Source organism: Ochotona princeps, unplaced genomic scaffold (genome assembly GCF_030435755.1).
Source record: "Ochotona princeps isolate mOchPri1 unplaced genomic scaffold, mOchPri1.hap1 HAP1_SCAFFOLD_574, whole genome shotgun sequence".
Lineage (NCBI taxonomy): Eukaryota > Metazoa > Chordata > Mammalia > Lagomorpha > Ochotonidae > Ochotona > Ochotona princeps.
Window position 1 is genome coordinate 485 of NW_026697655.1, and position 70,567 is coordinate 71,051.

The 70,567-nt window shown below is 49.4% G+C and overlaps 4 protein-coding genes across 5 annotated transcripts; 2 read left to right on the forward strand and 2 right to left on the reverse strand.

Moving 5' to 3' along the window:
* Positions 1–3,194: 3,194 nt before the first annotated feature.
* LOC131479018 (E3 SUMO-protein ligase ZBED1-like) lies at positions 3,195–10,911 on the forward strand. 2 transcript variants are annotated; one of them, XM_058659662.1, is made up of 2 exons: positions 3,195–3,326; positions 8,641–10,911. In XM_058659662.1, exon 2 carries the CDS (start codon positions 8,651–8,653, stop codon positions 10,799–10,801), a length of 2,151 nt encoding a protein of 716 aa, XP_058515645.1. In that variant the 5' UTR covers positions 3,195–3,326; positions 8,641–8,650; the 3' UTR covers positions 10,802–10,911. The 2 variants fall into 2 exon arrangements, with proteins under 2 accessions (XP_058515645.1, XP_058515646.1); XM_058659663.1 differs by having other exon boundaries at positions 3,200–3,326; positions 8,638–10,911.
* LOC131479019 (dehydrogenase/reductase SDR family member on chromosome X-like) lies at positions 3,195–28,362 on the forward strand. The gene is made up of 7 exons (XM_058659664.1): positions 3,195–3,326; positions 13,334–13,441; positions 15,245–15,313; positions 21,652–21,753; positions 24,434–24,641; positions 26,132–26,339; positions 27,985–28,362. The coding sequence occupies exons 1-7, from the start codon at positions 3,218–3,220 to the stop codon at positions 28,180–28,182; spliced, it is 1,002 nt and encodes a 333-aa protein (XP_058515647.1). The 5' UTR covers positions 3,195–3,217; the 3' UTR covers positions 28,183–28,362.
* Positions 28,363–40,228: 11,866 nt separating this feature from the next.
* Positions 40,229–43,210, reverse strand: LOC131479022 (E3 ubiquitin-protein ligase TRIM41-like). The gene is made up of 2 exons (XM_058659668.1): positions 42,249–43,210; positions 40,229–41,897 (listed from the first exon to the last, which is right to left on the reverse strand). The coding sequence occupies exon 2, from the start codon at positions 41,879–41,881 to the stop codon at positions 40,544–40,546; it is 1,338 nt and encodes a 445-aa protein (XP_058515651.1). The 5' UTR covers positions 41,882–41,897; positions 42,249–43,210; the 3' UTR covers positions 40,229–40,543.
* A 5,887-nt stretch (positions 43,211–49,097) lies between these two features.
* LOC131479023 (E3 ubiquitin-protein ligase TRIM41-like) lies at positions 49,098–50,765 on the reverse strand. The gene has a single exon (XM_058659670.1). The coding sequence runs from the start codon at positions 50,751–50,753 to the stop codon at positions 49,098–49,100; it is 1,656 nt and encodes a 551-aa protein (XP_058515653.1). The 5' UTR covers positions 50,754–50,765.
* Between the last annotated feature and the right edge of the window lie 19,802 nt (positions 50,766–70,567).

Genomic DNA, 70,567 nt, shown 5'->3' on the forward strand with positions numbered 1-70,567 from the left:
GGGTTAGCATCTTAGCTGGAGCACAGCAACTGGGAAAACCAGGATGAGGCTGTTCTGTGTGTATTCCTCAGGCCTGGGGTTCTGTGCTCCTAGTCTTGGGGTCTTTTCCTGAGTTCCAAGGCCAGTCAGCCAAACACATTTCCTCTGATAAGCTCCCATTCAGGCCTGGTGTGAATGGGTAAAGGGGCATCTAGCAGCTCCCGTTAGTGCAAAGAGATCCAACATTGTGCCCAGGCCAGCTTGTCTTCCTGAACTGACAGGACAGCCAAACCTTTGCACACTCGGTCTTCCTGAGCAGATGCCTGAGTACAGGATGTGCATGAGGCCCTTCACTTCAGCTGCCTCCCCAAGGAGCAAGGCTCAGTCACTTGGAACCACAGGCTCATTCAGCCACAAGCTTTGTCCTGTTTCTTCCCACCCACGCCACCCATCACAACACCTGACTGACATGCAGTCCTCTTTACTGTACCCCTAGTTCCTGGGCGGAAGCAGGTTCAAGGTCATCATTTCTTCAGGGGAAGGCACTGGATGAGGCCTCAAGGATAAAGGAAGGAGGTCTGCTTGTCTCACCTCTGGGAAAGAGCTCTTCACTTGGGCTCTCTTGCCAGGGCCCCACCTCCTTCTCCCAGATAATGTACAATAGTTTCACACTGTAGCCTGAAAGAAGCACTGGATGCATAGTGAGAATTCTAGACAAGGCTCCTTTGTGGACAATTCCTTTTGCTTTTGCATGCTGCTGCTGCCTTGGGTCTGTGAGAGAGAGTGGCTGACTGGTGACCACTGCCTAGAAGCCCCAGGAAGCTGAGCTGCTGCCTGGGGGCACACAACCCTGTTTACCTGACCCTTGCGGCATTCTGCCAGGGTGACAGAGAACAAGAGGACCCCACCTGCCTGTTCCCAGAAAGAGCTTACCTGTGTGCGTGTCCTACCTGATCTGCTTGAGCAAGCATCTCTGCGTGACAAAACCAAGCTAACAGATACCAGCAGTGGGACAGGCACCTCAGGTCAGACACATCCTGGTTGGGGGAGGGAATAGCCATGAGGGAGATGAGCTGGGCTCTCCAGGAAGGGATGGCAGGGAGGCAGAGGGAGTGGTGGGAAACACGGGGTGAATGTCTGTGCATTCAGTCCTGAAGAACTCGAGCGAGGACGCTGCCCTGAGGATTTCTTACCCCAGCAAATGGTGCAGGTCAGCGGGGGAAGACACTGGGCACTTCCAGTACAGAGTAGCAGAGACCAGGAGGACGGGCCTCAGGCCCATGTGTGGGGCAGTCTGACAAGCAAGGGCCTGGCAAAACACGGCTCAATCCCCCAAGGACACATATCATGTGCTCCCTCTGGTTTAGGGCGATACTGACTCAAAACACAAAACAAATAGACGCACAGGTGACCCAGAATGCACATATACTCTCGCAGGTGAACTCTACAATGGAGACCAGCACAGCGGGACGTGGAGATACGTTGCAGTAGGCATGTCTACTCCTGAATAGAAGGAGGACTCCCAGTGAAACAGTTAAATAAACCTTGACAATAGGATACTAGACTTTCCACCATTGCCTATACCTTCAGTGCTATGCTGCACTTCAAAAGCAGAATGTTCAATTGTAACTGTTACTAACAGACTATACTACTTTAGTAACATGGGGGGAATGATGGTGGTGGGGAAATGGCGGGAGGGTCAAATGGGGAGGGAGGAAGGGGAGGGTAAGAGGGGGTGCCTATATGCACAGGACAGTATCATGGAAAATAAAATACATGATTTTTAAAACTGTGTGGCTCAAGGAGATGCCTGAGGCCAGTGTGGCTGAGAAGCAGCACGCAGACCCAGTATAGGGAGTGAAGAACCACAGGATGGCTTGAGCCGGGAGCAGATTCTTTGCTGCACCCTGGGTGGCCGGCAGCCAGCCATGACAGGACAGTGACCAGGGCTATGTGTGTGTTGAGAGCAGCTGAGGTTGGCAGGGGCTGAGGGAGGCACAGGACGAAGGTGAGCAGGTAGAAGGACGAGAGCACTGTGGCAGGCCTGGCAGATCCCAGTCTCCTGTGAAGCCTTGTCCCCATGTTACAGTTCAGCACCTGCGCTCAGAGAACACAGTTACTCTGAGAACCCTTCCAGCTGAGTTCTCTTCATCTTAAGGGCCTGGAGCTCTACCACGTGGCTGCTGCTGCTTCCTCCTCACCCGCAGTGTTTCAGGTGCCACACGGATGGTTCAATGACGGTCATTGTACCGCCAGGTGCTTCTGAATTGCACCTGCGGGCTCAGGCGGTGGGGGGGCAGGCTCACCTGAACCTGAGTGTGCGCACCTGAACTCAAGCAGGACCAACCCATAGCATAGTCTCCACTGCAATAGGCCCCCCAGCAGTAGCAGTGGAGGCCATGGTTTCAGAGAGGCTAGGGTTCCACAGGGTGTCAACGCCCCCGCGTGGGTGGGTCTGCACTGGGACAGCGTTATGGATCCTGGCAGGGTCAGGGTGTAAGTCCTGAGGGTGCTGGTTGCGGGAGGGGCTGATATCAGCAGGTGGGTGTCTGTGGAGATCAGCAGCAGGGGGTATAAGTGGGTGCCGAGAGCTGCAGAAGAGGGGTCTCACAGTGGAGTGGGTTTGGGTGGGGGTCCATGGTCCTGACAAAGAGCTTAAGTTCAGGGAAGCCGTTGTGGGGGAGTCGGTGTACAGCTTCCCCTGCGAGACGAGATGGCTGGGGTCTTGGTCCTGGGGAAAGGTGTGGGGGACCTGGGTCTTGCCTGGCAATGTGGACAAGGCATCTCGGGTGCTGGCAGGGGTCTGGGTGTGTGTCCAGGCACCAGAGATGGCGCCATATGGTCAGATTTCAGGTGTGCGTAAGGTCTGCAATTCGGAACGGTCCCAGCGGGGGTGCGGTCCACGGCCGAGGCCGGATACCCCACACCTGGACAGCAAAGCGGCAGGGCTGTGGGGAAGGACCGGCGGACAGGCCGCGGCCAGCAGTCCGCGAGGGGGTGGGTCCCAGCGGGGTTTGAAGAGGGGTCGCCGGGCCAGGCCGGGTCCGCACTCAGGGCGGAAGGCCGGGCGGGGCAGTGGGCAGGGGCACCGCGGAACGCGGGCTTCTGCAGGCCGTGGCTGGGGTCGCGCGGGCGCGGGGGCGGGCCGGGGGCGGCGCGTCGGGCCTTCCGGTGGCGCAGCGCCAAGTCCTGCTAGCAGGCGGGCGGGTGGCGCGGAAGCGGCGGGGTCGGGGCCGCCATGTCGCTGTTGTCCGTGGCGCTGGCCGCCCTGCGGGTCTACGCGGCGGGAGCAGCGGTGATCTTGGCGCAGCTGCTGCGTCGCTGCTGCGGGGGCTTCCCGGAGCCAGGTCAGCCGGCGGCGGGAGTGCGGCGCGGGGAGCAGAGTGGGGTTTTAAAACGGGGCAGCTGGGCGCACGAGCGGCAGCGACCACGGCGCCGGGCCCGGGCGCGCTGGGTTCTCCCAGAAACTCGCGGGGCGGGGTGGGCGGGCCGGCGCCTGGAGGCGGGGCCGGGTGGGCGCGGGCTGCGCCCCAAGGGGCGGGGGTCGCTGGAGCAGCCGGGCTGGCAGAGCTTCGGGCGTGCGCTGCTCCCCCTATGGGTCCCGGCCAAGCCCCGCGCCCTGACCCGGGGACATACCACCTGCCGTGGGCCGGGGTCTTACTCCAAGACTCCCGCGTGTCCCACAGGGCGATGGCCTTAGTGCCCTGGGCCCGCGTGCCCCGCACCCCTAGACTCACTGCGCCTCCGGGAAGATGGCCCTTCCCCGGGAGGCAGGGTGTGTGCCCAGCAGTGGGGAGAGAGGGCGTTCTCCATGGCAGGTCACTTCCGGCCGGGGGTGTGTTTTCAGGAAACTGGTGGGAAAACTCGATCAGCTTGTGAGACGTGGACATGAAATTGGTGGTGTGGGCAGCGGGTTTCCGCTCTGACCAAGTCCTTGCGGGGGTGGGTGTGGGGGGTGGAGAGGTCGACTTTCCACACGTGACGCATTTGCGAGCTCCATATACACAGTTGATTCCCCTAAGCGAAGGTATCAGGGGAGGAGGGAAATAAGATTTTTTTTTTTTTAACTTTGTGCTAAAACTCTCAAGTCTGGAAGCTGCGTTTTGCAAACTCCATGGAAGTTGTCTCTGAAAGTTCAGTTTCTCCGGTGTTAGATTCGCTGCTCGCCAAAATGTTAAGATTCGCCGACCACTAGGGAAAGAATAACTCAGCCAAATATATTGAAAGAATTTAGATGGCCTTTATTTCAGAACCACGGTCACGGGCTTCCCTTCCCCGTGCAGCAGAAAGGACAGGCGGGAAGGAGTGAGCTGCAGAGGAAGAAGAGTGCGGAAAAGATGGGGAAGGGGCTTTTAAAACTCTCCTTGACACTGAAGCCAAAACAGGGGGTCGCCTCGGCCCTTATTTGGTGGGGGGATATGGGTCTGTGCCCCTCATTGGTGCAACCCTGGTGGTTTCACAGCCTGAGGGGCGCTCCGGAATTCTGCTGCCACCCTTTCTGGGTCTGGTTGGAGGCCAACTCTGCCCTTCTCCGGTTACCATAGTAGCCACCATCTGGGTGCAAAAGAAGTTGGAAATCTGGTCCAGGGAAGACTCTTTCACAGGGTTCGTGAATGGATCTGCGTGCCCCCTAATTCTTTTGCACCCAAACTAAACCTACCTTGTAACCGTTTCCCACCAGCTCTTTAAATTACTCTGTTCGCAGTGGCGGCCTCAGGGAAACAATTCCACGCACACCTCTGGAAAGCTTTGTGGTGCCGAAGGCAGTGATCACTCGAGGGAGGTTATGTTTGTTTTCGAGGCAAATCCATTGGATGGGTGCCTGAGCTCTGTGAACCGCTGCTTGGTGGTTCCTTCCACTTATGACTTAAAAAAATAAAAGCTAGAAAAACCAGCACCTGCTGACGCCATAGGTCGTAGGAGGCCCATGTCTACGATTCCTGGGATTGGAAAATTGCGATGTTTGATGTCAGAAGCTAATGACAAATGAATGGCGTGGCCATAATTTCTGGCGGTTGACCAGCAAACGAAGAGGTTGTGTGAGGGACAGTGTTTGACATGGTTCTTTTTCTTAAGGCTATAACCCCATGAGCAGATGGTGAGGTGCGTCTCCTGGTCAGATTTCACGAGAACACAAGCATACTTTTGGAAGTTTGTGGGAGGAAACAATGGAAGGAAAAGGCAAGTTAATTTTGATGTGAAAAATTATGAAGAGATAAGGTAATTTGAGCGTAAACTCATATACACGGGAGGCCTGGAAATGGATATGATGAAAAAAATAGCCTGGCCAGGAGCCAGGGCCAGGAGCTTCTTCCGGGTCTCCCACATGGCTGCAGGGTCCCAAAGACTTGGTCCATATCCTCTGCTGCTTTTCCAGGCCACCAGCAGGGAGCTGGATGGGAAGTGGAGCAGCCGGGACAGGAACCAGCACCCATGCGGAATTGCTGCGCCTGGAGGTGGAGGATTAGTCAGTTGAGCCAATGTGCTGGCCATGACAATGAGTTTTTGAAAAGCCCAGCCTTCTGCTTCATTCAATTTTTTACCACAAGCCTGTCATTTTGTTAAAGTTACTGCTTTTTATTGATTTTCATTTTTATGTGATAGACTTAGAATGTTCCATCTTGTGATTCACTCCTGCAATACCTGCTACATCCAGGGCTGTTCCAGGCCAAAGCAGGAGCCTGGAACTGTCTCCACATCTCCTGCATGTGTGTGGGTGGCAGGGGCCCAAGTCTTTGAGCCCTACTCTGCTACCTCCCAGGTGCACATTAGCAGGGAGCAGAGTCAGAAGCGACGTTGAGACTCAAACCCAGACCCTTGGGATCTAGGAAGTGGGAATCACAAGCCGGGTCTTAATCACTGTGCCAAACACCTACCCTGTCTATGATGTTTCTGTGGAAAAGTGCTGTTATCCAAAACTTCATAATGTTTGGGATAAGCCATGGTTTAGGGTTTGAGCTCAGCCCCTCTTGGTGAGCGCTGGGTCGAAAGCAGCTGGGCTGTCCATCACTGCATCTTTTCTCTTCTGTGTTGTAATCCATTGTTTTGCTCAAAATCCTGGGATCCTGTGGCTCACTGCACAGATGCAGAATTGGAGCACACAGGACCTTGTGTGACACCTGGGAGGACACTGGGGCTACCCCTTAGGAATGTCCGGAGAAGAACTGCTTTGCAGTGACACCTGGGGCTCTGTGCTGTGCAGATGGAAATGCTTCAGGAAACAGGGCCGCCTCCAGTCAGCGATGGTTAATGATGGGTTAGGAAACTTTGTTCTAGGGGATGACAACTCTTTCTGCCCAAATAATCACAGCGGTGATAATACTGTTTGAATGTAAATCCATCTTCCAGGAACTGAGGGCTAACACGGTACTGATAATTGATTATTCCACCTCTGCTGACATAATCACGACGAACACAATTAATGGCAGTAATCATACTAGACTAAAGAGAACATTGTTCCAGATACCAGAACCTCTTTCAGGGAACGTATATAATGGTGGTGGTGGTGGTGGTGATGATGATGATGATGATGATGACGACGATGCAGGGAGTGGTGACAACGGTAATGGTGATGATGTCATATGAGGTGGTAGTAATATTGGTTGTGGTGGTGTCTGATGGGGTGATGCCAATAGTGATGCTAACGGTGATGGGATCCCCATGAAGGGGTGATGGTGACCATGGTGATGCTGATGGTGGTGGTGGTGGTGACAGTAAGACAGGAAGGTCTCAGGGTGTTATGCCATGTAATTTGGGTAGCACTTAAAAGGCCGTATCCTTGGTCCTGAAGTCCTGGTTGGTGTATGGGTTTCTGTGTTCTGAGCTTAGTGAAATCATGGCACCAGAGAGAACGCTAGAGTGTATCAAAGGGATTAGAGCCTTTGTCCCACCTCTGGGAAGCCAGTTGACCGGGATCCAGGAGCGCTCGAGAATCTGGCCCGACCTCTGGGGGGCCTTGGCTGGCAGAAAGCCCACATGCCGCCGTGATGCAGTGATCTGTGAGGAAGTCTTCGTCTATGGCAATGTGGACATCACCTAACACCTTTTATCCTCTCACCTTCACTGTGGGAGTTTCCTTGGAGGTTGGTTCACCCTCTAAATGTCCACTTCAGCCAGAGCTGGGCCCTTCCAAAGCTGGGAGCTAGGAGCCTCTTCCAGGTTTCCCATGTGAGTGCAAGGTGTTATGGATTTGAGCCATGTTCCCCTGCTTCCTCAGTTACATCAGCAGGAAACTGGATTGGATATGGAGCAGCTGGGACTTGAACTGGCACCCTTGTGGGATGCTAGCACCACCAGCAGAGGTTTAGCCTATCATACCACAGCGCTAGTAGTCCCCAAGATGCCAGAGTTGGGAATGAAGATGTTATTAGCTTGCGTTTCCTGCGGAGACCCCAGGATAGGTTCCTGTATCCTAGGTTCCTTCTGCTGATGACATCTGGTGCACACCATTCCTCCTAAAGGTCTCATGCTCCTTGGCTTCAGATCCCATCCTTCATTGCATTTCCAAAGAACTTGTTCCTGAATAAGGTTCAGCTCTCAGATATCTGGTAGGAATAGCAATGGCCATCGGTGAAATAAGTTGCGGTAGGCCGTGAAGAAAAACCCCAATAATCAGAAAGCGGGAATGTTTGTTACTGAATGTTGGGAATTGAAAGCCTGTCAATGTCACTGCATTTTTTTTTAAGATTTTTTTTTTTTTTTTTATTGCAAGGTCAGATACACAGAGAGGAGGAGAGACAGAGAGGGATATGTTCCATCTGATGAATCACTCCCCAAGTGACCGCAACGGCCAGAGCTGAGCCAATCTGAAACCAGGAGCCTCTTCCTGGTCTCCACACAGGTGCAGGGTCCCAAAGCCTTGTGCCATCCTCGACTGCTTTCCCAGGCCACCAGCAGGGAGCTGGATGGGAAGCAGGGCCACCGGGATTAGAACTGGTGCTCATAGGGGATCCCGGTGCATGCAAGGTGAGGACGTTAGCTGCTGAGCTACCACGCCAGGCCCATGTCACTGCAATTTGTAGAATGCCCAGCTTGCTTTGCAGCTTCTCGGTCCCAGTCCAACGTGGTAGCTTAGAGTTCTGGAACGTTTGAGCCATCAGCTGCAGCAGGAACCGCAGGCAGACCGCCCTCTGGGCCATTCATATCTCTGTAACCAGAATGCTGATAATGTTACACAAGGCCATGTGACGATGCCAAATGCTGATGGACATGGCAGAGGTGCCACTGTGCCCTCGGTTAGGACCACATTTAGGGAGAGTAGGTGCACTGGCAAAGCCGCAGTTATTCCCCCGTGTTCACAGCTCACACGTGCACATGTGCGAAACGTGCAACGTGCAGTGCTTGAGGCAGGTGTGCCTTTACAGGTGCTTTTTGCATTGCCACATTGGTGCCTCTTAGCCAAATGTGCAGCCTCTGTAGCCACGCCCAGGGCTGCTTTTGCTCCGTGGATGTGCTGAATTTGTCAAAGGCAGCAGTGGCACTGGGTGCAGCTTCTTGCTCTCGCCAGCTCTGAAACTGCCACAGTGATGGTGAGGGGTCCCCCGGGATGCTGTGAGGTGCAAGCAGTCTCCCCTGAAACGGGACCGGCCCGGCTCTCCCACATTTTCCCACATGTGCCTTGGTGCCTTCTCACACTGTGTTTATCTCGCTGCTTCCTAGCAGGTGGTCACCAATGAAGGGACTGTGGTCCAGGCGGCAGGCCCTGGCCAAAGGCGCCATGGAGAGCAAAGCTCCGGAAGGTTCCCAGGCGGACCTGAAGCTGGTGGCCCATCCCCGCGCCAAGAGCAAGGTGTGGAAATACTTTGGCTTTGACGCCGACGCCGATGGATGCATCTTGCAGTGGAAGAAGATCTCCTGTCGGATCTGCATGGCCCAGATCGCCTACTCAGGCAACACCTCCAATCTCTCCTACCACCTGGAGAAGAACCACCCCGAGGAGTTCTGTGAGTTGGTCAAGAGTAACACGGAACAGATGCGGGGGGCCTTTGCCACTGCCTTCTCCAAGCTCAAGCCGGACTCGTCCTCCCAGCAGCCACTCCCTCAGGATGGGCCCACGGCCAGCGTGGCCAGATACAGCCACGACAGCCCCAAGCAGCAGGAGCTGACGGCGGCCGTGGCCCGGCTCATCTCTGAGGGGCTCTACCCGGCCTCCATTGTGGACGAACCCAGCTTCCAGCTCCTCCTGCACACGGCTGACCCCAGGTACCAGCTGCCGAGCCGGAAGTACTTCACCACCCAGGCCCTGCCTGAGAGGTACAGTGCCATCCGGGAGGTCATCCTGGAGGAGGTGGCACGGGTGTCATGGTGTGGCATCTGTGCAGATATGTGGCACAGCCCTAGCCAGAATCGCACCTACGTCACCCTGGCGGTGCACTTCCTCACCGTCAGCACCCCTCCAAGCTCCCTGTCGGTGAGGTCCTGGTGCTTAAAGACGTTCGAGATACCCCCAGAGGATGCAGCAGAAGCCATGACGAGGTCATTGTATGAAACCTTTATTGAGTGGGGTCTTAGCAACAAGCTCTCGGGGGCCGCCACGGATCGTGGCCAGGATATCACGCAGGCCTGTGCGTTGCTGGACATCCCCGTGCATGTGCCGTGCCTGGGCCACGCCTTCCACGTGGCCATCCAGGCGGCCCTGCAGCTGCCCCGGCTGTCGGCACTGCTGGAGAGGTGCCGCAAGCTGTTGGACTACTTTCAGAAGGTGCCCGCCGCCGTGGGCATGCTCGTGGCCAAGCAGAAGCAGCTGGGCATGGCGGCTCAGCACCTGCTGGTCAGCGACCGTGTGGGCGGCTGGGGCCGCACGCTGGCCATGCTGCAGCGCCTGCTGGAGCAGCAGTTGGCCATCGCAGGCGTGCTCGGGGAAGACAGTGGCTACCACCACCTGATGCTGGAGCCTGCCGAGTGGGCCACCCTGGAGGGGCTGGCTGAGTTGCTGCGGCCCTTTCAGCAAGTGGGTGCCACGCTGGCCGCCTCCAAGCTCCCCGCCATCAGCATGCTCAAGCCGCTGCTGCATATGCTGCAGAGCTCCACGCTGCGTGTCCGGGAGACGGACCTGAAGGAGTTGGGCATGGCCAAGGAGGTCATCGCCCAGGAGCTGGCCTGCGCGTACCAGGAGGTGCCTGAGGTGGACCAGTTCCTCAACGTGGCCAGCTTCCTGGACCCGCGCTACAAGCACCTGCCATTCCTGTCCGGCCCCGAGAGGCAAGGCGTGGAGCTGCGCGTGGCACAGGAGCTCAGGGCGCTGCTGGACTCGGCCCACAATGTGGACTTGAGGCCACCACCACAGGGGGGGGAGGAGGAGGAGCCCCCGGGGAAGAAGAAGCCGCCCACACCGCCGCCACCGCCACCCCCCAGCCTCGTGGTCCACAGCATGCTTGCTGAGATCTTCCACCCTGCAGGCGGCGAGGATGAGGAGCAGGAGTGGGAGGCCCACGTGCTGGAGGAGCTGAGCAACTTCAAGGCGCAGAAGCCCCTGGCGCTCAGTGGAGACCCCCTGCGCTGGTGGTCCGAGCGCCTCCTGCTCTTCCCTGTTCTGCACCGCGTGGTGCAGAAGTACTGGTGCGTGCCCGCCACGCGCATGCCCCCCGCGCGCCTCTTTGGCCCTGTGGCGCAGCACACGGTGAGCACCAAGAGGAACTGGCTGACCCCCACGCACGTGGACCGCCAGGTGTTCCTCTATGAGAACGCATGCAGTGCCCAGGCTGGAGTTGAGGAGGACCAGGAAGACGAGGAAGCAGAGTGGAGAGTGGGCCATGAGCATGTGTGGCGGCCGGCGGACGTGGTGGACAGCGACTTCGGGGGTGTCACTGCTGGACAATGGTGACTCACTGGGCCCTGGGGGTGACCCCCGAGGCCACCCACGGGGTTGGCAGGCCAGACAGGCAGAAGGAGGAACACCCCCTCCTCACGTCTCGGGCCTCCCCTTTTGGGGGGGGGGGAATAAAAGTTGTAGGTGCGATGTCTTTGGCTGTGTGGCTGGCAACCAATCGTCGTCTCTCCTGAGCTGAATTCCCCACCCCTGGGTCCCTCTGACTGGATGAGAGAGGTGCCAGTGTTCAGCTGGAACCCCGCCTTTTCCTGACCCCCTGCTCTTTCCACTGCCTCTCCTTGGAGGAGGGAAGGGCCAGTCTGGGATGAGAACTTCACCTTCTTTCCTGCCCCTCGCCACCTGACTGGACGAGAGGGATGCCAGTCTCCCTGGCAACCCCAGCTCCTTCCCTGCGTGTCCTGGGCTCTTCATGGATGAGTGAGGCGCCATTCTGTGCTCTTAGCCCCGCCTTCTCCCCCACCCCTCACCACCTCTGACCGGATTAGGGGGTGCCACTGTGTGAGAAGTATCCCACCTCCTTGCACCTCGCTCAGTCACTCAGAAGCACCCAGGGCTGGGCGGGAAATAGGTTCTCAGCCTTCAGAGGGGCAGCGTCCATCCTAAGCTCCTGGTTTTTGGATCCCTTTGGTGCCCACCAGGTCTACTTTCCTCAAAATCACACGTTTTTGGGGTAGGGCAGTGTTTGAGAATGAGCCTTTCATTCTGCCTTTGTGCAGCTTCTCACTATGGAGAGGGTGTTTTGGGGTCTGATGAGGGGCCTGGTTCCCAACTCGGTCACAAGGGAGGCAGCTTATTGACATCAAAATGGTTGAACTTGTGTTTTTTTGTTTTGTTTTGTTTTTTCCCTTTTGTAGTCGGGGTGGGGAGAGGAAGCATTGTCATCGTGACAGTTTTAGGAGAAGAAAGAATTTTGCAACGTGAAGAATTATTTCTGATTTCTCTGAAGAGGGCCTTTGATGTAGCTGCTGCGTCCCATACTGCAGTGTTGTGCTTTGGGTCCTAATCCCAGCTTCCTGCTTAAGGCACCCTTGGGAAGCCACAGGGGCTTAAGCCCTTGGGTCCCTGTCTCCCGCAGGGGAGGCCAGGGTGGGATTCAGCCCCTAGCTTCAGCCTGGCCCAGTACCAACTGTTGTGGGAGTTTGGGGAGTGAACTAGCAGATGGGATATTCTGTATTTTTGTCTCCTAAATGATTAAATGATTCAAAAAAGGAAGAAGAAGAAATTGAATTTGGGTCTGGTTTGAGAAGCCAGAGAAAACAATGAACTATATCTGCCCCCTCTGAGACTCAGTGGGCCGGATTTCAGACCTGCCCACCAGGCGAATGTTTGACAATGTGGGGAGGTGTTTTTTACCTTTTGATCACGTTTTCCAGTCCTCGGTCACAGCTGGTTTTCTCTCTCTTGGGCACAGCTGTCTCACTCTGAGTAATTTCCAGCCCAGCAGGAAAAGGGGCCAAAGAAACCCCTCTGGTGCTATGTGTGTATTGGGGAGGAGGGAGAGGATTGAGACGTATGTGGTCGAGGGGCTCATGGCAACCAGGAGATGGAGTATGTTTGGGATATTCTGAACTCACATTTGTGCTCAAGAATGATGTGTGCAACACAGCGCATTCCCATCCATTTTCTTGAAACCGAGACTGGGAAACAGGGCTTGGGCTGTCACCGGCTGCTTTCCAAGTGCATTACCAGGGCCCTGGATCAGAAGTGTGGCAGCTGGGACTCCAACCAGTGCCCGCATGGGATGTTGGCCTCACAGGCCATGGCTTCACCTGCTGTGCTGCAGTGTCAGCCCTGATGTTAATCTTTCTGTCCCTGTCCTGTCAGTTCGTTTGCATGGCCAGGGCGTACGGCACCCCGATGATTGTATGACTGAATCATCATCCCTGTGCTGGTGGTGACAAGGTGCTTCACACTAGGGTTTTGCACTGACCCCATGTCAAGACACCCCTTCCAGTCTCCTACTGTGACCAAGGTTGGAGTCCCAGCAGGGTCCTTGGGCATCTGCCAGAAGCCTTGGGCTCAGTCCTTGTTACCTCAGGAGAAAGTCCTCATCAGATTACATTCACATGCTGAGGCTGGAAAAGACTCACCTACCAAGGCAGACGTACCTGCCCAGCGCATACACATGTGGACCTGCCCAGGTAAACACACCTGCCCAGGTAGGCTTGTCTACCTAGGTGGGCGCACATGTGCACCTGCCCAGGTAAACACAACTATATAGATAAATGCACCTGGATAAAATTTTAAAGGGCTTTAAAAAAGACCAATCAGTAAGCAGGTGCTTAATACCAACCTTTGCAAATCACCTTGGGGGTGAGTGAAATAATATTGGTCAAAGTAGTGAATGACTTCCAACGATACTTTGCAGACAGCACGTGCATTCTTGTCTCTGTTTCCCGGTAGATTCTATTAGGCAAAAAGTTGAGTGTTCCTCGTGTCTGTGAGTGTAGTACTTGTATAGCATCTACATAGATCCACCGCCTGTGCCTGTGTTGTGTTCAACCTGTGTTTTCCCTCATTTTTCAGTTTTCCCTCAGCAGCCCGACCGTGTAGCTATCGTGACTGGAGGCACTGAAGGCATCGGCTATGCCACGGCAAAGCAGCTGGCACGTCTGGGGATGCGTGTCATCATAGGTGAGGAGTCAGATGCTTGGCTGCATTGTAGATGTCAGATCGCATGCTTGCTTGTCCATTCACATAGGAAAGAAGACAGAAAGCCTCTTTATGTATGCCTTTTACTTCTCAAATGTCTGCAATAGCAAGAGCTGCGGCAAACGTGAGAACCAAGCGTGCAAGCTGGTTCTCCTCTCGGGGACATCGACCCAAGTGGTTGACCCGTCATCTCATCTGCGTGACATTCCTTTTCTGGTGAGCAGGGAGAATATCCACAGATATAGCGCTCCCTGTCCCCTGGGAGACAAAGAGGAAACCCCCCCCATCCTCACACTCCCTGAGTTTTCCTTCCTGCAGAGACTGTGATTGCCATGTTCATCTTTTGCTATGGGTTGATGCTTTATTTTAAAGATTTATTTTCTTTGTTTATTGCAAAGTCAGATATACAGAGAGGAGGAGAGACAGAGAGGAAGATCTTCCGTCCGATGATTCACTCCCCAAGTGACCTCAACGGCCGGTACTGCTCCAATCCAAAGCCAGGAGCCAGGAGCTCTTCTGGGTCTCCCACACAGGTGCAGGGTGCCAAGGCTTTGGGCCGTCCTCGACTGCTTTCCCAGGCCACAAGCAGGGAGCTGGATGGGAAGTGAGGCTGCCGGGATTAGAACTGGAGCCCATATGGGATCCTGGCGCGTTCAAGGTGAGGACTTTAGCTGCTCGGCCACGGCACCAGGCCTGGGTTGGTATTTTTAACCCTGCAAGTCAAATGCAATCACTCCTGGATACCAGTCTCCTGTGTTTGACTTTGAGGATATTTGTACACATCCCAGAGAGTGGCAACATCATTTTGTTTTTATTTAGTCTGACAGTTGGCTCCATGTCATGGAATGAAAAGTAATTGTTGGACAGTTAGTGCGGTTTTGCATTAAACGTAGAATCAGAACCTAGTGTCTCCAACTTGAAATTTCTTTTCCTCAATGTTATCCATATTGAAAGGATCATCAATAACTTGCCGATGCATTTTGTTTGTAACTTGGATCTGACTCAACAACTTCTCTGTTGCTAGGAATCCACCAGTGATTCATTGTTAGCTTATGTTCACGTTATCTTCTGATTGCTTCCCATTTTTCTTTTGTTGGCAGCTCATTCTTCTTCCATCTTGCTGTTATTTAAGGTGGAGACCAGGGATCAGTAAACTTTGTAGGTCATGAGCTAGATCAGTATTTCCACAGTTTCTCTGCTAATGATGCAATCTTTTCTTCCTATGGGAAAATCGGTTAGAGACAGTACTTAAAGGGATGTGTGTGGCTAAGTTCCGATAGAGTTTCTTGGACAATAACAGCTTATACGCCCTATTGGACTTCACTCTCTTAGTGCTTTTTAGGAAGTGAAATGACATTACTTCTTTCATGTTTCAAGTCTTGCCGGGATGGTTCTGTCCATGGGACCAGAACCAGTGAATTCCTAGCTATCTCCATTGCCATTTGCCACCCCTGTGCTGAGGTGAATTAACTTCCGGTTCTAGCTTTGTGCCCATTCTGGGAGGCACCAGGGGATGGCCCAAGTAATTGGGCTCCTGCCACCCACGTGGGAGACCTGGATGGAGTTCCTGGCTCCTGGCTTTAGCGTTGCACATCCTACCATGTTGGCGTTATTTGGGGGAGCAAAGCAGAGCGTGGGGGCTTTCTCTGCCTTTCCAATAACCAGAGAAATCTCTGAACACCTAGTGGCACCTGCCTGAATTGGCCTCTATTCCATCCATCTGTTGGATCAGCCTGAGTGGCGCTGACCTTGCTGGTAATCATATGTTTTTCTTTCTCCTCTTAGCTGGAAACAATGATAGCAAAGCCCGGGACGTTGTCCGAAGAATTCAAGAAGCAACCTTGAATGACAAAGGTAGTGGTGATGGGGCTATGGCTGACATTGTGGTTATCACGGAGGGTCTCGTTCTTCCCAAGGACCCTGGCTGGGGATGAGGTGCAGGGACGAAAATGCCGTGGGCTGATTGGCATTGGGAGGAGCTGCCTGTGTGCTTCTTGTAGTTTTGGAGAATGTCAGACCCCTTGGCAGAACAAGAAGTGAGAGCCTAACAGGAAATGACATCACAAGTGCTAGGCTAGGGTCACGCAACTTTGTCATTTTGTGGGGTAGGCACTGGGAGAGGAGAGGAGAGGAGAGGAGAGGAGAGGAGAGGACGAGAGGAGAAGACGAGAGGAGAAGACGAGAGGAGAAGACGAGAGGAAGGTGAGAGGAAGGAGAGAGGAAAGAGAGAAGCTTCTTTTGCCCAGTGGTTCACTCCCTGAAATGCCTGCTGTAACAGACAGGGCCAGCCAGGCTGAAGCTGGAATGAGCCCTAAAATCCAATGCAGACTTCCCATGTGGGTGGCAGGGACCCAAGTCCTGGATCCAACTCTGGATGTGTCCCAGGATGCATTAGCAGGAAGTTGGATCAGAAATAGTGCAGCCAGGACTCGAGAAAAATAGCTAAGTCCCATGTGTGGCTCTTTATGCCTGTTGATGTTGTTTACAGAGAGTGAAAGCAAGAGAGAGGGAGAGAGCCTTCCAGTCTGCTGATTCACTCCGCCATTGTCCACCACAGCTGAGAACTGAATTGATGTCTTCTATGTGGGTTTCATCCACAGGGACTCCACTGTCTGAACCATCTCTTGATGAGGCTCATTTCCTAATGCACATGTTTCCCAGGGAGAGTTGTATGGCTGCTTTATCATCACGGAACTACGGCACCACCATTCCCACTGCTCTTGGCTGATTCTCTGCTGATGAATGCTGTCATCTTTAGAGCAAAGAGTCTAACCCTAACTCTAACGTATGGCCTTCAAATTCTAAAATATATAGTGTAGGGTCATTTATGCACAACCTCTGCTGCCCCGTGACATTATCACATTCAATGTGACTGAACCGTTAACCTCATTGTAGGAGTGAAATACAGGTTGAATCCCAAATCCAAAGACACATCATAGCCACACCTTGTGTAAGTCCAAGTTTCGTAAAGGAGGTCAGCCTTCCCCTGTTAGCCTGCAGCTCCCACTGGTGAGCGTGAGAGCCCGGGTTGTGGGTAGACCACGTGGGCAAGGCTGCAATACCTCAGCATGTGCGTTAGCTGGGTCTGGGAGTGGGCCAGACTGGGCTAGGCTCCAGCATCTGCTGGTGCTCACGAGAGTCACGATGGCTATAGGAAAGGCTGGGCTAGGCTGTGGCACCGGCCCGGTCATATGAGAGCAGGGTCTAGGGGTGGGCCAGGCTGGACTAGTCTATAGCACCTCCCAATAAGAGCTGGAATGGATGGGTGTGGGCCAATCGGGCTAGGCCACAGGACTCACTGGTGAGTGCCAGGACTGGGGCTGGCCATGTCAGTTTGGGCACTTGCTGGCACACTCAAGTTGTGGGTTTGGGAGCAGGCCTGGTAAGGGAACTGGGGAAACTCCCCTGTTAGGCTACAGTTCCTACTGGTGATCACGAGATCCAGGGCTGAAGGCAAACCAGGCCAGACTGGGCTGCAGCACCTAGCGGCATACGTGGGACTCTGAGTCTGAGCTGGGCTGCACCAGCCTACAGAACACACTGGTACACGTGACAGCCATGGACAGGGTGCAGGCCAGTCTTGGTTGAACCACACCATCCGGCCAGTTCACATGAGAGAGGGGCTGGGAGTGAGTCATGCTACATTAGATTGCTGCATTTGCCAGCAACAGCTGGGACTGGTGGCAGGCTGGGCTGAACCATGCTGTGCAAATGCTGAGTGTGGGGGTGGGCCATCTCAGACTGGGCTCCCGCACCCACCGGCATGTTCAGGACCCAGAACTGGGAGCAGGATGGGTAGAGGAAACTCGGGGGCTCTTCTGCCGGGCCACTGCTTCCATCAGTGAGCATGAGAGCTGGCACTGGGTGAGGCCAGTGCAGGCAGATCTGCAGCAGCCATCAGATGGCATTTGGGCTGAATCTGGGAGTGAAGCAGGCAGGTTAGGTAGCTATACCCATGGGTGTGAGAGAGAGCCAGAATGGGTGCAGGCCAGCTGGGCTAAGCCACAGTATGAGCCAACAAGCACCAAGAGAGTATGAATCATGTCAGGCTGCCCTGCAGTACCCACTGGCAGACCCAAGATCTGGGGGGTGGGAGCAGGTGTGGTAGGGGGATGTAGGGCAAACCTCTGCTGGGCTGCAGCTGTGGCTGGTGAGCATGAGAGCCAGGATAGGGGATGGGCCAGGCTGGTCAAGGTAATAGTACTCACCAGCATATGTGTTGGCAGGATCTGTGTGCGTGTTGGGCTGTGGTAAGTTACAGCACCCATGGGTGTGCATGAGAGCCAGATGAGATGCAGGACAGGACTAGGCCCTAGCATGTGTTGATACAGTAAAAAACCAGGCTGTTGGTGGTCTGGTGGGGATTATTGGGGTGACAGATGTCCCTCTGTTGTGTGTGAAGACCCATCCTTTTGCGTGAGAGAATGGGCTAGAGGCAGAACTGCCCAGGCAGCTGGATCCACCAATATGTGCATTGACTGGTACAGGTGATGGACCAAACCCAACCCTGCGCTGGCTGGTGCACACAAGAGTCGGGTCTGAGATCACCCCACGCAAGGTCTCTTGGGAGACTCCCCAACTAGATCACTGGACTCAAACTACAGATGCAAATAAAATTATAATATATGTGGTTCGACTTTGGAGTGCTTGTATTGGGACTGGGCCCACTGTTGTCCCTGCAGTCTGAAAGTTTTTTGCACACTGTACAAATTGGCACCTGATGTGCCACTGCTAGAGTTCTTGATCGGCTAGCCATCAGGTCTGAGAGTGGGCTACTCAGACCTATCTTGGGTGGAACCTGTAGGAAGTCACGTAGTTGCAGTTTACTGAGTCAGAAATGAGTTCACTCCCAGGTCAGTGCATGCACAGTCCTGTCCCATAACCTTTGCCTTCCTACACACACAAAGAATGGTGTCCTATTTGGCTCTAGGGGGCAGACTGGGCTGTGAAATCCACCCTGTTCCCGCACTGCCCATCTCAGGCCTGCTGCTCTGTCTCTGCTCCTGCTCAAATCAAACAGACCAGCAGGACAGGCAGTTCTTTGTCTGGGTTCACCTCCTGAGCTCCCAGTGAATGTCCCTTCCCACCTTGTTGCTGGTGGATTTCCGGCTGCTGGTGGAGTTCAGATCGTGGCTTGCTGAATGCCACTGCAACACCACAGCGTTGTGTCCACTGCTTTCCTGTGTCTGTCAGTCTCCAGGTACCCCTCTGCTGTCGTTCAGTCCTCTGCTATGTCCTGGAGTGTGCCCTCTCTGCTTCACACTGGCTGATGTTTCTCCATCTTTTCATACGTGTCTTTACCCTGTTCTGCCATCGTCATTCCTCTGGTGGCTCATTGTTTCTTACAAATGTTGGGCTGAGTAGTTAGAAGCATCAGTTGGAGATGGGACCTTGTAAGGGCTGGCAGCCACCTCAGACCTTCCGCAACAGCCGTATGTACATTTGCTGGGCGAGTTGGATGTTCTTGTTTAAGCTGCATGCCACAGGGCTTAAGAGTCAGCATCTTTGCCAGATGCAACACCAGTCATATGTGAGTGTGTCTGGAGGTTTGGTTGCAGGGTTTGGCTTGTGTGCTTGAGGAAGTTGGCAAGTTCCAAGCTTTCCAGGATAAGCCCAAAGCAGAATCCCCGGAAGGAGCTGAGGTTGCAGTTGAATCTTCAAGGTCTTACAGTGTTAGAAGTTTTTGTTCCTCGCGGGGAATCCAGCCCCTGCTCTAGTACAGCCTTCAGCTGATAGGCAATGCTGATTTGCCCCAGCAAGAAAAGCTGCTTCATTCTGACTGTCATGACACCCTCATAATAGGGGCTGGTGCTGTGGCAAAGCAGAATAAGCCTTCTTGTTTGTGGTCATTGTTGACACCCATTCCGAGAGACGAATCTAGCCCCTCCTCCCCGCAACCTTTAAAACTTGGGATCTAGAATGGATCTCTGTGTCGGTTTGACTTTTTGCTTTTGGCAGGTAAGAGGGCTCCTTGTATACTGGCCAGCAGCATTGTGATGGTTGTGCACCTCTGTATGAGCGCATACTAGCATTTTATTTCTCTAATTTAACTATCCATCTATCTTGCTATGTATTTACCCATCTGTGCATCTACCTATAAATCTATGCATCTAGATATCTCTATGTATATAACACATAGTATACTATATATTTTACATATATGCACACACACACACATAGCTGTCCTACAGGCATGTATACATACGTATATCCATCTAAATCCATGCATCTATCCCTCTATCTATACATCTATGTATCTGTCTATTCATGTATGTATCCATGTGTGCATGTGCCATGGCTTGCTGAGTCCGTTGCATAGGCAGCCCCTGTGTGAGTGGTCTTGACCCTTTTGCCAACCACATTCAAGGCCTGACACCCATGGAGAGCTAGGGCGTTCTGCGTGTTGAGACTTCATCCTCCCCAGCTTTCAGAGCTCCATGTCTGGGCTCACATTTCCCAACACATGCTACCCTAAGCCATGTGTCCATTCCCCTTCCTTGAAGTCATGCCTTGGTGCAGGTTAGGACTGCAGTTTCTGAAACCATAGAAAATAGAAGCCCATTCCAGGAGTGGGCAGAAAGGTAGCCAAGAGTCTTGTCTGCAACTTAACTCAGAGGATTTAACATGTAACCTTGATGTTTGCACTTCTGATTCAGTTGCATCTTTGCCACCCTTCCAACAAGAAGCAAGTGGAAGCATCTCTTAAGTGTCTTAAGAAATCCATGGGTGTTGCATCTTCTGCAAGACACTGGCGGTTCTTCCATCCTCTCTTCTGGTTCCTGGCTGTAGCGTGGGATTTCCCTCTCTGCTGTACCGCCATAAGCACTGTTAAGGAGAAAGAGCAACCATAGGCTGGGCATTCCTACCCAAGTGGTTCCACATCCCCCAACAACGGTTGCAAACTCTTTTGCGACATGCCCTGCCCCCCAGGCTGTGGCTGTTTGTAATACAGTAGAAATGAACTAGGACTAAAATTCAAAGTGCAAGTTTTGAATATTCCTTTTTGTTTAAAGACCTAGATTGGATTGCTATACCACACATAAAGCCTCTGTCTTGCAGTGTCTAAACATTGTTAGCTCCTGAACATGCCTCATCCTAGATAACGGTGTTAACAAGCCTTTCACGCTTTCATGAATGGCCTCCATTTCTACAGCCAGGTTTCCCACTTGTTCCTTTCTCTCTCTTTAGGGTGTGAACTGGAGGTGGAGCCAACTGACAGGTGCAGTGGCTGGGCTCCCATGCACAGAGAATTCTCTTCCCTCTGCAGGTCTTGGTTAGGTTTATGCAGCTCCAGGTCCTCCATCTGACCGTCATCCATGTCTGCTGGAAAGATGCATGTTGTCTGATACTGGGGAGGTGTATTTTAGAAAGGCATTGTGATGCCGTCTGGTAGCTACAGTAGTGGGTAGGTCCGAGAGGATCCTGGACCTCAAATGTGAGGATGCCTGATGGAGCTGGGGTTCAAAGCATTCATTGTAGCAAATGTGACACACAGGAAAGTCAACTTCAGCTGTGCTCAGATCTGTCTTTGGTGTGTTGGACATTTACTTTACAAGAAAGGCGACCAGAGCCACACACACTATGTGATTATCCTCTGTAGCTTATAGGACTCATAAAAACTGGAAGCACTGGGACTGGGGTTGTGGCACAGTGGATTCAGCTTCTCCCATCAATGCTGGCTGCACATATTGGCACCAGTTTGAGTCCCGGCTGTTCCACTTCTGACGCAGCTCCCTGCTAATGCACCCGTTAAAGCAGTGGAGGATGGACTGCATGCTTGGGCCCCTGTGCTGAGGTGGGAGATGTGGAAGAAGTTCTTGCTTCCTGGCTTCAGACTGGTCCAGCTCTGCCCATTGTGTTCATTTGAGGAGTGAACCAGTTGATGCGATGCAAGAGCTCGCTCGCTCTCTGCTAGCAAGAACGAGTCTTGTGTAATGGAAAAACTACAGACACAGAGCCCACCCTCTTGATTTATAGTCTGTTGACTAACCCTGAGTTATGGCCTCTGTGTGCACCTAAGCGTAGGGGCCCAAGCTAGGGTGGGGCTCAGCGGCAGTCACTTTAAGGTGCATCCACATAATTGTGCCTGTCTTGTCTTTTGCAATGGCACATCCGTAGTGGATTCAACATTGGCCTGTTGGGAAATCATGTCCGTTGCCTCAGCAACCTGACGTTTTTCCTTCCTTCCCCAGTGGAGTTTTTGTACTGTGACCTGGCGTCCATGAACTCCATCCGGCAATTTGTGCACAAGTTCAAAGCAAAGGAGATCCCTCTGCATGTCCTGGTCAACAACGGTAAGTTCTTGTGAATTCACCACGAGCCAGGGGGTGAACTTTGATGCAGACGTAACCTCTCAGTTTCATGAGTCAAGTGTGTCAGCAATATAGCATCCTCTTAAATGTCTGCACGAGGATCTCTGTTCTTGCGTAACCAGTGCCTCAGGTCATGGATGCATTTGGTTTCTCTCACAAGCAGTCTCTGTACTTGGATTCACTTTGAAATCATGTTGATGTGGTAATACATTTTGTGTAGTCAGTAGTTGGCTTAGAGTTTCCTCAGCTCAGCGGATAGCGTGGACGTCTGACTCACCCTGAGCCTACAGACCAACTCCTCCAACCAAAGTTCCCTCTCTTGGGGAATGTGTTCGATGCCACTTGAGTCACCTACACCCCTTACCTCAGTGCCTGTGTTGGAGTCTTGGCTTGTTTACTCCTGATCCCAGCTTCTGGGGAACAGGCACCCTGGGAGGCAGTAGTGGTGGCTTCACTGCCTGGGTCCCTGCCAGCCACCTGGGGTCTAGGAGAGCATCCTTGGCTCCTGCTTTGGGCCTTGCCCAGCACCAGCTATTTTGGGAGTTTGGGGAGTGAACCAGCCTCCTGGGCATCTGGGGGAGTGAACCAGCGGATGGACATCTCTGTCTTGCATATATAATACAACAGGTATCTTCCAGGAAGGAGGCATTCGACTGAGGCTGTCACTCAGGCCCAAATAGCATTTCAGCTCCCGTGAAAATGCTGTCCTTCCCTCGCCTTTCTTGTCATCCCAGTGTGGTTTCTCTATCTCTGTAACATTAATGGAATTGGGAGGTAGACATGATTGACATACATACTTCTACAAAGTCCAGTTTTTTTTCATTGTAAATTCTCATGGCATGCTTGACAAACCGAGATGGGGACTCTAAAAACCCTACTTTGTGTATTCTTGAAATCATGCATGTATGCTTATGTGTGTACTAACATGGCTATTATGTGTGTCTGTTTGCATGTCCTCAGTGTGGGACATGGCATCACAGGTCACTAATGCTGGTGCCTCTGGATGACAAGAAAGACTTAAAATGTGGTGAAAGTCCACGCTGAATTTACAAATGTACATCTTTCCAGTTTCTCATCATGATAATACATGCCATACGTATCTATGCCGAAGTATGAGGGCACTTCTGAAAGCTCACGGAGGGATGCCATTCAGTTTATGTTGCTACAAAACATTGGTGAAATCCATGCACAGATTTTTTTCCTCCCAATCCTGTCCATCTTCCATGAGCCTTCTGGAGAACACCGGTTGGTAATTTCCTACTAGGATAATCTCACTGGTCCCTCTGGATCAATGCTCAGCGTGAGGTGGCCAGTGCAGTGTGGAACAGCTAGCCCTTCTTTGAAATGCTAGAAAATGCATCCAGCAATGTGAGCCCATGGCTGGATGGGATGCAGAGAAGTGAACATTGTAGATTGGACTTCTCTGGGAATTTCCCACCACTTGACCCCTTCGCAGCCCCATTTCCAAAAGATGCAAAGGGAAGTCTGTATGCTACAAATACCCCCTTGGGCTTGGCGTGCCTCATGCTTTCATTCTCCATCTTTCAAAACCTCGGATCTGTGGAGGTCAGAATGTCTGATGTTATTTTCTCAGGCCCCTTCCCTTCCACTTCTGGGAGCCCACTGAATTGCATCAACCCATTCATGTAGTTCCTGCCCTCACCCCACAACCTGGGTCCACCCAAGGAGAATTCCAGAGCCCAAGGCCAAATACGCTTTGTGCTTCTCTCTCTCAATCTCTCTCTCTCTTTCTCTCTCTCTCTCTCTAACTTAAGATTGCTATCTGTGGTGTTTTTTTTTTTCGCGAAAGCTCGCATTTCAGACATTTGATATATTTGTGAGTAGAACCAGGTTCCATCTTCCTATCTTGCTGGGCAAGGTCACGGGAGAGCCCTGTGATTTACCTTGGCAGAGAATCATTAATAGTAGACTCTCCACACAGCCAGTTCGGTATTACTTATGGTTCATTCTTGTGAGAACATAATTCGTGTTTCTGAAAATGGATAGAGTTTCTGTAACTGCACAGGATTGATGTTTTGTCCCCATGATGTATCCTACGATAATTGCAGTGTGCAAATATATGTGATTTCTTTGTCCTCTGTTGTTTTCTCTGTAAAGCAAGACTGTTCATCTGGCCTACCTCTGAAGACTATTGAAATCCATGAGTCCCTCTCAGGCATGTGTCAGTGCATGGTGGTAACTGCTGCATATGTAGACGTTACAAAGTGAGACAGGGAGAGATGGAGAGAGAACTTGGTCTGCTGGTCCACACCCCCTGAAGGCCTACAGCAGGCCAAAGCTGGCAGCTGGGAAATCTTAGTTGAGGTCATCCATGTGGTTAGCAGGGACCTAGGGACTTGAGCTCTCATTGGCCACTTTGCAGAGTCTTCATTACTGGGAAGTGGAGTCAAGAGATGAGTTGGCAGGACTCAAACCCAGGCCCTGCAGTGTAGAATGTGGGCATCCCAAGCACTGTCTTAACCACTGCACCCAGCACCCACTGCCAAGGTGTCTGGAGCAGAAAGCGAATTAGGTGTAGCTGTCGACTCAGGTAACAGTGGTATCGTTGGACAAGTGAAGCTTTGATTCCACTGCCACGAGTTCACCATTCTCCACCCCTCCCTCTCTTTCCTTTTCCTGGCAAACATGGTGTTTTTCCCAGCTGGCGTGATGATGGTCCCTCAGAGGACAACAGAAGATGGATTTGAAGAGCATTTCGGCCTCAACTACCTGGGGCACTTCCTCCTGACCAACCTCCTCCTGGACAGCCTCAGAGCATCTGGTTCCCCCAGCCACAGTGCCAGGGTGGTCACCGTGTCGTCGGCCACCCACTACGTCGGCCAGTTGCACATGGATGACCTTCAGTTCAGGTAGGCTCGAGTGACCAGGCAGGCCCAGCCATGTCCTAGCCGCGTTCTGGCTGTGTCTCAGGAGGCACCGAGGTGTCCCCTGTCCTAGTGTCTGTTCACTGCCCCTACGGGATGACCAAGGTAGCCAGGGCTCAAACCATGGCCACTGTTTTCCCAGACATGTGTGCCCTGTCCTTGGGCACCTGGGCTCTGTGGGGTGGCATTCATATATCTTTGGGGGTGAGATGAGAAAGGCCAGTGAGACAAGGAATTGGCATTTCAGTACATTTCAGCAATCTCTCTTCCACGCTGTTGCAGACATAACCCAGTAAGTTCAGTTGTGTCATGCGTGATGTTCTACTCTGTGGATCTTGATCCAGTTAGTAAGTCTACCTAATCAATCAGTGTCTAGCAACAGAGGTCTATCTAATCAATAATTACACTCTAATCAGTAGATTTGCATCTCATCAGTACATGGCTGCCTAATTAGCAAATTTTCTCTATTCAACAAATCTCTACTCCATGAATAGATGCCTGACTAACCCGTGGATCACTGCCTAACCAGGGATGTGCATCAGATCAGTACATTTCTGTAGTTGCCTATGTAATCAACAGCACCTTAGCTAACACATCGTTCCCTAATCAATGAATGTCCGTCAAATCAGTAGATTTTATCTGATCAAGAGTTCCCTGCCTAATCAATACATCTCTATGCAATCAGTAATTCCTCTGTACCTCTGGAGTGTGGTTGGAAGTGTCCCCCCAAAGTCGCAGTGTTGGACGCTGGATCTCCCAATCTGAGGCGTTTGAGGATGGATCTGAGGGAGGCCATTGGGATTGAATGAGGTGGTGTTGCCGCCTCAATAACCAGGCCCTCCCCACGGACACCATGGCTGAACCCCTGGACGGTAGCAGTTGATGACATGACATGCCAAGTTGGGAATTCTTACAAATGCCCAAGGAAGGTCTCCAGCCCCGTAAGATGTGAGGAATGTGGGTGACTGAACTGTGAAATCAGCCCCTTGTGAGTGGATCAGACTCAAACGGGAATCAGAGAATCGGGTCCCAGAAAGGGAACTTTTAGTGGGGCGGAGAATAGCATTGAGATCCCCGACCTGCATGCCCAGACTCTGACTGCCCCACACATCCCACAGGTAAAACTATTATGAAGTTCTCTGCACAGCTGCTTAGAAGAAAAACAAACAAGCAAACAGTTAAAGTCCTGTCAAGGAGCGAGAGGGTCTTGCAAAGGTGCATGGAAAACTATGCATGAATTTCCATGTGGGTTGCATTCCACCCAAGCATCTCAACCCATGTTCCATGAGTTTTCCATTGCCCTGCTATGAAACTAGACATTGCATGCATTTCTGCATTATGTAGTATATTTCCATGTTGAGAATTGACCGTGGAGTGGGCCTGGCATGCTGGGCAAGAGAGAAGGTGGGGACAAAGATGGGTGAGCTGAGCCCAGCATGCTCTTCTCACAACATTCTCACCCTTGTCCCCTGCAGCCGCTGCTACTCGCCTCATGGTGCCTACGCCCAGAGCAAGCTGGCCCTGGTCCTATTCTCCTACTACCTACAGCACCAATTGTCTGCCGAAGGCAGTGCTGTGACGGCCAATGTGGTGGACCCTGGGGTGGTCGACACAGACCTCTACAGACATGTGTTCTGGGGCACGCGTGTAGTGAAGAAGCTGCTTGGCTGGCTCTTGTTCAAGGTAAACCACCTCGGGGTGGTGTGGACCCTTGATCAGTGTGTCAGGATGGAAGTGGACTATTGATCAGTGTGGGCAGGGGTGGAAGTGGGCGTGGTCAGGTGCAACGACCGTGTCCTAGAATCACTTGTATGAAGATCCAGTTATTCCTGTTCTCCACATGGTACCCTGGGTGGCTGCATAGTAAGGCTCAGGTGTATCTTGCTGGGAGTATGGGGGGCCTTGGGAGAACTTGTGTATGAGCGGCCACAGTTACCTGGTAAGATGCTAAGCCACACCAAACCTCTGCATTCCTAGGCACTGTTGTAAGATTTTGTGGTGAAAATCAGGTTTCAGCCCAGGAGAGGACAGGGTTTCTGTGGCTACCAGATTCCCCTTGGTGTAGATGTGGCTGGCCATTGTGATTGGTGGACTCAACTAGCCATGGATGGGAACTATGTGCTCCCATACTGAGTCTGTACAGAACACGCACAAGTTGCTGTCCTTGTCGGCTTCCCTCAGCTGGGCCGTGTAGAACGCCTCCCGTTGAGTGTTTGCATAGCATTAGGTATTGCATGCTGTATATGCATGGGTTAGCAGCAGGATGTATGTAAGTCCTGAGCAAACACTATCCTGTGTATGCAAGTATGTGCATACATATGTTGGCACATGTCACTGAGGGTGTAAGTGACTATGTACATGCTAGGGTAAGGGTGCGACAGCACACATGTGAGCCTCTCACCCCTGATCATGCCCACCCTGCCTCTCCACTGCGATACCATGTCCCTTCTTTGATGGGCGATAATTAGCATGATGACAGTACATGTGAAAAGAATGAGTGAATCTTGGGTGTATATTAATTAGCAAGTCTGTTCCTCTGAATGAGTACCTGAGTGTGTGTATATATATACTGCATATTTATGTGAGCACACGTATTTGAGTGTGCATGTGAGTACATGTGTGTGCATGTGTGTAGCAGGGATATGAATTGTTATATGTGTATGCACTCAGAAATCAGCATATGTGTGCCCATCGAGTGTGTGTGAGCATGTGTGTAAGAGTGTGCATGCATTGTATCCATGGGGTGATGCATGTGAATTAGCTTTCTGCATGTGAACATTGGAAAAACATGTATCTGCATTGGCAGTGCATGTATGTGCAGGGGAGTTAGACCCCGTGTATGTGTGTTGGCAACTGTATGAGTGCCTTGTGTCCATGAGAATTACCGTGTGTGTGTGTGTGTGTGTGTGTGTGTGTGTGTGTGTGTGTGTGTGTAAACATTGGGTAACGTGCATCAGCCTATTAGTGCATGCGTGTGTGCGTATGTCAGTTAGCATGCTCTTGGAGCAGGTAACCTCACCCTGAGCTTTCCTGAGTGCCCGCTGTGCCTCTGCTTCCTCCCCTGGGTGTGTGGGAACTCGGGTTTCTCTGCTTGGATGGAAGCGTGTCTGCCAGCTGCGTCACGGGGGTCAGGAGGCAGGGAGGGGGCAGGTGCTCGCTGTCAGATTCCTCCCTGGCTCAGCCTGCTCTGCAGCCATGGCCAACGCACCTGTGCCGTGCTTGTTCTGTGTGGCCCAGGACCACACGTGTATGAACCCCACAGGTCTTGTCTTCTGCTCTTCTCACTTCAGCCTGCCTCTTTGTCCCCCACCCTCCCTCTCACACACAGACCCCTGAGGAAGGAGCCTGGAGTTCTGTGCATGCTGCTGTGGCACCTGAGCTGGAAGGCATTGGTGGCCATTACTTGTACAACGAGAAGGACGCGAGGTCCTTGGCAGTCACATATGACCGAGAGCTGCAGCGCCAGCTGTGGGCCAGAAGCTGTGACATGACCGGTCTCCGGGACACGAGTGATGACATTATGTAGGCACAGCTCTGTTCCCTGGGAGGACTGCATCGCAGGTGCACATCCTGAATCTGCTACCTTCACGTTGGTTGGAATTGAGCCAGAAATACAAGTCGGGGATGCCTCCTCTGTTGTGCCTGAGCTTTCACCCGTGACCTTGCAGTTGTCACATTGTCACGGGATTAAACACTGACACTCAAGCCCGACAGTTCTTGCTGTACATGGGTAGGCATGGTGAAGGGTGAGATGAGCCCTGGACCAGCAGGCCATGCCCAACCCTGGGTGGATTCACAGGGCCACTCTGTGCTTGTGCCTGGTGAGGGCATGAATTTGGGGTGCCTGAGGAAAAAAGTTGTCACTATGGGAATCTGTGGCACAGGGAATAAATGCACAACCAGGAGTGTGGGAACCGTGTGATGCTGTGAAAAGGGGGCATAAACAGGATGTAAGTACACCTGGACAGCAGTCAGTAGGGCCACCTGTGGATGAGGGTGTCGACACAGCCAGGACAGCAGCCATCAGCTGGTCCTATGTGTCAGGGGACAGCCACAACATGGACAGAGGACACCCAGGGATCATGTAGGTGAATGGACATAGCTATGATCTGGACAGTGGTCAGCAGGAAACCTGTGGGTCAGGGGGCAAGGGTGAGACCCGCACTTGCAGGAACACAGCCGTCTTTGGGCACGGCATCTTTGCCCATGGCAGTCGACATGTTGAGTTGAGATCTCCCTCTAGAGAATCCAGGTGTATCCAGTACATTCACGGAGTTATTGAGCCCCATTGTGTCAAGCGCACAAGTCCCACACTGGGTGGCCCTATTGCATTGGTCTGGGATGGGGGCCCCGTGGCTGAGTCACTGGGCAGATGGCATCATGGCCGGCCAAGCGTGTCAGAACGAGAGCCCATTCGGGAGAGCCAGGAATCCAGAGTGGACAAGAATTTGCTGTTGATGACACTGTGTGACAACCATTCTCACAGAAATTAACTGGGGGACTTCACGGACTATCCTAATGCCTTCGTGTGCATGAGGTAGGCACCCTGTTCCTACCCCACTTATGAAGTCCCCCCCAGTTCCCATGGTGTCCACAGCGTCAAGCGGAGTTCCTGTAACCGGACCCTTGGTAGGGTAAACCTCAGTCTGTCCAGGGGTGTTGGCTGTCGGAGGCTCTGCTCTTTCTCCAGATCTCAGAGAAATTGCATGGATTCTTGGGTGAGTAGAACCATAGTGGTCAGGTGGCTAGGCTCTGAGGCTGCGTGATCGGAGCCTGGAATGGATATTGCGCCAGCCAGCAGGCCTCTGTGCATGCCTGGACAGATGAGTTGGCTTCCCTTACAAGCCTCAGCTCGACAGCGGGATCCAGGACGACGGTGCCTCCCAGCCAAGCTGTGCTTCTATGCCCTTCCAAGAGCATCAGGGTCTTTGTTTCTCAGGTCTCACAATGGCTGCATTACTCAGTCCTCCACCCACCCACTCAGCATAGGCTGTCTACATCTATGCAACGTCCATCTGTCTGTTGGTGTGTCTCTCCATCCATCTTCTCTCCCCGTCCATTTATGCATCTCTCATCTGCCCTATCTAGTGACCCGCCTAGTTTTGTCTCTCTCCCATGCATGTGTGCACCCATGTTTCTGCCCATCAGTGAGAGAGACTTGGCCTTGCCCACTGTCAGCACTCAATATTGACGAGGCTGTGTGCAGAGACTGGGCTGTGTGTAGTGGTGGGACAGTGTGGAGATTCAGGACTGTGTTTACAGATAGGGGCTGTGTGTAGACTGGGGTTGTGAGCTCAGGTGGGGGCTGTGATCCCAGATGGGGGCTGTGTGCAGACTGGGGTTGTGATCCCAGGTGGGGGCTGTGATCCCAGGTGGGGGCTGTGTGCAGACTGGGGCTCTGTGGAGTTAGGAGGCCATGTGCATACATATTGGATATGAAATTCTATAGTTGGTGGACGGGTGGGCTTTGGCCGTGAGGTTATGATACTCGACTTGGAGCCCCCCAGCACCTCATATCAGAGTGCCCAGGCTTGAAGTAAGTACTCCTGGAATGTCCTAATGAGCCTTCTTTACCACAAAAAGCCCTGGGTGATCACTTTGTTGTTTTGTTTTGAATTTGAGCACATGACACCCTGTCTCCTGCTGAACACAAGGCCAAAGCCAAAATGCTGTTGAGCCCTCAGCCCCTCTTGATGTGCCTAACACTGTGCAATCTCATGGCCAACATCGCTTGCCAGGGACATCTGCCTAAAGGACAGGGGAAATGGAGTCCATAGAACCATTTCATTGGCCGCAAGAAGTTTTTGGAAATTGGGTACCCGGTTGGTTCACAGCAAACACTTCCTATGGGCCATTGTTCTTTTCCTTCTGAAGAGCTTTGTTGAGAGAAGCTTCTGTTTAGATGACCGGAACATGATGAATGTTTCAGTCACCTGGAGAGGGCAAATACTGATATCATTCCAAGAACAAAGAAGGAGAGAGAAAAAGCACCCAAATGAGGAACTTCTGTGACTACTGGGAGGGAGGATGCTCCATCCTAAAATTGGATTCCATGTTATTTTTAACTTTTTTCATGTAGGTAGGGCTCTAAGAATATGATACATTCCTTCCTCCCTCATTCGTGATTCCTTCTTTTCTTCTTTTTGAATTTTTGCAAGAAAAGAAAATTTTCTACACTGTTGTCACTACTCCCCTTCAGCCTGCATGCAGCCCCCAGTGTGTGCACAGCCCTTACCTGTCCTCATTATTGAGAACTGGACCAGTGAATGAAATCATCTGTCTTTCCATTCCAAGTAAGATAAAAACAAAAACAGTGTACAAGAGTTCTTAAAGCATGCTTATTAGAAAGAAAGAGAGAAGGAAGGAAAGAAAGACAGAAAAAAGGAAGGCAGGAAGAAATAGAGTGAGAAAAAAAGGGAGGGAGGGAGGGAGGGAGGAAAAAACCAGGCAGAGGTTTGCATTCTTTTTGCACCCAGGACAAACTTGCTCTTCTCATTCTGTTTTCCATGCCATCTGTCAAGCAGTCCCTGCTCTTGAGGCCATGGCAGGGTTGCTGAAGTCGCTGTTGCAGGAATTTCTCCTGCCTTGTAATTCAGGGAGTGACCCCCACTCCCGTGACTGGGGCCCCCACAACCTGAGCTACTGAGAGTGCAGCTGGCTGCCATCAGCTGTCCCACGCTGCCCTCTGGCGGCACATTCGGGTGACGGCTCCTCCCTCAGTGAGCCAGGGGGTCCCAGTGGTCACCTCAAGGGGGGCTCCATAATACTATTTTATGTTCATTGAAAGGACGATTTTCAAGAAGAGGCAGAGAGCGTCTGCCGGTCCCCTCCCCAAGTGACCACAACAGCTGAGCTGAGCTCAGTAGAGCTGAAGCCAGGAGCCAGGAGCTCGTCCGGGTCTCCCATGCAGGTGCAGGGTGCCAAGGCTTTGGGCCGTCCTCGACTGCTTTCCCAGGCCACAAGCAGGGAGCTGGATGGGAAGTGGAACAGCCAGGACATGAACCTGCGTCCTTAGGGGTTTTGGCGCCTGCAGGCTGAGGCTGTGGCTACTGAGCCAAAGCGCCTGCCTTAGTACCTCAGAGTGACAGCTGGGTCAGCCAGCCAGGATCAGCCAGAGGCGGGGATCTCAGCCCAGACTGGCACCTCGCTCAGCCATTCAGAGTCCGCCATAGGGCTATGTGAGGGCGGCTTTTCTACTCGGACTGGCACCTGGCTCATCCAGTCAGTGTCCGCCAGGGCCGGGAGAAGGGCGGTAACTGTATGCAGACTGGCGTGTCGCCCATCCACTCAGAGTTACTCAAAGGCGGAGACGAGGGCTGGGCCCACAACGCAGATTGGCACGTCCTTCATCCACTTAGAGTGAGGCAGGGCGGGCATGAGGGCAGGACTCAGTACAGACTGGCACCCGTCACCCAGTTCAGTCACGGAAGGGTGGATGGAACGAGAGCGATCTCAACGGAGACTGGCACTTCTTTCATCCAGTCAGAGGGTTCTCAACGGAGACGGGCACTTCTTTCATCCAGTCAGAGTCAGACAGTGGAGAGGGCGGGCCGGGGAAGGGGGCCGGCTTCTCCGGATGGAGTGGCATCCGGATCCCCCAATCCGACAGAGGCAGGGCGAGCTAGAGGGCGTGTCTCTCCAAGCAAACTGGCAGCTTCTTCATCCATTCAAAAGCAGCCAGGGGCGGGAGCCTCTACCTAGACTGGCACCTCGCTGGTCCTATCAGAGGCACTGACGGGCAGCCAGGCAGGCGAGGTCCTCAGCGCAGACTGGCGCCTGGCTCATCCAGTCAGAGACAGCCAGGGGCTGTCTGGGCACATGTGGGCGGGGCCTAGGAAACACTTGGGGACTCAGTTTCTCTCTGGTGGTTTTTGTGCCCCGAGGTGTGTCATGACCCCGATGCTGTGGCTACAACCCAGGAGGAAACTCCATGGGCAGGTCGTCCACGCTGAGAGTAACTGGCCTTAAAGTGAGTCTGTGCACCATGGCCCGGGATGAGCACACACACACACACACACACACACAGACACACCCGACGTGACAACCTCCAACCCCACGTGGCTGTCAGACGCCATAGCTCCTGGCCAGCACCAGCAGCTGGGCGCACTTGTCCTCTGTCTGCCTAGTCGTGCAGCCCCAGGATATCCGGGGCGGCCTCCACGAGAGGATCCCTAAATAAAACCCCCCATGTGTCGGGCCCCTCTCCTCTCTGCTGCATGTGCAAACGGATGCTCATCGCATCTGTTACACTTCCCTTCAAAAACTGGGCTGCAGACTAGCCAACATCACTCATTTCAGCAGCCACCGACCCTTCTGGCAGCAGCTTCAAACCAGCACCAGGTGGCGTCTTAGACAAAGCCTTGGCCTGTGGGAAAGCCTACATGTGGGCTCTGGCTCTTCCATCCCGCCCAGCTCCATGTTGTGGCCTGGGACAGCAGTAGAGGATGGCCTGAAATGTGAGGACCCTGCAGCCGCGTGTGAGACCAGGAAGAAACCCCTGGCTGCCGGCTTCAGATGACCAGGCTCTGGCGCTTCTTGTCCCTTGGGGAGTGAAGCAGTAGAGGAAGATCTCTCTCTCTGTCCCCTCTCTCTCCCCTCCCTCTCTCTGTCTCTCTCTTATGAATAAAGAATATTTAAGATGATGACATTTCTATCATCGGGCACATTGAGCCGTCATTTTGTTTTTGAAAGATACTGTATTAGAATTTATTTTGATGTTTGATTTCTTTTTAAAGGTTGACTTATTTGGATAGTCAGAGAACAAAGGAGAGGGAGAAGCCAAAAGAGAAAGAGAGCTTCCCTCTGCTGGCTTGCTCCCCAAATAATCACAATAGGCTGTTTGGGCTTGGCCAAAGCCAGTAGCTAGGCGCTTCTTTTGGGTCTTCGATGTGGCTGCAGGAGCCCAAGGACTTGGCTCATCTTCGGCTGCTTTCCCAGGCCATAAGCAGGCAGCTGGATGGGAAATGGAACAGCCTGCCTCTACCAGCATCTGATAGGAAGCCTGTGTCACCAGCCAGGCATAGTTTGACCGGTCACACCGCATACCTAAGGACAGATATTGACTGCCCAGCCCCTACTGATGCCCTGGAGCAGGCACAGGCAGGTTGGCCTGCACTCACATACCCCTGCAAACAAACCTTTACAGAAGCCTGCCCACCCCTCCTTCAGGAATGGGAAGTGCTCACACTGTCTGTACCGTATCCAGGACGTCTACCACAGTGACCTCACATCCAGGACAGAGAGAGACGCACTCTCTGGCCACAGGCCTGGAGCTTCCTGCTAGTGGACACGGATCACGTGAGGTTCTGAGAGGGCTGCCATAGCCATCCTCCAGGAACCAGCAATTGCATGGCCAGAATGTGGGTCCCACCGACCGTGATCTTAAAAGTGACCTCATCTGACTTTGGGTGGGGGTTCCCCAATGCCCGGGGAATACGGCGGTTGGGAAGCTGGCTGTGGTTTCTCCTCTTGTATCCCCCTCTCCCACGTACGCGGGATGAAGAAGGAGAAGAAAATGTATAAATAGGGTCTCACTCACTATTCCCTGATCCTTGACCCCTCTCACCCTGATCAACTCTGCAAACAGCATCAATAACATTTTTAACCAGTGACCTCACCTGTGATGGTGCAGTCGCCACCTGAGTGTGAATTTTCACCTCTGATGGTGATGTTGTTTCTTATGACAGTGACATCATCACCTTTGATGCAGACATCATCCCCCATTGCGGCGCCATCACCCCCTACATGGGTTGCTGTTAGTCAAGTTGCCATGTTGGATTATGTGCTGGTGGTGCCGAGGCAGAGCATGTCCCCAGGCCCCGCTGAGAGATGGGCAGAAAAGAGGAGAGACAGAGAGGAACATCTTCAGTCTGATGATTCACTCCCCTCCGTTCTGACACCAGGAGTCAGGAACTTCTTCCAAGTAAGTATCCCACAAGGCTGCAAGGTCCCAAGGCTTTGAGCCTTCCTCGACTGCTTTCCCGGGCCACAGGCAGGGAGCAGGATGGGAAGCTGGGCTGCCGGAATTAGAACCGGTGCCCATATGGGATCCCGGAGCTTTCACGGTGAAGACTTGAGCTGCTAGGCTACCACACTAGGCCCTAGTAACGCCTTTTGTGATACTACAAACATTCCAGGCAGCTGTCATGGAGTAAGGCTTAAGTCCCTTCTGATAACTCCATCACTTATCAGACCACAGGTTTCAGTCTGGGATGCTCTGCTTCTGATCCAGTATCTTCCTAATACCAGGAAATGCACCAGAATTTGTCTCAAGCTCTTGGTCCCCAACCACCACTCACATATTCGACCAGGCGAGACTTGCTTCCAGCTGCTTTCTGCCTGGACAAAAACAGCCTTTGCTCCCACTCAGGGAGTGATCCAGGAGATGGGAGAGTTTCTCTCATCTCTCTCTCTCTCTCTCTCTCTCTCTCTCTCTCACATCTCTCTCCCTGTCCCATCTCTATTTTCAACAACAAAGACAAAAATTGTATATGGTGACATATAAAATATCCATGTTTCAAGTAAATGTGGCAACATGTTAAAAGTTGCAAATTGTGGGCCGGGCGCGGTGGCCTAGCTGCTCAAGTCCTCGCCTTGAATGTGGCGGGATCCCATGTGGGCACCGGTTGTAATCCCGACAGCTCCACTTCCCATCCAGCTCCCTGCTTGTGGCCTGGGAAAGCAGTCGAGGACGGCCCAAAGCCTTGGCACCCTGCACCTGCATGGGAGACCTGGAGGAAGTTCCTGGTTCCTAGCTTCGGATCAGCGCAGCACTGGCAATTGCGGTCGCTTGGGGAGTGAATCATCAGATGGAAGATCTTCCTCTCTGTCTCTCTGTATGTCTGACTTTGCTATTTAAAAAGAGTTGCAGATTGTAAAACTATACATAAGAGTATATTTAAGCTTATTATTCTTCTGTTTCTGCGGACCGCTCAGGGCTCCTGGTTGTTGTTCCGATGGCGCTGGTTCCTGCACGGCAGAGTTTGGACTTCTTCCATCCCCTCCGGAAGCTCCAGATGGGGGTGGGTGACCTCAGAGTTCTTGGCCTCCAAAAGCACTCCAATTCCCCGTGGTCTCCTTGGCAGTTGGGATGTAGTCCTTGGCACTCGTATTGATAGTCCTTGGTGAGGATCTGGGAGTCTTCAGGGTTGGGATTCGAGCCTCCTCCTGTCCACCTGCTCCACTCTGGAGTACCCCCTGCTCTGTGCACATGACCTCCTGTTAAGAGGATGTCAGGATCGCTGCCTATTCCCCTATGTCTTTGTAGCTTTACTATTGTCTAGTGCTGACTCGAGTCTGTTATCTATGAGTTACCAGCTTTGATCTTGGCAGGCTATATTACACGTTTCCCTCACACTCTTTAGGGATATGGAAGATTTCTCCGCATTCCCTCCCCATTATGGGGTAAAATAGGGTATTAAGAGTGTTTTAGGTTTTACAGTTTTTTGATGTAGATCATAAGCAGTCTGACATTAATTGTTGATTTATAGATTACATCGCATTATCTTATTGCATTGGATACAGGCCTTTAGAGATTGCAATAATATTACAATATACAGGTACTGTCTTTGTCAGTTGAGACCTGCAGTCGCTATCAGAGAAGAGGAACTCAGGACGACAAAGTCAGTGGCTGTCTTGTTGTGACACTGCCGCAGCAGGTATGGTGTGGGCATGCTTCCAGTAATTGGACAACACTTCCAATTTGTCGGGTACAAACTTAAATATCCATCAGCATCAACTATTCCAAACGGTTCTTAGGGGAAGAGTTACCGTCCTCGGGAGTTTTTAGGATCGATTCACGGCTCCAACGGACTATGGGTTAGGCATGGAGCTAGCTAAGCAGCACATCAAAAAGCAAAATCCCAGGGCTCCCCTGCCTGGCGAACGGCTCACCATGTGCACCTGGCAGCCGGTGCTTGTTTGCAATTTTGTATCCTTTGCTCACATCTCTTTTTTCCCCACTCCTGACCCAAGCCCTTGGTGACCACTGAGTTATTTTCCAACTCTGTCTGCTGAAGCCTTTTTGGATCCACATATAATTGAATCATGAAATATCTGTTCCTATCGCTGGCATGTTTCATTTAGCATCATGTCCTGCAGCTCCATCCATCTGGTGATATCTCCTTCCCTAAGCCTGTGCCAACCCAAACCTCGCTCCTGCAGAAGCAAAGTAATAAGCCACTGGAAGAAGCCTAGAACACCCTGCCAACAGTCTCCCTCCCATGTGTCTATCGAGGGAAGGAAAGCAGCAAAGCACTTTTTGCGCTGGAGCTGCAATAGGAAACACTCACTGGCACACCATCCCGCAGTGACAAAATGTAAACCACTGTTGCTACTCTGGGCATCAGACACAAGTATTGCTCTTTTAAAATATGAATCATGATTTCTGTCGAATCTCCCTTTGACTCATTATTTTCACTTTTGATTAACCATGACACTTGAAATCAGCAGACTTTTTAGTTTTCTCTTCATACAGCTATCTGAAACAAATCACTGTTTTAAGATATGCCATCTACCTTTCTGAGTTGTCCTGGCAATTTTACACCATATTTTCCCATTTAGTAGAGTATGGTATCAGGTTAGTTTTCATCATTTAAAACTAACAATGAAAATGTTTATGATTACACTGTGAAGCAGTTTATATCACAGAGATAATCAAGACATTTTAAAATCAAACAGTGACTCTAGTAGAAAATATCTGATAGGTGCAGCATTTTTACAGTAAACAAATCTGGAATCACGACTTTGTGGGACACAGTTGAGCGAGGAACATTGCTCACACTGCTCTTATGCATTTGGGAGGCAGGATGTAATAACCCAAGTGACTGTTCTTGCACACACGGAAGATCCAGATAGTTTCTTATTCCTCGCTCTTCCCTGGTTCAGTCTTGGCTGTTGTGAGCATTTGGGGAGAACAACAGGGGGTGAACTCTCTTTCTGTCTCAGTAAATAGAAGTCAAGTTCTACAACCTTAATCACCTCACAAAACCAATGCCTTGATGCGGGATTTTTCTCTATTGCATGTTGACATTCTCCTCTGATCATCAGCACATTTGTAATGGTGGGTAGGATCAGGATTTGTGTGAATTGCGGTGACTCTCTAGTGTCTTGTGTTTCTACAGGTTGAAATTTCCTCACCAGGAAATTTCCCCTACCTCCTTGGATATTTTAAAGTAATGAAAAGATGAGAAGTAAATGTACATTCTCCAAAGTTTGCCTTAAAAAGTCAAGAAGTGTTAAACAGGATGATCTTACTTATACATATGAACATCAAATGCTTCTGTCATAGAAACAGACTACAGGTCAGTGTTGTCAGAGCTTGGGATGCTCAGCGGAAGTGAAAGGTGGCAAATTATCGCCCAAGGGCTATATTAACCAATACATACAAGGATTTCTTTTCAAACTCACAGGCCAATAGAAACATCAAAACAGAAACAGATAACTAGATGCTTGGAACTGGGAGGGTGCAGAGGTGGTGAGAGGGAATAAGGAAAGACTAGCAATGTTTATGCAGTTTCTGTCACAGTGATGAAAAACAGAAATGCCAAAGGTTACACAACTCTGTAAACCTAGTGAAAACCAATGAAATTGTATACTACTTTAAACGTGCGAATGTTACAATATGTGAATAACTCGGTAAGGCTACTTAAACAAAACAAAAATATCTCTCACTGGGCCTGGTGTACTAGCCTAGTTGCTAAATCCCCACCTTGCAACCGCCAGAATCCCATATGGGTGCTGGCTCGTGTCCCAGCTGCTCCACTTCCCATCCAGCTCCTTATTTGTAGCCTGAGAAAGCAGTAGAGGATGGTCCAAAGCCTTGGGACCCTGCACAATTGTGAAAGAAATGGAAGAAGCTCCCTTGGGGATAACTTGGATGGAGTGGAGGCTCCTGGCTTCAGTGTGCCACAGGCCTAGACTCTGCTCAATCTGGGGATTGTAAAATCTAATGGAAGATATTGTGTGTGTGTGTGTGTGTGTGTGTGTGTGTGTGTGTGCGTGTGTGATCTCCGTAATTTCACACCTTTCAAGCAGATGCATAAACCTTGCAAAAACAAAAGTGTCTGAAAACAATTAAGCTTCAAATTTAAGGACAGAAATATTGGATGTTGTACTTTAAGCAAGATGAAGAGAAAAATGAGGAAAAACACAGAGCAGCAGTATAAATTTTAGGAACTCAATACAAAACAGAAACTAAGCCAGAAGTTTCTTTGAAAACACTAGCCAAATTCACAAACTTTCAGCAGAATCATGCAAGAGAAAACAAAACAGAGCGAATATAAAGAACAAACATCGGTAAAACTGGAGCACACATCAGTACAGATTCTTCAGATGACAATTACATAAAACGGAACATAATGGGAAGTTATTTAAAATTTGTATTTTAGGGCCCAGTAAGGTAGTCTAGTGGTTGAAGTCCTCGCCTTGCTTGTGTTAGGATCCCATATTGGCACTGGTTTGTATCCCGGCGGCCCCACTTCCCATCCAGCTCCCTACCTGAGGCCTGGGAAAGCAGTCAAGGATGACCTGAGGACTTGGGATTCTGCATCCCCATGGGAGACCCCGAGGAAGCTCCTGGCTTCAGATCGGCTCAGCTCTGGCCTTTGCAGTCACTTGGGGAGCAAACCAGCAGATAGAAGATCTTTCTCTCTGTATTTCCTTTTCTCTGCATATCTGCTGCAGGATGGGAAGCGGGGCTGCTGTGATACAAATCGATGCTGATACAAGATCCCGGTGCTCGCAAGGTGAGGACTTTAGCCACTAGGCTACCTTGCCCGACCCACAGACAATTCTTTTTTAAAAACTGTATTTTAAATGAAATTGGAAACTTGATCAGTAACACAGAGATACATAACATTTATCCTTTTCATCTATAAAAAGTATTAAATTCACTAAAAGAATGAAAGCAGAGTGAAAAGCCAAAAAACGTTAAAGAAAAAAACCTGTTCTCCAGGAAATTCAAGGCACTACTGGCTTCGCTGTGAAATTGCAGTAATCATTGATGATAGAAATGGTGTCAGGTCTAAAACTCTTCAAGGCAACTGAAGAGCACACCGGCCAGAGAAAACTTTCACCACCAGGATCATCTGCTACCAAAACCCGCTAAAACAGTTTAGGAAATATCATTAGTGACCACCGTAATGCACCAACAGACACAAAATCTGTCAAAGAGGTTGGCTGGCATTGTGACACAGGGGTGAAGCCCTCAACCATGATGCTGGCATCCCATAGTGAGTGCCAGTAGGTCTAGGCTGTACTGCTTCTCATCCTGGCCTCTGCTATTGCACCACCGAGAGAAATGGAAAATGGGTGAATCGCTTGGACCCCTGCCAGCAATGTGGGAGACCAGGATAGAACTCCTGGCTCCTGGCTCAGCCTGGCCCTGCCCGGGCCATTGTAGCCATTTGAAGTGGGCAGCAGTGGATGGAAGATTTTTCTGTCTTTCCCCACCTCTTTTTGTGCCTTCCAAATAAATAAATGGTAAAAGTTGTGTAGAGAAATCTCACTTTCAAACTTTAAAATACACAAACATTTTAAAGCAGTCAAATCAGATATACCTCATGGCATGAAAATAAATGCTCCCATGTTTTTATTTATTTAGTAAAAGAACATGATACACGCTAAGGATGAAAAACACATAACTCTTTTAACATACTAGCAACAATAAATTGAAAATTGAAATTGAAACGATATCTGTTACTACAGCATAACGACCTCATGAGCAGTAGGTGCTGGGTCTGAGTCCTGGGGGCAGAGGGTCTAGTGGGACTCAGGGCGTCTGGGCCAGGTCCTTGGGCCCACCTGCGTAGCAGATGCAGCTGCACTAGAAATATTTGGCAACGAATATGCAGCAGTGGGCTGAGGGTTGAGAAACACTTGTGTGATGGTTAGTAACCTTCTGCGTGTTCATCAGGTGGGTCATGGCAATCAGAAGATGGCATTGAGGCTGCATGAGATGTGCCAGGGTCAGATGTCTCATTCAGGCCTGCATCCTCACAGAAGTTCTGGCTCATTTTCCTCACGACGGCATCTTTCATGAAGTCATCACCTTTGGGATTGCTCAGGTCAGGGGAGCTGACGTGTGGGAGCTGCCGCTGTATTTCTTCACACTTTCCCAGAGTCTCCTGAAGCAGCCGTAGGTTGCCCCGCTGGCTCCGCTCCTGGGTCTCAGCCAGCAGGCAGCTCAGCTTGGTGGTCAGCTCTGACAGGTGCTCGGCTTCCACCTGTGCCTGCCATATCTTACGTTTGTATTGGTCTTTTATGCGTCTCTCCAGGTCTTTCTGCTCTTGGTACAAATAGTAAGTCAGCTGCCCAAACTCCGAGGATACATGTGCCACCTGTGCATTCATCTGGCTCATACCCTCCATCAAACGACTCTCCTCCCTGGCCTTCAGGTTCTGAACAGCTTCCAGGTGCCTCCTAAGGGGTTCCAGCTGCTCCTGCAATTGGGCTTTGTATGCCTGCACCACCTCCTCCAGTGGCACCACACTGTGCTTTCTGTGGCCCCGAGATGCGCGGCACACCACACAGATGGCCTCTTCATCTACGGTGCAGAAGAGCTTCAGGGCTTCCTGGTGCTTAGGACACATGCTCTCATTTACAGGCCTCCCATGCTCAGAGGTTGGCTGCATCTGCCGAATCACCTGCACCATATTGGCGAGCTCCACGTTGGGGCGGAAGCTGGACTGACAAAATCTCTTTCGGCACTGAGGGCAGGTGAACAGCCTCTGAGGCACTTCAGGGGGAAGCACAGGGTTAACAGGCTGCAGTTCCTCTTCCTCATGCTCTTCTAGAACATTCTCTTCATCCTCGCCCATAAGCTCTTCCTGTATATCTGCCAAGTCCAGGATTTCCTCCTCCCTGTCCTGCTCCTCCCCTTCCTCCTCCTCTTCCTCCTCCACTTCCTCCTCCTCTTCCCACATGTAATCTGTGTTGTCCCAGCTGGAATCTGGGATCTCACCAGCCTCCTCCAAGTCACCCTCAAATTGTTCCCCTAAATTGGAGGCGTCCAACCCTTCAATGCCTTCCACAGCCTCCTCCTCAGCCAATCCGATCGCATTCCACTCTTCCTGCTTCCTACTCCACAACTGAGTTATACATTCTCGGCAGAAGTTGTGCCCACAGCGGATGGACACAGGGTCTGTGAAGTAATCGAGGCAGATGGGGCACACAGCCTCCTCTTGAAGTGTCTGCACTGGGGTGGGCTTTGTGGGAGGGGCATCCATGTCACTGTCCTGTAGTCTGGGAAGACACACAGTGGTAGGGTCAGAGGGGTGCATCTTCCCTTTCAGAAGCCCTGGCATTCTGCCCCCGCCCCCTTTCCCCACTGGAATGAAACTGCTGTGGGCCACCACCCAGGGCCTCAGGAAGCATGGAGACAAAATTCTCCCTGATGCTCTCCTGGTCGTCTCACCAATCCCCGCCCCTTGGCTTCCAGGCTCCCTGCAACACTTCCACTGTGTGAGCACAGGCTCCTGCAAGACTTCCCGTATGAGAGCACTAGCCTTGCTCCTGACTTCCCTCCTTTGGAATGATTCCGCGCTCTCTCTCTCTCTCTCTCTCACACACACACACACACACACACAAACACACCTGTGCCCTGTGTGTCAGGGAGTGAGAGAACTGGGAGACAGCAAAATGTCAGTTCTAGGCCACACTCAGGAACAGAGCAGGAAGGCTAGGATGGTGGAGGCCCACACCTCTATGGTACTGAAGAGCCAAGAGAGCTGGTAGAAAAGCAGCACATCCCCGGACTGGGGAGGAACCTTGGTGGCTGTCAGCTCTTGGTGTTACAGCTTCACCAGCCAGACTCCATCCTGCTGGCTAGTCATTGGTGATGACAACAGGGACTGCCCATGGCTGGAAGCTGGCCGCTTGGACCTGGCATTATTGGAAAGGTCAATTTACACAGAGAAGGAGAGACACAGAGAAAGAACTTCTGTTAGCTGGTTAGAGCCTATGCAGACCCAGAACCCTTTCCCTGGTATCCCAGGCATTGCAGGGCCCCAAGGCTTTGGGTCAACCTCTGATGCTTTCCCAGGCCACAAGCAGGGAGCTGGATGGGAAGTGGAGCAGCTGGGACATAACTGGCATCCATATGGGATCTGGGTGATGGCAAGGTGAGGATTTAGCCAGTGACCCGTTGCTCAGGACCCTGTTAAAAGCATTTCTGAGCAGAGTGTGTCAGAACCCAACCCCTGGGCAGCTCAGATGCAGACAAAAGCTTAGAGATGCGTGCAGATTGAGTTCAAGGTTACATTTTCATGAGGGTCTTGATATATGCGGTTTTCCTTTGGACTGTGCTATGCGGGTATCTTAAGTGACCCAACGGAAAATAGACCTTCTTCGTGGTAACATTTTCATATTACCTACCTGATCATGCATTCTCTTAGAAACAACATACTTCATCTGCAATGCTGTTGTGTGTTGTCTTCACTCCTGCAGGTAGGGAATACTGGGTGTTAATTATAACTTAGCCAAAAATCTGTCCAGAGGACCGTGGCTGGTTTTTATCTTTCACAATTTTTTTTGTCCTCAAGAAAGTCAGAATTATATTCTTCCTAAGAGATGAACTTGTTGTGTATTCTTTGTTTTAAACTCCTCCTAGAACTCAGTCTATTGCTAAGTATTCATGAAGTGTGGAAAAGCATGATATATTCATTCTGTATAATCTGTTCTACAGAAATGCACATTGGGGAGGAAATTTTGAATTAAGCTTGTTGTGATTTTGTTCTTGGCCTCCTGTGTTTTTCAGTGTCCAATAAGGCACTTACCATAATTTAGAGTAAATTATACTTCTTAAAAAATACAAATAGTTGGCAGGGATGCACACAAATATGGACTGGGTAAGAGTGGGGAGGTTCAGCAATGCAGGAAGGTGGGTCAGACTATGTTTCATTTTTATTTTTCTCCCTGTCTGCAGGGGAGGAGGGTGGGCCACTCCTTGCTGTCAAGCTGCATTAGTATCTGGAGATGGGGAACAGTCCTTTGATGGTGCCCTAGAGACCCAGTTGTGGGGAAGAGTGTTCTGACTGGGTTACTTGAGTGGCTTTGATAGTTCTGTGAAGTTGTTGGCTTCCTTGCTCCAGGGTAAGAAACTAAGAAACCTTTCCCAAGGTCCAGTGGTTAACAAAGTCCAGCTTAGTGCATCCATAGACTCAGGAAAGCTTGGCCAGGAGAATTGTCCACCTGCCCTGCTTTAAAGCATCTGATGAGGCAGACGACATTCCCTGCTGGCCTAGATGAGCTGTCTGTCATAACCCCTGTGGGCATCTGGGCATGCTGTCCACAGCACATACATCAGCAACTGAGGAGGCCCAGTCCTGACATAAGCAATCCAAGGTCAGACCACACATACTGCTCTTTTCCCTGTGGCCAGGGATTGAGTTTAACGGTCTAGCTGGGGAGTTCCCCAAGAAGCCTCGCCTAGGGTGTCCTCAGACTTGAGTTTTGTGTGCACCAGCCAGTGTAGGGTCAGGTTCAGTCTGTTACCTGCACCAGCTAATGCACATAACAAATTTCACCCAGCCCCATAGGTCTCACCAAACTGACGGCTGCTGCAGACCAGCCCAGCCAGACCACCACTGCTATGGTCCTCACTCATTAGCAGTGGGTGCCACAGCCTTGGCAGGGCAACTTATAATAACCCCTACCAGGTCCACCCCAGTCCCACTTTTTCAGCATGCAAGCCTCTGCTTTGGCCTTACCCAGCCAAGCCTGCATCGCATCTAGCTCTCAGGCACACCCATGGATGTTACAGCTTAGCTCAGTCAGACCTAACCCCATACCTGGCCCACACAAAGACAGACACATGCCGCCACCTTGACCAGCCTGCCCTGCCTCCAGTCCTGCCTGGTTCTTGTCCTCGCCTTCACTATGGAGAGCCTAGCAGGGGTGTGAAAGTTCCCCTGCCAGGCGTGTTCCCAGCCCCAGATCTTGCACCTGCTAGGGGTACTGCAGTCCAGGCTCACATGACTTGCGACCAGTCTCTGCACTTGCCAGCTGGTACTGCAGCTTAGCCCAGCTTGCCAACTCATATTTAGGTTCTCGCACCAGTGGGTGTGGCACACCCACATCCAGCCCCAGCACTCACATGAACTCGTGGGTGTTACAGTCCAAACCAGCCTGGCCTGTGTCTATCTTGGCTCTCACTTGTGCTAAGTGTTTGCTCCCTGGCCTGTCCCCAGACCTGGCTCACATAATATACCAATGTGTGCTGCAGCCCAGCCTGGTCTGACTTACTGCCAACCCTGGTTCTCATGCATAGGATAGCAGGGAATTCCTCTAGTTCCCCTAGTATGTTTGTTCCCTGCTCTGGAACTCCTGTATGCTGATAGATACTGCTGCCCAGGCTGACACAATCAGCCCCCAATCCTTGCACTCACTGCTGGGTACTGAGGCCTACCCTGACTGGCCAGCATCCATTCTGGCTCTCACCAATGGGTGCTACAGGCTAGCCCAGCCTGGCCCACTAGCAGTCCCAGTCCTCATGTGAACTGGTGGGTGCCGTGGCCTAGCCTGGCTTGGCTCACACCCATTTTGACTCTTGAGAGTGCCAGCAGGTTTTGAAACCTAGCCCAGTCTGGTCATCCTACAGACCCACCACTCACAGCCTCACCTCTCCCACTCACCAGTGGGAGCTGCAGCCAAGTAAGGGAGTCTCCAGAGTCTATTCCAAGCCTCAGGTCTTGTGCAAGCTGATGGATGCTTTGAGTCACCTGGCACAGCCCGCCTACAGTTTTAGCTGCTTCTGGTGCATATAGTAGCCTGGACCAGCTGTGCCTGGCCTGCACTGTCCTGAATATTGTGCTCTCAGGGGAAGCTGTGGCCTAGGAGGGAAGCTCCCCCAAGTTCCCCTACAGAGTCTGCTACCTGCTCTGGATCCCAACTAATGACAACACTGGCTCAGCACGAACACTAATGGCCTGACTGACGAAAACAGACACATTGCAATCAGAGGAAGAGACGAGGATGGTAGACTACTTCTCAGTATCTATGCCAGCCAGGATTCTTTCTTCAGTTCCGGCATGTTCAAAAAAACTATGTCATTGAGGGGATTTAGAGGCTTCCCAGACAAATTCTACCAGTCACTGGCTGAAAAAACGATGCCAGTTCTCTAAAATTCTCAAGAAAACTGGAGATCATACCGTTCAGCACAGTTTAGACAGCCAGCATTACCTGACACCAAAACCCAAATGAAGCTCCTCACTTGACAAGGCACGTGAGTGAACCAGCTGATGGAAGTTCTCTGTGTCTTCCCTTTAATCCCAACTGATTTCAAACTAAATAAAGAAGTGTTCTCTTCAAACTTGGTAGGTGAATCTCTGAGTTTCTCCAAAAATGTCTATAGTTTCAGGGAAAGAAAATATTTAGAGCTTTATGCTTGGCAGAAATGAACAAAGCTGTACTAAAATGAAGTGATGGATTATAAAATCCTAATAATTCATAAAGCATAAAACAGATTATCTTAAGACAACTGCAAATGACGGTAATCAAGTGATCACATTACCACAATTAAAGAAACAATGCTTAAACTGAAATCAGAATATATACATATATATATATAAACACACACGTGTGTATTGATTTCACTAGTAAGGTATTGAGACAATTCACTCAGAAAATATATTTTATTGTAAGAACAGTTTTTGAGCATGACAATAAATGAACCACCGACATTATTCCACAACATGTATAGGAATTAAATCCTAATGCACCATGTTATAAAACTTTTCCACATTATAAACTTTTATAATAAAATGTCAAATTCTATGACATAGGTTTACAAAGATTTCTTAGGATACAAAAATCAGAAACCTACAACTTGGACAACTCATAAATTAAGTTTACTACATGAAAAAGTGCCCCTCTGTAAAATATACTTCAAACCTGAAAAGCAGAGTGCATATAATGTAAGAAAATTTTGGAAAATCTTATCTGGAAACTTCACACCATGTATCCAGAATGTAAACAACTGTACTTTGACGTTGCATGAGTTAGGCAACTTTTCAAAAACATTTCTATTTATGGTATGATTCAGCCTTCTTACTCCTATAGAATTCTAGAGACTTTCAAGAGAAATTTACGCACTCATCAAGACTCCTATTCAAATGTTTACAGACACTTCCATTGTAACAGGCAAACGTGGAAATCACCCAGTTGTTGAACAACTGCTAAAGGACAAAGTGAAATACATTCATGTGAAACAATGCCACTCAGTGCATATGCATTCAGTGATGCATATTACAGCTCAAATGGACCCAAAATGGGGTAGGCTAAATGAAAAAACAAAATATGAAAGACCAAACACTGGGCATCCTAACGTGTAGGGTATTCCGTCAATAAGAAAACTATAGATAGAACATATGTTAGTGGCTCCCAAGGATTGGGAGCGAGGAAAGAGGAATTGTAAAATGGCCAGGGAAAAGATATCAAATCCCCTCTATATTTTATTGTGCTCAGTGGTTACATCTGTCCTGATTGATCCAAGTGTACACTTACAGAGCAAGTGCCCATATGGAATGCCGGCCTTACAGAAGGTGGATTAACCTACTGCACTACAAGGAGACACCCAGTTCTTGCTGTATTTTACACTAGTTCATCTTTGTGAACAAATTTTTGAAGAGTTAATTTCAAATGCAGATTTTACAGAGAGGAAGGAGACAGAAAATGTGCCCTTCCATCACCTGCTTTACTCCCCAAATGGAAGCAATGGCCAAAGCTGAGATGATCCAAAGCTGGGAACCAGGAAATTTTTCCGTCTCCCACACTGGCAGAGGGACCCAAGGACTAGAGCCTTTCTCTGCTGCCTTTCTAGGCCATGAGCAGCAGCTGGATCAGAAGTGGAGCAGCTGACATAAGAACGGGCGACCATGTGGAATGCCAATGCTGCACAACGAGGACTGGCTTGTTACAAGATCATGCTGGACACCTGCAAACAGCTCTACAAAGTGGTAGGAAAATTGTGTTTAGAACTGAGATTTTTCTAAGCCCCTTTGCAGAGCACTTAATGTGTTGTGTTGCGCTTGTTCACTAGGTTGAAAAGGAGGCAGGGAGGACATTGGAAAAGCTGTATAGTGAGTGTGGTGCTGTATATTTCTGCACACTCACTACCTTATGTTGTATGCATTTCTTTTTCAGGGACAGGGTCCAACAAACCACAGGAACTAAACACCAATAGAGCTGTAAATCAGGAAAAGCAATCGCCACAAACATGTGGGTAAAAAGAGCAAGGCAATGGGTACATCTGGAGGGGTAGGTTGGGATGAGCTTTCTTCCCAGGTACAACTGATACAAAAAGGAAGGAGAACATAACTTCCCATGTTGCATAACGTTATTTGATTTCAGTGATATCGACCATTCCAGATGTGCCACTGAAGTGAAGTTCTGGTTGGTCTATGGCACTAGAAATTGTGGATGGAAGGAAAGCCTAGAATCTTTTCACCTTCCCAAGGAAAGCAGGGAATTGTTTAGCCAGTTCTACCCTTTTGCACAGCCTGCCTCCTCAAAACAACCTCCAAGTCCTTTAGCACCAAAAAGCAGAGCTGGAACGGGGATGCTACAGGTGTTGCTCAAACTTTCCAGCCTCAGGACTGATACGGGCTTTAAAACACAGTGGGAGAAAAGGAAGCTAAGGAACGAAATCACAAACTCCCCTACTTCCCTACTGAGGCCTGAGCTGGCCTAGACAGGGAAAACCAGAGAGATGATCTCATTCACAGGCACATATGTTGGTGTTGGGCAGACATAGCAGTTGAGAAGGTTGAACCGGAGGTCAGGAGGCTAATTTATGGTGCTAGAAAGCAGCATGGACCTGGAGTGCGGGGGAGCCAAAAGAAGGCACCAACAGTAAACCAGTTGCAGTGGAGCATGCGATGAGAATCTAAACGTATGGGTCATCCTCCCCGACCCCTACACCAACAATGATGACTGCAGGAGCCCCTGCAGATGGCAGACTGATCAAGGGCAGAGCTTAGTGAAGGTGACTTTGCAGAGCACCTAATGAAAGAACAGACATCCCTGCCTGGGAAGGCAAGGCACAGCGGTGTACAGGCAGGTGAGTCTCCATGCTGTAGAAGCCTAGACGCACATGCACAAAGTCCAGACACATGCCAAAGTGCCGGGATATATGACTTGGATATAGCAATGTCTGATGTGTTGACCAGACATAGTAACAGTTACCACTGGTGCAAATACACCACACTAGTTGCTGTAGCAGGGATGCCATGGGAAGGTGAAGTCCTCAGCTTCCATCACCAAGTGAGGAGAGGATACCACCAGTACCCACAGCTGTCCTCTCACAGTCCACCTTGTCCTTATGATGGATTGATTCATGACCAGCACTTGCACTTTGGCCTCCAAAATAGTAGCAGCCACACCAAAAAGTCCTAGGACCCCCATACACAGCAGTGGGCTGAGGGCTGAAAAAAACTTGTGTAGTGATCAGTAACCTCCTGTGGCCTGTCCACCGGGTGGGTCATGGCAATCATCAGCCTGGTGTGGGGCCTGGGGAGCTGTGCCAAGATCTGGTGTCTCGTTCCTCCCTGCACCTTCAGAGAACATCTGGCTCATTTTCCTCACGATGGCATCTGTAATGCAGCCATCACTATCAGGATTGCTCAGGACAGAGGTGCTGAAATGTGGGATCTGTTCCCATATCTCTTTAAACTTTCTGAGAGTCTCCTGAAGCAGCCATAGGCTATCCTGATGGCTCCGCTCCTGGGCCTCAGCCAGCAGGTAGCTCAACTTGATGGACAGCTCTGACAGGTGCTCGGCTTCCACCTGTGCCTGCCCTATCTCCAATTCAGCCTGCTCTTGGGATAAACAGCCAGACAGATGCCCAAACTCCGAGGACACATGTGCCACCTGTGCATTCATCAGGCTCATAACCTCTATGACACGCCGCTCCTTCCTGGCCTTCAGGTTCTGCACAGCTTCCAGGTGCCTCCTAAGGGGTTCCAGCTGCTCCTGCAATTGGGCTTTGTATGCCTGCACCACCTCCTCCAGTGGCACCACACTGTGCTTTCTGTGGCCCCGAGATGCGCGGCACACCACACAGATGGCCTCTTCATCTACGGTGCAGAAGAGCTTCAGGGCTTCCTGGTGCTTAGGACACATGCTCTCATTTACAGGCCTCCCATGCTCAGAGGTTGGCTGCATCTGCCGAATCACCTGCACCATATTGGCGAGCTCCACGTTGGGGCGGAAGCTGGACTGACAAAATCTCTTTCGGCACTGAGGGCAGGTGAACAGCCTCTGAGGCACTGAATGGGCAGGTACTGGGTGGCCAGGGGCCAGGTGCTCTTCCTTTTCTTCCTCCTCTGCCTCCTCTTCGTCCTTCTGCTCCTCTTCCTCCCGCAGGATTTTCTCCTCATCCACCTTCCTGGAGCCCTGCTGTATCTCTTCCAATTCCATATTTTCCTCATCTTCCTCTTCCTCCCACAGGTCATCTATGCTGTCCCTGATGGACTCACTATTGTCACTGGTCTCCTCAGATTCATCCTCCAAGCCACTCTCAGATAATTCTTTCTGATTCGTGGTTTCCAATCCTGTACTGGACCCCACAGCTTGTTCTTCATCTTCATCTTCCAACAGGTAATCTAAGCTGTCCCAGCTGGACTGGCTATTGCCACTGTTGTGCTCAAAGTCCTCCAAGTCACTATCAAATACTTCTCCCTCACTTCTGGTTTTCCACCAAGGACTGGCCCCCACATGATCTTCGTCATCTTTTTCGACATCCGCCAATAAATCATCTATGCTGTCCCAGGTGGATGTGCCATAGGTACTGGTCCCTTTAGCATTTTCCTCCAATCCACTCGCAGATAATTTTCCCTGATTCCGGGTTTCCAACCCTGCACAGGCTCCCACAGCCTCTTCCTTGTCCTCTTCTTCTTCATCCTTTTTCTCCTCCTCTAGCTCTGTTTCTAGTTCATCCTTGTTCTCATCGCTCACACACCACACCTGAGTTATACACCCTCGGCAGAAGTTGTGCCCACAGTGGATGGTCACAGGGTCTTTGAAGTAGTTGAGACAGATGCTGCACACTGCCTCCTCTGGAACGGTCTTCTCAGGCTTACCCTTCATCACAAGGGCATCCATCTTATTGTCTAGTCAGCCTGGGAAGACATGGAGGGGCATGGTCAGAGAAGTGGCTTCTCCCTTTCAGAAGCCCTGGGGATGGGCCCAACCCCCACCCCTAGACGTGTCTCTCCACATCTCTTCCAAAGCAAAGCCACAGAACTGTCATCCTGAAAACTTACACATTCACAGAGTGACCAACGCCATGACAACTGTCTCTTACCAGCGTGAAACAGCTGAGTGTCACTACCTAGTACTGCAGGCGTTGGAGTGTAAACTCATCTTAAGGCTCTTCTGGCCTCATGAGAAATGCACACTCCTTGGTTTGCCCTTTTCACCTTTACCCACTAAATCCAGGTAGTATTCCAGGGAGATAGTAAACTGGAGGGTAACCACTAGCCAACACTCAGGAATAGAGAAGGCTAGGATGGTGGAGGCCTGTGCCTCTATGGTACTAAAGAGCCAGGAGAGCTGGTAGAAAAGAAGCACTTACCACGTCTCTGAACTGGGGAGGAACCTTGGTGGGCTGTCGGCTCTTGATGTTACAACTTCACCAGCCAGACTCCATCCTGCTGGCCAGCCAGTGACGGTGACAAGTACAGCCCACAACTGGAAGCTGGCTGCTTGGACCTGGAATTGTTAAACCATTTCTGAGCAGACTGTATCAGAACCTACTCCCTGAGCTGGCAGCTCAGAAGCTTAGAGATGTATGCAGGCTCTGTGTCCATATCTCTGGGCAGAAACCCAGTTCTTGATATTCAGGTAGTGGCTTGCTTTCCTACAACCAAGCCACAACCACCTCCGTCTCTCTGGGTCTTTGCTTCTGGGCAATGGTGGCAGCAGCAATCTTGGCTGCCTCTACATTTGGGACACTCCTGCACCAGACAAAAATTCTTTGGTTCTGTCCCTTATGTTCCTGTCATTGTAATATCACTACTTTTCTGGCTGTATAGAGTTCTCAAAGCCTTACCAGGCTCTGATGCAAACAGCACAGGGTTAGCACAAATACAGACATGGTCCCACGTGACATCACAGAAAGCCTAGAAGTATGCCCACCTATCTAAAGTCAACTGATCTCTGACAAACCTCCTAAAACTTGCACTGGAAAAGGGACAGGGGCTAGTGTGGTGATATGGAATCAATCCTACACCTGGAAGCCCTACATCCCATATGGGCACAGCTCTGTGTCCTGGCTGCTTCACTTCCAATGCAGCTTTTTGCTATTCCCTGGGAGAGAAGTTGAGGGTAGCCTGGGGCCTTAGGCCGCTGCCCCCACAGAGAGTTCCAGAAGAAGCTCCTGGCTCCCAGCTTCAAACCAGCAGAGCTCTGGTGTTGTGGCCTTTTGGGGAGAGAATCAGAGGTTTGAAGACCTCTCTGTCTCTCTGTAAATCTCTGCCTTTTAAATAAAAAATAAATCAAAAACAAAACAAAACAAAACAAAACATGGGACAGTCTTCAATAAATGCTGCTGAGGAAACTTGGTATTAATACACAGAAGAATAAACTAGCCAACTATCGCACTACATCAAAAAGAAAAATCAGCTCATCAGGTATGAAAGACCTGAACATAAGAGATAAAATAGTGAATCTTGTAGAGAAAATGTAGAGGACACTCTATAGGGTCTTAGAATGGCCAATGGTTGTTTGGAACAGACTCCAAAATCACAGGAAAAAAACACAGCAAAATGACAAATGGGGTTTCATGAAAGAAAAATGCTAGTAGTATTAAAGAAACAAGAGATGGAAAAAAAAACAGGCTGTAAAACAGGAGAAAACAATTGCAGAATAAATCTTTGGCAGAAGTTAATAACTAAAACATGTTAGGGCTCAAATAAATTAATGGTAGGCTGAGTGTGTGATGAGCAGAACCAGGACAGACTGTGGAGCCCATTGGTCCCAGTGGAAGTTGAGGCTCAAGACGGAATCAACTCTACAATTGCAACCACCAGCTGGGCGGGGAGACAGACTGTGCCAAGTCCTGTGCTTGTTAGTACATGTAGGATTCTGGTCTGGGAACACCTCAAAAGTTTCTTTGGGTATCCCCTCAACCGAAATAGCGGACTTAGAACCTTAACCAAGAAAAGACGGAAGATAGAACAGGACAGTCAACCACCACAGCTGTACGTTGGCAGCGAAACACAGGACAAAGGGAGACTCTATGATGGACTATGTCCATCAGTGGATTATTCAACAGTCTCATCCTGTCTGGAGTGGCGAGAGTGGCAGCGATCCATAACTGGTGGACTACCGGGACCACTAGAGCAAGGATCCTAGAGCATGCCCTACACACAGGACCTGGGGTGGGTGGGAGACTGGGTGGGGCTTCTCCTCAATATTCCCTTCAGCCCTTCTAACTTTTTACCCTAATAAAAAAATTTAAAAAATAAATCAATGGTAAACACATAAATATTTAAATAAATTAAAGTACTTAAACTAAAGTACATAAAATTAAAAAGCAGGTAGCAAATCTGTACAGATATCTCATGAAGGAAGATGCAGAAATGAACAATAGGCATGTGAAAAAAAAGTTGAAAATTACTAATCACCAGGAAAATGCAAATCATGACTGCCACAAGCTCTCACTTCATTCCACTTACACTGGCCATCACAAAACAGCAAAAGTACTGGTGAGGCTGTGAAGAAAATAAAACACTTGCACACTGTGGTGGGAACACACATCAGTACAGCCACTGAGGAAAACAGTTTGGAGGCTTTCCAAAAGCTTCACAGCAGAACCACCAATATGATTCAGCAATCCCACTCTTGGGTATATATCCAAGGAAAATGGAACCGAAGGATGCACTCCCACTGAGTTGCAGCACCGTCCAAAACAGCCAAGAAACAGAAGCAACTCAAATATGCCATCATCAGTGAATAAAGAAAACATGGTACACAGACAGCAGAATATTTCTCAGCAACAAACGTGTTCTCTTCATTTGCAACAACATAGTTGGGGCTGGAGGTCATGCTGGTGACTGAAATAAGCCAAGCACAGAAAGACAGGCTCTATGTGATATCATTCATACACAGACTCTGAAAAATAAGTCTCACAATCACAGAAGCTGAGAAAATAGTCTTTCAAAAACCTGACTAAAAAGTCAAAACATGTGAAATGATAAAAAAAAAAACTCATGGAAAAGAAATCAAAGGAATACAATATGGAAAAGAGGAGGAAGTCAAGTTATCCCCATATGTAGATGACATGATCTTACATATAGGGGAATCAAATGACTCCATTAAGTGACTAACGGAATACATAGAAGAGTTAAGCAAACTTTTAACTTATTAAAATCATGCTAAAATAAATGCCATTTGTCTATACAAGTAACGCCATGGCTGAGAAGTAATTTATAAGATTACTCCCATTCACAATTGCTACAAAAATATTAAATAGCTTGGAATAAATTTAACAAGGATGCCCAAGAGCTTTACAATGAGAATATAACAATGAGGAAACAAATGGAAGACACAGACACACACAAAAAAATGGAAAGCTCTTCAGTGTTTTTGGATTGGAAGAACATCATCAAAATGGCCACATGAACCAAAGCAATCTCCACATTCAGTGCAATCCCAGAGTAACAATAGCATTCTTCTCACATCCAGAGAAAGCAATGCTAAAAATCACATGGAAAGCCAAGAAACCCCTAATAACTACAGCAATCTTAACCTAAATAACAAAGCTGAGGGCATCCAAATACCAGGTTCCAAAACACACTATAGGTCAGTTACACTCAAAACAACCTGGTTCTGGAGCAAAATAAACACAAAGAAAAACACAGTATTAATCCACACATTAAAGCCAAAACACTCATAACAAATGACTGAAAATCAGAGCCTGGATGAAGGAGAGGCTCTTCAACAAGAGGTGTTGGGGAAATTGGATCTCTGTACACAGAATAATGAAACAAGACCCCAAACATCACGCCCCATACAAAAAATCAATTCAGAATGGATCAAGGCTCTAAATCCATGACTTGACATCACTAAATTACTAGAGAACACTGGGAAAACTCTTCAAGACCTCGGGACAGAGACTCCTTGGATAAGAATCCACAGGCATGTTGGTTTCTCATAAAACAATTATTCTGGATATATTCCTAGCAGTGCTATTGCTGGATCATACGGTATGTTGATTTTGAGTTGTTTGAATATTCTCCATACTGATTTCCATAGAGGCTGTACCAACCTGCAGCCCCACCAGCAGTGGAGTAGGGTTCCCTTTTCCCCACATCCTCGCCAACAAGTGTTGTTGGTGCTTTTATTCATGTGGGCCAGTCTTACTGGCGTTAGGTGGTACCTCATCGATGTTTTAATTTGGATTTCCCTTATTGCCAGGGAACTTGAGCATTTTTTCATATGTTTATTTGCCATTTGGGTTTGTTCCTTTGTGAAGTGTTTGCCCATTTCCCGTTGCCCATTTCTTGAGTGGCTTGTTTGTTTTGACATTTTGGTTGTTTTGTAGCTCTTTGTATATTCTGGAGATTAGCCCTCGATCACCTATGTCGTGCCAACATGCACTCCTATGTTCATAGCAGCACAATCAGTAATTGCAAAAACATGGAAGCAACCAAAATGCCCATCAACAGAGGATTAGATAAGAAAGCTATGGTTCATCTACTCCATGGAATACTACTCAGCTATTAAAAAAAACAAAATGCAGTTCTTTGTGGCCAAATGGGCCCAACTGGAAACCATAATGCTAAGGGAAATTAGCCAATACCAAAAGGTTAAATACCACATGTTTGCCTTAATTTAAGATGATATGTCATGTATAACATGTTATGTTATGAATGTTGTATGTTGTGTATAAACTAAAATTGAAATGTAAGTGAGGTGGTCACAGAAGGTGGCTAGGAACTCGCATTTACTTTTAACATATTGGTTACTCATTACTATGTCAATTAATCCCATAATGATGTAAATTTTTGCTAATGGTATGTTAGAGCTTTCAATTGACTGGGATGATACTCTGCTGGCTCTGTCTTCAGACCAGAAAGGGTATACCTAAGAAGCCGTTGAACTTGACAGGACAATAAGATGCTGGACTCTATGTTTGGTATACACTTGCAATGGGGGAATCTCAACTGAACTTGAGCTGTGGTTATGCAACAAGGTGGAGGAATCCACAATGGTGGGAGGGTTTGGGAAGGGGTGGGGAGAACCCAAGTACCTATGAAACTGTGTCACATAATACAATGTAATTAATGAATTAAAAATAATAAATAATAAAAAAATCCACAGGCACAGAAAATAAAACCAAAAATGGATAAATTGAGATTATATTAAGCCAAGAAGCTTCTGCAAACAAAAGGAAATACTCAACTAGAAGCAACCACAGAATGGGAGAAAATGCTTACAAACTACACATCAGATAAAGAACTTAAATTCAAAATAATTAAGGAACACAACAAAAACAATCCAGCTAAAAAATAGGCAAGGGATTTGGGGTCCTGTATGAGGGCTCAGCAGGTTAATTCTTGCCTTCAAGTGTCAGCATCCCAGGTTGGTGCCAGTTCACGTCTCAGCTGCATGAATTCCAATTCAGCTCTCTGCTTATGGCCTGGGAAAGCAATGGAGGATGACTCAAGTCCTAAGGCCCCTGCACTTACGTGGGAGATCAGAACTGGCTCCTGGCTTGAATTAGTTCAGTTCTAGGACTGTAGCCAAATGGGAAGTAAACCACAGATGAAAGACCATTCTCTCTTTCTCTCTCTGTAGATCTGCCTCTGAAATAAAAATAAATATCAAAAATGTGCAAGGGACTTGCTCAGGCAGTTTTCAACAAATGAAATACAGGTATCATCCACTGAACACGGGAAAACTTGCCCAGGCCACCTAGCTATTAAGAAAACATAACTCAGATAACACAAGGAAGTGTCACAAAACCCAGTTAGAACCACTGTCCTCCAAAAATCCAAAAATGATAAATGCTTGGGGTAATGTGAATAAAATACACTGTTGGTGGAATGTTTAACTAGTACAGCCATTATGGAAGACAGATGATTCTGCAAAAATCTGAAAACAGATCTACCTATCCTCCCATTCCCGGAAATTTACTAAAGAGGAAACAAAATAACATACAAGAGAGTTATTTATACCCCCCATGTTTAGAGCAACTCAAATCACAACACTTAAGATGTGGAATCAGGCACTGTGCTATCGCCTTCTGGATAAAGTCCTCACCTTGCATGCGTCAGGATCTCATATGGACGCTGGTTTATGTCCGGCTGCTCCACTTCTCACTTAGCTTCCAGTTTGTGGCCTGGGAAAGAACCAGAGGAGAGTCCAATGACTAGGGACCCTGCACTCACGTGGGAGGCGCAGTAGAAGCTCCTGGTTCCTGCCTTCAGATCAGCTCAGTTTCGGCCACTGAGGCCACTTGGGGAGTGAATCTTAGGACAGAAGATCTTCCTCTCCATCTCTACTCCTCTCTGTATATCTGTTTTTCCAATTAAAATAAATAAATAAATCTATTAAAAAAGAAATGAAAAGCCAATCACATTCTTACAAAAACAACATGTGAAATCAACCCTGATGTCCATCAATGGATAAATATGGGTAAAGTATGGTATAGTAGTCCCCAAAAGATAAACATACAAAAATGAGTAAGAATGAAACTGACATCTTGTAACTTGAATAGTTTTTTCCCTTGTCCATGTTCCTGTGGATCAATGGTGTTCAGTTTATTAGTTAGTGAACACAATACTCTGCTTTCTCTTCAGATCGTATAAATCTTTCGCCTTTTACTAGTTAGTGAACATTACAGTGAGTGCTGCATTAAATGTATAACTATAAAGTAAACAGAAAATATTCAATTGCAAAAACGAAAGGAAATGAAACGGAGGTGGGGATTTGAGGGAGAGGGAAGGATGCTGAACTTCTCAGAGTTGTACCTATGAAATGCAAGAGAACTATTCTGGCTTTTTAGGAAAGGTTTATACGTTTATTTATTTATTTCCAAGGCAGAGTGAGAGAGAGACCGGAAGGCGAGGGCAGAGAGACAGCGAGGGAGAGAGGGAGAGAGGGAGGGAGAGAGAATCTTTCATCTGCTAGTTCACGCCCCAAATGGCCACAATGACCTTCTCTTTGGGGTTGAGGTTCACAGCTTAGCTGGCCTCCCTGTGGGGCTGAGGGTTAGTGCTCTATAACAGACATGCAGTGTTCCATCCTGATTGTTTTGACAGGTTTTCATGGCAGCCTAAAGTAAATCATCTCTATTCTCCCAGGATTCTATGCTTACTTCAAGGAACAACAAACCATTTACCCCAGAGCAGTGTTTGGCATCTTCTTGGGTAACACTCTGTGCCTCCAGATCTGTTCTATTTCCTAAGAGAATTATTACAGTGTTTAGATTGGTGAGATACCTTCATCTGCCAACAGATGCTTAAGTGAGTTATGAGGCTCCTCTGGTACATCACACATCATTAACTGTCCATGCAACCCTCCTGCAGTAGCTTCTTGGAATACCCCTGAATCACTCATCACTCCTGTCCCACTGTATCCCAAATCTGCAGATTCATCTTTGGCCATTAAGTTCCGTTATTCCTTGTCAAATTTAACCACAAGAGTGTAAGAACAAGCAGCCATGAATTTAACTTCCTGTATCTGATGAAACAAGATTTTCCTACCAGGATGTCCCAGTAATCAAATACTCAAAGATGTATGAGAAGGGTATAGTACAGTTGCCAAGGTATCAATGGGGAGCTGCTGCTGGCTGGCAGCTGTCTGCATGGAAGGGATCCTCAGGGATGAGGAAAGAGAGGACAGCCCCAGTAGGTGATGGAGCAGGGGCAGTAGGCTGCTGGCAGTCAGCCCGCCTGGTCAAGGGGTGTAGATGCACCAGAGGAAGCTACTATACCTGCTAATCCCTCAGGATCTTTCCTCTGCTGATCCAGCTGTCCTCGTACATTCGCTTTGTAGCATGGACAGCAAATGAACATGTAAAAATGCTTTCACAGCACTGAAATATTCAATATATCCCAAGAAATCAAAACACATGCCCCATATATATGCATGCTCCACACACACACTTGGATAAAATTTAAAGACAAACTGGCCTAATTTCACTGGAAGTTTTAAGTGATTCAAGGCAAATACTAAACTTAGGGAAATGTGAATATGGTTGGTCTGAACAATATTTAGAAGTTTTTTAGTAAAGCTATTGAAAAGAATCTCAGATGAATTTACAGGTGAAAAAAACCTATGAGGAAGCACAGAAAGAAAATCTATTTACAGTGAAATGACAGTTAAGATACACTTGTGGGGACAGCAAGTCACATATTACAGAGATGCTCACATCCTACACTAGGGGCCAGGCTCACTGCCAGTTCCAACTTTCTCCCCATACACACTGAGCATGGTGGCATGTCATGGCAACAGTAATTGAGTTACTGCCTCCAACAAGGGAGCCTGGGATTGGATCCTGGCAACCACCTTCTGCATGACCCCCACTAGCAGTTTTAGAAATCTGGGGAGGGGAACAACATATGGGAAATACCTGTCCATCTATTTCTTTCCCTGCATTTAACTTCCCTTTATTTATGATCCTAAAAGACTTATTTTGTCTAAATCAAAGGCACTGCATTTTGTGTCAATTAAGAGATGTCTCAAGTTAACCTTTAACATGATAGGAACAGCAGTATGTATGGCCACTCTTTGGAAGCTTATCAGCCTGAGTGGCTGTGTCTCTTTATCTCTCTCTCACACTCTATATAGTACACCAGTCCGCCAGCAAAAATTGTTTAAAACTGGGTTGTAAAAGATAAAGTGGGGATGCACATTTATTGTAGCAGGCACAGTATCATAAATGTCCAACTCCTGGACCCAGAGCAAAGGCTACATCCTCACTGTACACATCCTTGGATATCATAGGGACACCAGTTTCATGTCCTGGCTGCTCCACTATCATTCTAGCCTGGGCAAGCAGTACAGCATGGCCCCAAACCTTGGAATTGTGCAACTACACGGGAGATACAGAAGAAGATAATGACCCTGGCTTCAGATCTGCTCAGAAACGGCTGTTGCAGCCTTTTGGGAACTGAACCAGTAGAAGGGAGATATTTCTGGTTCCCACTTTCTCTGTAAATGTCATCTGCCTTTCCACTACAAATAATCTTTCAAAATAAATGTCAAACCCTACTCAAAAAACCTGTATTTGAATCCCAGAACTTTGCAAATTTCAACTTCCTGAGGAAGGCAGCAGTTGATGGTTCGAGCAGGTGAGACAAGGCCCCAGACTCCAAAGACCTGAATTAAACTCTCTGACCTGCCTTCAGTCTGGCCTATTCCCTACCTATTTCAAAACCTTGGGGAGGAGAAACAGATGGAGGGACCTTTTTCTGCCTGTCTCTTTGCCTTTCCCTTATAGCTCATAAACTGTTATTTGATTTAGGATAAGCCAGAGCTTAATTGGCTTATCCTCTGCCTGCCAGCAGCATCCCATACGGGCCACGGATCTTGTCCTGGGTAACTCCTCTTTCTACCACCTCCCTGTTTGTGGCCTGGGAAAGCAATGGAGGATAGCCCAAAGCCTTGGGACCCAGAAGTTGTTTGGGAAATGTAGGAGAAATTTATGGCTTCAGACTGCCTTAGCTCTGACCATTGTAGCCATCTGGCCAGTGAACAAGCAGAGGGAAGATCTTTTGCTTGGTGTCTCTGCTTCTCTCTGTAAACCTGCCTTTCCAATAAAAATAAATAAATCTTTTATTGGTTTTATTTAGTTGGAAGGCACAGAGACAGACAGACAGACAGACAGAAGAATGAGATCTTTGATGCTGTCTCTGGAAGACTCACCAAACAACCTTACAGATGGTATGGGGCCAGCCTTAGCCTTAAGCCCAGAACAACCCATTGGCACTTCACCCCCTCCCTTGGGCCTCCAAGTTCTACCAATCATTCAAGAAAACATAGCAGTTAAGTATATGTCCCCGGGTACAACCACCCTAATATGGGCAGCAATCTTGCACCTAGAGACACACTTGAACACAAAAAGCGGGCTTTCAACACTGCACTGCTGTCAGCAGACAGGTCATCCAGACAAAAAGGCCACACGTCACAGCTGGCCGTCACCACTGCTAAGCAGACTTCTCGTCACCTACAAACGTTTCTCCCACAGCAACAAAGCACACTTCCCCCTTGGCAGCCTCGAACATTGTCACCATCCCAAATTCAGCCATAACATGCTTCCCCCTCAGCTGCTCCCAACATTCTCACGGACCCATAAGTTAGCGGGCAACACACTTCCTCCTCTGTGTCCCCCCAACATTGTCATGGCCCCATAAATTAGAACATGTCACAATCCCATAAAGTAGAACATTCTCACAGTGCCATAAATTAGGCCCCAACACGCTTCTTCCTCTGTGTCCCCCCAACACTGTCACGGTCCCATAACGAGAACACGGTCACGGCCCCACAAATCCGGCCCCAACACGCCCCGTCGGCTCCTCGACCCCACCGTGTCCAGGCGCCCCTGGCCCGCGGCATCAAGCACATGGCGCCAGCGGCCCTCAGGAAACACGCCAAGCCCGAAGTCCTTGCTCGGCACAGCCCTGAGTCCTCCGACCACTGCTTCCAGGGCTGCCATCTGACACGAGGGCACAAGGCAAGGCGGCACCCACCAGGGGAGGCCCGGCACCCACCAGAGAAGGCCCGGCACCCACCAGGGGAGGCTCGGTACTCACCAGGGGAGGCTCGGTACTCACCAGGGGAGGCTCGGTACTCACGAGGGGAGGCCCGGTACTCACGAGGGGAGGCCCGGTACTCACGAGGGGAGGCTCGGTACTCACGAGGGGAGGCCCGGCACCTGAGGAAGGCCCGGCACCCACCAGGGGAGGCTCAGGCCACGGCCCACATCGACACCACAGAAATGCGCTCCGTCCGGCACGAGCGCTGGACGCCTGGAGCGGGAAAGCGCAGCGCAGGCGCACAGGACGTGCAGAAACACGCCTGCGCAGTAGGTCCCTGAGGGCGTGGAGGACCCGGATTTTTCCCGCCTCGCCCGGGCCTGGTGTGCGTGCAAAAGCTTGCGCCACAGTCTCTGTTTTTCTCATCTGTCTTTGCTGCATGAACTGGGCATCTATAGACTGCCTTGTGGGTCTAAAATTGCCCTGCTGTGATAGAATAGCATCTGAGTATCCACTTTATATTTTTTTATCTTCCTTTATTCCTTTTCGGGTAGTTTCGGATTTTAATTAATTAAATCCTCAAAATCCCGCTGCCTGGACTATGCAATACGCAATTCAAATATATGTTCTCCTTCATATTTGGGGGTTGAATACCTGTACCTTTACTTTCTGAACTGTGGGGTAGCACCCTGAATTTGCAAGCTAATCCTCTGCCTGCACGTCCGGCGTTCCATATGGTCACGGGTTCAAATCCCAACTGGTTCATTTCCCATCCAGCTCCCTGCTATGGCCTTTCTGGTAAAGCAGCAGGAATAGCTCACACACGTCCTTAGGCCCTTGCACACACATTGGAGGCCGGGAAGAAGTGCCTGCTTCCTGGCCTCAGATTGAATCAGCTCTGTCTGTGGCAGCCATTTGGGGAATCAGTATTGGAAGATGTTTATCTCTCTGTGTCTCCTTCAATCTGTTTAACTCTCTACACTGCCCACATTACCCAAGAGCGCCACTTTCGCTCCCGGTGTTCCATTTCTGATCCAGCTCTCTGTTAATGCTCGTGGGAAAACACCAGCAGATTGTTCATGTCCTTGAGCCCCACATCCATGTGGGAGAACCGCAAGAAACTCCTGGCTCCCAGCTTTGCATCAGCTGGTCTCTGGCCTTCACAGTATGATCAGGATTGAGCCAGTGGACTGAAGACCTGTCTTTCACTCCTCTCTCCAAATCTGCCTTTCAAGTACAATAAATATTTAAAAATAAATCTTAAGTACAATTTTAAAATATATACTAGACTAGAAATAAATGCGATAAACTAAAGAATTAACAAGCTGAATTAATCAGTGGATGTTAGGGGTGGGAGTTCCGGTGCACGTGGGATGGCTGCATCCTACATCCGAGTGCCTTCATTACAGCTACTCTGAACTTCCTATACAGCTGCTGATGAGCCTGGGAAGGCAGCAGCTGACAGACCACGAGACCACGTGCTTGTTCATGAGCTCAGGATGGAGTGCTGAGCTCCTGGCTTCAGTCTGGCCCATCCCTGGCTGCTTTAGCTATTGGGTAGTGAACCACCAGGTGCAAGACTTCTCTCTGTCTGCCTTTCAAATGAATGAATGAAGGAATACTTCTAAAAGGTTGATTTTTTTTAAAGATAAAATTGTTCTGACCTCAGCTAGATTAATAAACACCTAATAAGTAAGTAAATTAAAACTAAAAGATGGAATTGCACCAATTCTTCTCAAATTGCTCCTTAAAATGGAGAGGGAATACTTCAAAATGAATTACAAGAGGCCAGTATTATACTGATTCCAAAACCAGACAAGAACACAACAAAAACCAAACTATACACTAATTTCCCTGTTGAGTATACACACAAATTGGCAACAAAAGCACCAGCAACTGAAATACAACTACACATCTGATAGATCATGCATCATGGTCAAGTGGTTCTTATTCTCATGCAACGATGACTAGCACACAAACCAATTAATATAATCAATAGCAGCAATAGAAAGAAAGAAAAACACATGATCTCCATAGATGCAGAAAAATCATTCAACAAATTTCAACATCTACTCATGACTTTTAGAAAGCCTCAAATGGATTATGTATAACAAAGAACACACCTTAATGTAATGAAGGCTACATGCAGCAACCCACAGTGTCAGATTTCAAGGGGAAATCTGAAGTCATTTCCCCTAAGATGTGGACTAACATAAAGTTGTCTACTGTACTGTTCTCTAGAGTACCAGAAGTTTTGACCATAGCAAAAGGACAAGAGATCAAAATGAAAGTCCTATAAACAGGAATTGAGGAAGTCAAATTACCCCTGGTCTCCCACCTTGGGAGCAGGTGCCCAAGCACTTCATTCATCTTCTACTGCCTTCCCAGGCATAGTAGAGGAAGCTCGATCAGAAGCGGTGCTGCCAGGATTCAAATTAGCATTCGTTTATGGGGTACTGGTGTCACAGGACTTGGTTTAAGCACAATACTAGCCCCCTTTACAACTGGTTATAGCAAGCATATGAAAGACTACCTCAATGTTCATCACAAAACACCCACTACACAATTGAAGAAAACATGCAAAAATGCCTGTATTACTCCAAGTTATTTGGATATTTAACACAATTGCTATCAAAACACCAAGAACATCAACAATGAATACCAATGACATCCTTCACACAGTTAGAAAAATAATCCTAAATCTTGGATGGCAGCACAAACACCACAGTCAAAGTAGTCATTTTTTAAAAGATGTACTTATTTTTATTCAAAAGACAGATCCAATTGAAAGAGAGAAGCAGATACAGACAGAAAAACAGATCTGGACTACTCCCCAAATGGCTGCAATGTCCAGAATTGAGCTGCTCCAAAGCCAGGACCCAGGAACTCCTTCCAGGTCTCTCACACGAGTGAAGGGTCTTAGATGCCATCTCTGGAAGATTCCCCAAACAGCCTTACAATGGTGCTGGCCTGGCCACAGCTTTAAGCCCAGAACTTCCTACTGGTGACATGTGTGTGGGCAGGACCCAAACTGTGGGGCTGCCTCCCACTGCCTTCTCAGGCACATTAGCAGGGAACTGCCCGGGAAACACAGCAGACCGCAATGGAACATTCTTGTTCATACAGGATGCAGGATTTGCAGGCTTCAGATCTCACAACCTGTACCACAAAGCTAGTCTCCTTTTCAGGGTATAAAATAAGAGAATTAACTGATTTAGTTTTACATGGTTTAAAGTTAATATTCAACATAACAGAGCATGAAGTGAATACTGCTGGTATTTGAGGAATGTTCTAGCAGCTAGAAGGTTCCTGTGTTACTGATTCTGTCAACCTTTAAAGCGTAACTACAAGTTTAAAATTTTTTATAGCGTAAGATTTGTTTGCTTGGATTGATTTTAAGATTATTTATCTGAGGGGCCTGGCGAAATAACCTAGTGGCTAAAGTCTTCACTTTTTGAGCCGGGATCCCGTATCGGCAGCGGTTTGAGTCCTTGCAGCCTCCACTTCTCATCCAGGTTCCTGCTTGCAATCCTGGAAAATATTCCAGGACAACCCAAAGCCTTGGGACCCTGCACCCGCGTGGGAGACCTGGAGGAGGCTTCTGGCTCCTGGCTTTGGGCCGGCTCAGTACTGGCTGTTGTGGCCACTTTGGGAGTGAATCAGCAGAGGAAAGTGCCGCCGATCCACAGTGACACTAAATAACAAGGCACTCTCTTGAGGGCCTGGGCAAAGCCGGAACCACAACCGGACCCCTTTTGCCAAAAGCGGCTGCTTTTATACTCTTTCTCCGCTGCTTTTTTCCCTGTAGGTCTTAGCTTTTCTTAGCTTTTCTTCCTGCAAGTCTTAGCTTTTCTTTACTGCTTTTCTAGCCCTCTCTCTGTTGCTTTTCTCCAGGTTCTTCTCCTCGTAGGCCTTATTGCTTTTGTACCCCTCTCTGCTGCTTCTCCTGTTCCTGTTCCCGTACTTCTCTCACTGTAGGTCTTACTGCTTTTGTACTGCTTTCTGCTTTTTCTCCCTGTATACCTTAGCTTTTCTCCCCGAAGATCTTAGCTTTTCTACCCCACTCTGCTGCCCGTTTTTCTCATTCCTTCCCCCTTATTACTTTTAGCAACTGCCTTTATACCACTCTCCACCAATCACTTCTCCCCGTGGGTCCACTCGGCACTGCCTGATAGGCCAGTAGCAATGACATAATTGCAGCAAGGGCATCAGCCTATCCCTGTGACTTCCTGTTTACCTGCGGGCAAGACCAACCCTGCCTCCTGGCCCTGGGCCAGCCGCCATCCTGTCAAAATGACAGAGATACATGGAAAGTCTGGAAACAAACAGGGTATTGAGCAAATACAATGTCAAGGGGGATTTAACATAGCACAACTAAAACAGATAAAAATAGTAAAACATAGGTGTCTTCTGGGAAAATTTAACCATGCAGAATCCATAATCAGGTACTGGGGGAGGGACCTGCATGCTGGGAAACAAAGAGCTTGCTGTAAATTGCCCCACCCTGTGCCTGCCTACCAGACTCCAAAAATTTTTGCGATTTACAGTCTCATTTTTGCTGTGTTGCATATCTAAGTTAGAATCCAAGTCTAGCTGTTATTTGATTGTACAGATGAGGACTTATCCTAAACCTTGGGAGCTGGCTAATTCGCTGATTTCAGCTTCCTGACAATGCACAGTAAATGAGGTTAGCAGGTGGTGACTAACCAAGTGGGACATGTGTCCAGATCTCAGAGACCTGGTTTAGCCTTGTGGCACTTGGCTTTATCCTGGCACAGCAATATCTACTGCATAGATTTTGGTAGACAAACAACAGATTTCACATTGCTGTCTATCTTCTTGGGTCTCTGTGAGTTTCCTTGGACATTTCTACATATATTAGATTGAGTTCCACAATATAGTGATAGAGAGAGATCCTGCCAAATAGCCTCAAACAACAGTGCTGCAGTGTAATAGGAGCTGCTGTTACGACATTTGGGAAATAAAGATTCCTTCTAACATCCTAAAACAAACAAACAACAAAAAAAAAAATGACAGTGCTGGGCCAGGCCTGAGCTCAGACCGCACAACACCATTCAGGGTGCACCTATGGTAGGGAGAACTTCAAGCAGATGGACCGTACTCCCCTGCCCTCCCTAGTAGATGGACTGTGCCCACCTGCTCTTCGTGCTAGAAGGAATGTCTTCCCATGCCCTCCCTAATAGATGGACAGTTTTCGTCTGCCTTCCCAAGCATATATTTCCTGGGAGTGGCATGGAAGCAGGGCAGCCTAGAATGTAAAGTCTTGTTCATGAATGGGATTCAGGATTTTCAAATGCACCCTTAAATTGTTTGTCAAAAAGGCTGCTGCTTTTGGATGATTCTAAATCATGTAATTAGAAAAATAATTAATTAATTTTATCTAACATGCTGTTTAAAGTTTATACTCAGAGTGACAGAATTCAGCAGATATTTGTGGAACCAGGGATTGAACTAGGAGTTGGGAGAAACTCTGTTGTTTGTCTCTCTGCACCTGCCTTTCAAATAAACACAATCGTGGGTTTAGGAAGAAAAACTTGCATACCTTTACACTTGTGTTCCTACTGGTTTCTAAGATCCTTTACTGTAAAGGCAGACTTACAGGGAATACCACGGTGGCTAAATAGCCTAATATTCTACCCTCAAGTGCCGGCTCCCCATATAGGCACCAGTTTGTGTCCTGGCTGCGTACTTCTCATCCTGCTCCTTGAGATGGCCTGAGAAAGCAGCAGTGCACACTTCATGGCCTTGGGTTACTGCAACCATGCAAGAGACCTGGAACAAGCTCCAGGCTCCCGGTTTCAGATCAGCTCAGTTCCTGCAGTTGCGGACATTTAGAGAGCAAACAGGCAGATCAAGAACTTTCTCTGTCTCTCCTACTTTCTGCAAATATGCCTTTCTAACAAAAATAAATGAATCTTTAAAATAGATACTTTTAAAAAGAAAGGCCAACTGAGAAATGGTGAGTTGCAGAAACAGATTTTGCATAGCCTGGTGCCTTCCCCAAACAGCCAGCATGGCCAGTGATGTGACAGGACAGAACTCCATCCCGGGTCTCCAAGGGGAGTAACAGAGCATCACACACTCAAGCCACCTTCCTCTACCATGACAGCTACATTAGCTGGGATTTGACTGGGAAGCAGACACAAGACAGGAATTCACGTTCTTCATGGAGGCCGGCATTGAGGCCGTGACTTGTAAACCAATGCGCCTCATAAACCATGGCCCCACAATGTTTCAAAACCATAACGCTGGGGCCAGCGATCACTGCATAAAGTGACAGGCTGGGACCTGGCGGCATGGCCTAGCGGCTAAAGTCCTTGCCTTGAACACACCAGGATCCCATATGGGCACCGGTTCTAATCCCATAAGCTCCACTTCCCATCCATCTTCCTTTGTGACCTGGGAAAGCAGTTGAGGTCGGCCCAAAGCCTTGGGACCCTGCAACCATGTTGCAGACCTGGAGGAAGTTCCTGGCTCCTGGCTTCGGATCGGCTCAGCACCGGCCGTTGCGGTCACTTGGAAAGTGAATCATTGAATGGAAGATTTTTCTGTCTCTGCTCCTCTCTGTATATCTGACTTTGTAATAAAAATAAATTAAAAAAAAAATAAAGTGCCAGGCTGTACAAATCACTCAAGAAGACATAGCAGTTAAGTATATGTCCCCGGGTACAACCACCCTAATATGGGCAGCAATCTTGCACCTAGAGACACACTTGAACACAAAAAGCGGGCTTTCAACACTGCACTGCTGTCAGCAGACAGGTCATCCAGACAAAAAGGCCACACGTCACAGCTGGCCGTCACCACTGCTAAGCAGACTTCTCGTCACCTACAAACGTTTCTCCCACAGCAACAAAGCACACTTCCCCCTTGGCAGCCTCGAACATTGTCACCATCCCAAATTCAGCCATAACACGCTTCCCCCTCAGCTGCTCCCAACATTCTCACGGACCCATAAGTTAGCGGGCAACACACTTCCTCCTCTGTGTCCCCCCAACATTGTCACGGCCCCATAAATTAGAACATGTCACAATCCCATAAAGTAGAACATTCTCACAGTGCCATAAATTAGGCCCCAACACGCTTCTTCCTCTGTGTCCCCCCAACACTGTCACGGTCCCATAACGAGAACACGGTCACGGCCCCACAAATCCGGCCCCAACACGCCCCGTCGGCTCCTCAGCCCCACCGTGTCCAGGCGCCCCTGGCCCGCGGCATCAAGCACATGGCGCCAGCGGCCCTCAGGAAACACGCCAAGCCCGAAGTCCTTGCTCGGCACAGCCCTGAGTCCTCCGACCACTGCTTCCAGGGCTGCCATCTGACACGAGGGCACAAGGCAAGGCGGCACCCACCAGGGGAGGCCCGGCACCCACCAGAGAAGGCCCGGCACCCACCAGGGGAGGCTCGGTACTCACCAGGGGAGGCTCGGTACTCACGAGGGGAGGCCCGGTACTCACGAGGGGAGGCCCGGTACTCACGAGGGGAGGCTCGGTACTCACGAGGGGAGGCTCGGTACTCACGAGGGGAGGCCCGGCACCTGAGGAAGGCCCGGCACCCACCAGGGGAGGCTCAGGCCACGGCCCACATCGACACCACAGAAATGCGCTCCGTCCGGCACGAGCGCTGGGTGCCTGGAGCGGGAAAGCACAGCGCAGGCGCACAGGACGTGCAGAAACACGCCTGCGCAGTAGGTCCCTGAGGGCGTGGAGGACCCGGATTTTTCCCGCCTCGCCCGGGCCTGGTGTGCATGCAAAAGCTAACTAAAAAGATACAGAATCTGAAACGCTGTTTCTCAGTCATAGAAATCCTGGTGTGCAGGGGCCATGGCATTGTGGATTAAGCATCTACCTGTTGCACTGACATGCCAGGTAGTCACTGGTTCCTATCCTGGCTTCTCCACTTCCCATCCAGCTCCTTGCTTTTGGCCTGAGGATGCAGTCGAAAATGGCTGAAGTTCTCGGGCTCCTGAACTCACATGGGAGACCCAGAAGAATTCCTGACTTCAGATCAGCTCACTTCTGGCCATTATGGACTTTTGGGGAGTGAAGCAACAAATGAAACATCTTCACCTCTATCATTCCTTTTTTCTGTAACTATGCTTTTCAAATAAAATAAATCTTTTTTTTAAAAAAAAGAAGAAATATAACTGGCCCCCAAAAAACCCACACTCTCTCACAAATCAACAGACTAGTATAAACAAAAAGAACAGCAAAATAGAATCTCGTTCCAGCTATAATGGCTTTAACATAAATAAATTTTTGAAACCTGCTGGGGCCTGTTGTGGTAGCCTAGTGACTAAAGTCCTTGCCTTGAACGCACTGGGATTCCATATGGGTGCCAGTTCATGTCCTGGATGTCCTGCTTCCCATCCAGCTCCCTGTTTGTGACCTGGGAAAGCAGTCGAGGACATCCAAAAGCCTTGGGACCCTGCACCTGCTTGGTACTCTTAACAGGTTCCAGGCTCCTAGCTTTGGATCAGCTCAGCACCAGCTGTTGCACTCACTTTGGGAGTGATTCAGTGGATGAAAGATCTTCCTCTCTGTCGCTCCTCCTCTCTGTGTATCTGACTTTCCGATAAAAATAAATCTTTTTTAAAAACTTGCTGGTGAGGATGCAGATACATGAGAACCCTTGTTAGTGAAATCATAAATTAGTGTAGCCACTATGGAAACCAATGTGGCTGTCCCCCCAAAAAAGCTAACAATAGTGGCTTACCACTCTCGCTTCAAGACAGTGCTCGGAGACTCACCCACTAACTGCTCCCAGCTTCGATCAGAAATATATGCCCTAGTGGAACAGACTTGTTTCAGCATTAATTGTGTCTGGTCTGTGGGGGCCAGCAAGTATATACGCGATTATTCATGGCATGGGATTGTCTTTATCCCCTTTGCCCCAATCTTGGACAGATAGAAAGGAAGCACAACATAGTGTCTTGAGACTTGGCTGGTAAAATATATAACTATACTGATGCCAAGTAAAGAACTGTGGTCCCAGTTGAATGGCCTTACCATCCAGCCAGCATCACTTGTGCATAATTGTAGTGACCTTGCAGTGTGAATCCATCTCAGAAGCACACAGCCCATAACACTATGGGCCTTGTTGCTACTCCTTTGCTATGTTGGTCTCAGTGGGCTATGTGCTCCAAGTATGAACAAGCACTGCAGGATTGGTGGTCTCAAGAGAAAACAT

Excerpts from the sequence above, each read along its gene's own strand:
- LOC131479019 (XM_058659664.1), top strand. The coding sequence starts at position 3,218 with ATGTCGCTGTTGTCCGTGGCGCTGGCCGCCCTGCGGGTCTACGCGGCG. Across the intron at positions 24,642-26,131 it reads ATGGATGACCTTCAGTTCAG|CCGCTGCTACTCGCCTCATG; the intron begins GTAGGCTCGAGT and ends TGTCCCCTGCAG. Across the intron at positions 26,340-27,984 it reads TTGGCTGGCTCTTGTTCAAG|ACCCCTGAGGAAGGAGCCTG; the intron begins GTAAACCACCTC and ends TCTCACACACAG.
- LOC131479023 (XM_058659670.1), bottom strand. The coding sequence starts at position 50,753 with ATGGATGCCCTTGTGATGAAGGGTAAGCCTGAGAAGACCGTTCCAGAG.
- LOC131479018 (XM_058659662.1), top strand. The coding sequence starts at position 8,651 with ATGAAGGGACTGTGGTCCAGGCGGCAGGCCCTGGCCAAAGGCGCCATG.
- LOC131479022 (XM_058659668.1), bottom strand. The coding sequence starts at position 41,881 with ATGGATGCCCCTCCCACAAAGCCCACCCCAGTGCAGACACTTCAAGAG.